We start from the raw sequence: 71,043 nt of genomic DNA on the forward strand, positions 1-71,043 counted from the left end.
GGGAATCGGCCATGAATCGGGTAGCAGGCAGTGCCTCTTGTTCTTGTTCCTTATAGTGAAATGGCGCAAACCACTCTTGGGGTTCGGCCATGAATCGGGCGGTGAAAAAACTTACCAATTGTTTCTTTTCTCTCTTTTTTAGAGCGAAGCTGCTAAGGGCTAGTTCCCCCAGAATCGTGTCCACGTGTAGAAAAAAACTATCATCATCAGCATTGGCTCGAGCGTCGTCATTTTCTTCCGCAGCTGGCTCGTTGGCGCCCCTCGGTTTGCACTCGGGCCGTTGGATGCCGTGCCGAGTACGAACGCTTGCTTAACGAAAATGAGGTAATTTTGAAGTGATTCACAACAATATCATCAAAAAATAAGATTTCCCAAATTGGTCAATAGATATGCAGACTATACTGAAAGATTTACCTTGAGCAAGGACTGAGGCTTTTCAAGATACCTTTCAAGCCACTGCTCCCGCGTTCGTCGTCGTCCTCTGCTTCCACAGCTGGCTGCGTTGCCGCTAATCATTCCAACGTAGAATTTCACTTCTCTTCTGTCGTCGTAATGGGTACGCCGCGTTTACGGAGGTATGAGCCATTGCTTAAGGGGGTATGCACCATTAATGAGCAACTGACGACGTGTCCTAACGCGTTTCAGCAATGCCGCCGCGACCGCGCTCGGGAAAGGGATCGTCGACGACCTGCCGATTCTATAGCGTGAGGGCTTCCGAAGCCCAGGCGAAACGTCAGCGAAGAGCCGCGGACCCCGAGTTGAGGGAGCGCGATGTTGAGGCCAAACGTCAGTGAATAGCCGCCGACCCCGAGTGGCGGGAGAACGATGTTGAGGCCAAACGTCAGCGTCGTCTTGCCCTCCAGGAACCCGACAACGGTGGTGCACGCCTCGGCAACGCTATAGCGCCAACTTCCCCGGTGCGACGGCCAGGTTTGAACGCGATTTTCTCAACCGTAACGTTCATGACATACATGTTCGGTTGGGTGATGCCCAGTGACGATACGCCCATTCTCTACGGGGAGGGGGGGGGGGGATATTCACTACAGCCAGCGCCTCCTCTATTTTGAAAAAATGGCTGCGGCTTAGCTCGGCGAACCCCGGATATGCAAAGCGAAAGCTTTGTTTAGCCTGGTTAAGTCTTGGTTTCACTTGGTTCACCTTTGATTTAGCTGTAATTATTATACTTGGGTATACATTCATCGTTAAGCCAGGTATGACGGCTGTGCCTAGGTGGGTGGATAGACATCACTGTGATTAGGCTTGGGTAGACACACGTGAATAGACACAGACATTATCAGTCCTTCTAGCTACTAGCATGACATTTATTGTTGCGTCACATTGTTTGGCTTGATGGCTACGAAAACTGATCGGTGGTCGGTAAAGTATTTGGCTGCTGTCTCGACTTTGACCACAGACAAAGTAGAGTTAAGCGATTCCCTCTGGAAAACCAGATCAATGGTGGTTCCCCACTGGGTTGTCGGAACGTCCGGATCAGACGCTAGGCCCATGTCAAACGTTTGCTTCATGTTGTCTCATAAGCCATGTTCCTCTATATTGAAGTCCCCGAGCGTTAGTCAGAGTTCTTGGTCGGTTCCACGCACAGGCATACACGTTACAACTACGCCTAGTGGCTGTTCAGCAGTTATCCCCAGAGCCACGTAAACGCCTTGAATGACAATGTCGCTGGTAATCAGCCTCACACAGCAGGCCTCGCCGCCGGGCACTTGCATGGAAGGCAAGGCATTCCGGACCCTCTCCAGTGAAAAAGCTCGCCGGGCGATATCCGCGGGGTAGTCAGACGCCGCTTGCCGATGATGGCTCAAGCCTCCCGCTCCCACGCAACGATCAGAGAAGACAGCCCGGCCTCTCTTTCATCCATGGCCAAGCTCGTACTAAATATAGGCGAGCGCGGCGCTGCTCATATCCAGGCGCGCGGCGAGTCACGTGATGCATTGCCAAGGCGACGGCGCTGCTGCGGTCAAATGAAGGTGAAATTGCTGGCGATGGCGAAACTCGGCTCGACTATAGTTAGTAAAGCTTTCGCTTTAAAGTAGAGGAGATGCTGCTACAGAAGACCCATCATAGTCACACATTCGCTGGCTTGCATCTTCACAATAGTGGAAGGGCTCTGATTTTTTTTTTTTTAACAGCGAAGCTGTTTAGGCTGGACGTAGTCCGGTAGTGCACGCCCGAAACGTGGGCCGATTCTGGAGGTAGTAAAGAAAGGATCCAAGCGCAATGGCACACATCCCTGTGAACTAGCGAGGATGGTCGGTGGAGTGTACGCCGCAAAACCTCCGCCTGGCGATGACGTCACCATGCGCCGCCTAGCAACGCTTCGCCCCAGCTGCGCCGACCGCGCCGAGCCTCGCCACAACTGCGTGAGCCGTGACGTCATCGCGGGCGCCACATCTCTTCGCCTTAGCTTTGCCGAGCCATGACGTCACCGCGCCGTGCGAAGTGGCTGACGCGGCTGCGCAGACACGGAGCTAAGCCGTGACGTCACTGCGGCGACGCCAAAGCCCCGCCGTCTCCTGGCCGAGCACATCGCCGCGAAGATGCGGCGGCCAAACAAGAGCAGAGCAAGCAAGCGCTCCCCAAGCAGAGGAAGCGCGGCGCGAAAGCCGCCGCACCGCTACTCGACAGCGAGTGAGACGACTTCGGTCCGATCCCGAATATCGCGCCGCCGAAGCGGCGGCGAAACGTCGGTGTTTCGCAGAAGGTCAAGAGTTACGAGCCCGCGAAACCGAGCAGAAGCGTTTGAGCGCCCAGAAGCCTCCAGATACTTTAATGACCGAGTGTTCGTTGCTCCTTGGGCTGTCTATGATTCCGGGGTGATCTTGCGCAAAACGTGGCCGAGTCTCGAAGCATAAGCTCGCAAAAACTTGGCTAAACCGAGATAAAGTCAGGTGGGGTCGACATGCAGCTTCGCTGTTTGCGCAGTCTTCGCACCACTAGTGTGAAGCTACCCCTAATTTTCTTGAGCCTCGCTCGCCTTCGCACGTGCCTCGCGCATTCTGCTTTTAGGGGCGAAGCACTTTGGGGCCGAGCCTTGTCCCTCGTCGTCCGTTGTCCGTCCGTAGCTCTGGTTTGCATGGAGACCGCTAGGGGTGCTGCGGTGCACAAGCGCTGTATATACTGTACACATGTTCAGTATATATATATATATATATATATATATATATATATATATATATATACACACACACACGGCGGATTCATGGTTACCCGAATGAATGATCCCCTGGTGCTTCGCCCACTCATCATCATTCACTTCGTGGATATGCGGTGCTTTTTTTTTCTTTCGCCTTTCAATACTTTTCTGCCTCCTGTCCTTTGTTCAGGCTGTTTTAACGTGATACCGTTATGAGCCTAGTGTCGGTGTCGACACTAGGCTCATAACGGTATCTTCAAACGTTCTTGTATTGTTATTTACTACTAGCTCTTTTGGTGTTGGGCTCCTAAGCACGGAGGTTGCGGGACCAAATCCCGGCCACGGCGGCCGCATTTCGATGGAGGCGAAATGCGAAAACACCCGTGTACATGCATTTAGGTGCACGTTAAATAACCTCAGGTGGTCCAAATAATTCCGAAGTCCCCCCACCATATGGCGTGCCTCATAATCAGAGCGTTGTTTTGGCACGTAAAACCCCATAATTTAATTTCTTTACTAGCTCTTTATCTTTCCAAGCTTCCAAGTACTCTTATTTTTCTAAACACAAGTAATATTTGCAAATTCACAAAGCCGTTTGAAGTCAGAAGGATGGAATTTAGTCAAATTCATCCATTTCCCATCATTCGCACGCCGTCTGAAGTGCCATACTTGTAGCTCCCGTATATATACTAGCGCCGGGGTTCCCTCTAATAATTTTTGTAGGTAACTCTATGATTATAAAAACCTTGAGCTCTTTGACAACGCTTCTATAAACACGCATAATTTTGGTGTAACACCCACGTATGCCGTCAGAAGAACGCGCACAACAGCCACGTGGACGGCCCGGGGTCCACGTTGGACCCCGGGCTGTCCACCTAGCTGTTCTGAATCTCCGAGCTGGGATCGTGCTGACGCCGCACGGGTTTCGGCTTTCAACCTGCTGTAAGTCGTAGAAAAGGAGTAGAACAGAAGTGACTCACGACTCCTTGTTTTAAGCCTGTTGCGATCATCATCGTGCCTTCTTCTCTGAATATCATCACTGGAAGAACACGTGGCTAGCGTGGACGAGCCGAAGGGAACCTACGTGGGCGTTTTTAACCATTCTGAGTAACGGCGAAGTCGCGGAGAACGGAGCTCTTCAAGCCGTCATAGTCTAAATACTCGTGGCTGCGGCAATAGCAGCAGGTGGATGAAAACTTCTGCTGGTGGCCTGAACCAGAAAACACCGCGAAGTGGGTGACGTGACGCCGGTGGGGCGCGCATACCCGCTTTACGGCCTCAATGAACCGGGGGGCTGGTTTCTTATCGGAAAATGCTGGAAGCACGACACCTAGGCACGAGGTTCTGCAGCTGTCGTCTTCCACGGCATGACGAGGCGAAAATGCCGAAGAAAAGACGTCGCAAGGGCACCAACGTGGCCCTACCTAATAATGCTTACCGAAACATGGTACATATCCGAATACGATGTACCCTGTCAATGCAAAAAAAAAAAAAAACACTTGTTTATTGTGTTTTGAGTACACGTTAAACAATCTCAGGTAGTTAGAATTAATCCGGAGCACCTCACTACGGTGTCCCTCATAGTCTACTGCGCAGCATCCGTTTATATAGCCGCCATAGCAGCGGTACGTTAAACGCCACATTCTTTTTAAAGGTGGCCACATTTAGAATGTACGAATGTTGCTATTTAATCCTATGCCTTGGGTCTGGCGCGCGCGAACGTGCGGGGAGCCAGCACGAGCTCCCCTCTGTGGAAGCAGGAAGTATGGCCAAATGAACAACTGGACCGCGCGGCGCGGCCGTATGCAAAAAGAAGCGCCGCCTTTGAAGTGGCCGGAGCTAATTAATGGACGGCCACACTCCGTTCATTGTTCCAGTGCGAGGTGCGCCTGGAATGCCACACTACCTGCTCTGCGCACTCGCAGAGCTGAAGTGCGCCTCGGCGTGCCAGCGGCGCAGCGAGTAGGTCTGTTCATCGCATTGCTGTACAGCAGTGTACTATGCATGCTGCTGCACTGTAGAGGCCCAGAAGATGTTTCCCGACCTGCTCGGAATGAGCTTACGGGTGCAGTCGCGCAGTTAACGCTATAACCAACCACCAACTCGGACATAAGTTCTGCCGAGCTGCGATATTTCGTGGCTTCAACTGTTCTCTTATATTTTACGGAACCGGCTTATACAGAGCTAGGGAAGGCGAGGACACAAACACGAGCTGTATGGGACAAGCGCTAGACATCGCGTGGCTATACTGCACCAATGCTTTACATGCGTTAACGACACACTTACATCAGAAAAATTCGTATGCAAAATGCCTCGCATATATTAATCTGCATTTTGCAGCCTTAAATGTGCCAGTACATGTGTGCTGTCAAACTTCAGCCTGCATCTGTATCTTTTGCAATGGTCTGTAGGATTTCCGAACCCTGCTATCGCCTGAAGTTGCGCACGATGCTCCCTCAGTCTGCTATTAAGACACCTTCCGGTTTGTCTGATGCAACAGCTGTCGCATGGATATTTCATAAACTACCCCTCTGTGCACGCGACGAAGTGCGTGACATGCCTCTTTTCGCAGATGTCGCTGTTCTTCTGACACGTATGCGTGCGTTGTTTACAACTGCACGCATACGTGCCGAGAACAACTCTAGGACGCCACATTTTGCCGCATTTTGAGACGGTGAGACAATTTGTGCACATATGGCACAACAACTGTGTGCTTCTCTGAACGAGCACGCGCACCGACCTTGCGGCTTCCTTCTATCAAATTTACCTCTTTTACGATGCTTTCGAAGGCAGTCTATGATGTCTCTTGTGGGAAGCCCGCCTCACTTAGACGATCCACTTGGCATTGTGCTCTCCTCACGACCTGATGCTCACATGACCTGCCGAGGGCCTCGCGCAAGCAGCTGACAGCAATGATTCGCTCGACGAGCGTCCAGTGAGCCGACCAACTTGAAATCACCTTTTTTTGATCGAGGTTGGTGCCTCCAGCGGGCATAATGATCCCTAAATATGAGACATAGATCCAGGAACTGCTGAAAACCATTCTGTGGAAGCTCGCGGGTGAATTTACGCCCTCGGGCACAGGACTCGAGCACTTCAAGAGCGATGGCAATCTGGTCAGCCTCCTCAGAGCGAACATACCTAAAAAAAAAAAAGAAGACACGAGGTAATCGTTAACATGCCGAAAAATATTCACCACATTGCCTGTGTCAAGAGAGAGAGAATAAGCTTTAATCAAAAGAGCACGCGAGCGTAGGTAGCTCCTCCGCTCTGCAGTGGGTGGTCCCCTCAGTCCAGGAGTGCACCGGCCTTAGCTGCCCTTCTCGCTCGGTTGACCAGGTTGAGCTGGTCCGTCGAGTCGGAGCTGGACAGCGCTGCCTCCTATTGCCGGGTGGTGGGGTGTATTATGGGTGTGAGCTGTGGTGTGTTTGCGCAAGCCCATACCATGTGGTAAAGCGTTGCACATTGATCGCAGTGTGGACATTTATAGGAATACAGCACAGGGTGTATGGCGATGTAAAGACTCAAATGTGGATATGTGTTTGTTTGGAGTTTTCATGCGCGCTTCAATGCGCTTGTCGCAATGGCCTAAAAGTAAATCGCTAAGAATAGGAGCCACGCAGGACCCGATGCAAAATGCATGCCTCTGCACTACGTTCCTACCATTAAAATGAACGAAAGTTGAGAACAGATAAAAGCTAAACATTTTAAAGAAATTGTCTGAAGATAAAGCTGCGGAGTTCTGATGGCGAACAGGGTCCAGTTCATTAGTATCTCTAACAGCTCTGAGGAGTTCAGATATTGGTGTCGAGTATATAGCACAAGTCTACCTCGTCAACTGAAAATCCATAAAATGGCTCGGAAATTTTTGCACTGCTTGCAAGGAATTAAATTACTTCTTTCCAGTTACGGACCAGGTTAGGGCCGGCAATCTTCGTGTAGTCTCCTACACCTTTTCTGCTCTCCCATTACTGGTAGAAGGGCATTGTTTGTCTCGCAAATGCAGTCGATACAGCCTGTCTTAAAAGCTTTACTCATTAAGAATAAATGTTTTCTCTCTCTCTCTCTCTCTCTCTCTCTTTACGCCCGACGACGACGACGACGACGACGACGACGACGACGACGACGACGACGACGACGACGACGACGACGACAACAACAACAACAACAACAACAACAACAACAACAACAACAACAACAACAACAACAACAACAACAACAACAACAACAACAACAACAACAACAACAACAGTACATCATTCTGGTACAGCGTTTCTGCCCTACGAGCTAAAATAGCGTAGCGCACAGACCGAATGGCACAGCCGCTCTTTGTAAACAGACGTAAATAGCGCGGCGCACACCTAAAAGTCGTCTGCCGCACTGCAAAGAGACGACTGCTGCCGAGCCAATCCAAAGTGGCGAATTAATAGTCAGCCAACAGTGTCCGGTGTGTTCTGGCGTAGTAATTTAGACGCCGTGGTTGCTTAGTGGCTATGGTGTTGGGCTACTAAGCACGAGGTCGCGGGATCGAATCCCGACCACGGCGGCCGCATTTCGATGGGGGAGAAATGTGAAAACACCCGTGTACTTAGATTTAGGTGCACGTTAAATAACCCCATGTGGTCCAAATTTTCCGGAGTGTCCCACTACGGCGCGCCTCATAATCAGATCGTGGTTTTGGCACGTAAAACCCCATAATTTAATTTAATTTTAAGAATTTCGTCGTTCACAGAGATAGCGAGAGAGAGAGAGAGAGAGAAATGAGACTGGAAAGGCGGGGAGGTTAATTATAAGAGAGGCTTTCGATTTGCTATCCATCCTATATTTACTGGACTGTGTTTTCCGTGCTTGTGCCCGTATAGAGAGACATTCCTTGCGCTCTCGTGTTCGTGTGTGTATGTATCGTGATTCTTGGTATTTACTTCTTTTTTTTCTTCCTTTTTAATTGTTGCTTGGGTAACAACTTTGGGATAGCCGACTCTGACGCAGCCTACTTTACCATATCCCCCCCCCCCCCCCACACACACACACAAAAGAAAAGAAAACGAAAAAAAAAGAAGAAAAAAAAAGAGATAAACTTAGTTTGGGGAAGGGACAACAGTGGTAAAAAAGATGGAAAGAATAGCGTAGAAAGAAAGCGAATGCGCGAAAAAAAGAAGGAATAAAATAGGGGACGGGGAATTTCCGGGAGTGTCAGGGTCTCTAATAGATTTGTCAAACTTGAAACGCTTTGACCGATTTCTGGTGTGGTGACCGGCATTCCAGAACGGGCTTCTCCGAAAGTGGCCGGTTGGCGATAAGGGTCAACGCGGTCGACTGCAACCGCCTGTGTGCGAGCGAGGAGAACGGTAAATAATATGTTGGATAGTTTCCCTACTACCGCAGTTGTCACTAGCAGCACAGTCGGCCATTCCGATACGGAATGCAACGGCTTTTGTAAACGCTACCCCAAACCACAGTCGGCAAATTACTATTGTCTTGGTTCGGGATATATATAGTGCAGTTGGGGCACCGAGTCTAAGACAGTGGTCAAGGCAATGTAGATTTATGTGTTGGAAACTTGGGGAGTTCCCTATGTACTGCATAGCATCATTCTTCATGAGCAGATCGAGCAGCTTCATCGGCATGCTTGTCGACCTATCTGGCCGAACAGCTTGGCTTGTAATCCACTGAAACGTGACGTGATGTACTTGCTTGGCGAGGTGGTGAAGGAGTTGTCGAGTTTGTATAACCAGTTGTTCACTGATCACTGATCCCGCAAACTCGTCCATGCACGGTGTTAAAGCCATCGGCGTGAAGACGAGTGTGGATTTTGTGTTATTGGCACAAAAGGAGCAGAGACAGCTACTTCAGAGCTGGTGATGAGAATTGTGCCTTCGTCGGAATTCCTTGTACCACTCAGTCGAAGTTGTGACTGAGCGATGCACATAGAGGAACTCTCGCTGCAGCTGGATAATTTGATGGAAGGTACGCGCGATAAGTCACTATCGTTTGACAAAAAGAGGCACGTGGTCCGTCTTCTGGAAGTGAGGCGAAATGATGGCAATGTTGTTATATTAGCGATTTGGTTGCTACGGTTAATTAGTGGACCTTTTTAACACGAAAGTGTTTTATGCCGGGGTCCACCAAGACTTCACTGACGTATTTCCGTCACGGAAATACGTCACAGAACATAATACAAAGAAAGAAACCAGAAGAAAAAGTTCCACAAACATGCAAAATTTGGAAATCGAACCCACGACCTCTCGGTCCGAGACGATAGATCGCCGAGCGTTTAACCCATTGCGCCACAAACGCATTTGCAGAGAGCTACACAGACGCGCCTTATATATCTAACACTCCTCCGTGTACCCGCGCTCTTGCTCGGGGTGGTGCCGCCGCCTACGAGCAGAAAAGAGAAGTACTGCATTATGACACTAACTCGCACCGACAGTGAACGCTTCGGTGGTCTCAGCCCTACGACGCCTCGATGCCAGCATTCGAAGGGACGCTGGCATCAAGAAGCACTACCAACGCCACTTAGGTGGCGTTCACCGTACTCAGCACAGCGGAGCGTGGCTTCCGCAATTAGCTCTGAAAATGTTTCTGAAGTTGATCGCGGAGGCTGCAATTACGACGCGCTGTACGCGCTGATTTGACTCGGTGACGATTCAGTTACGTGCTTTGTCTTGCGCGTTGTATTAGTGTGTCAGTTACGTGCTTCGTCTTTCGCGTTGTGCTAGCGTGTGCAGCTCATTCATTTTTATTTTTAGCTACCAGCGACGTTTTTACTCATACATCAGCACAATTTGGCGACGTTTTAGTGACTTATAATTTACCAACGTTGTTTAAAAAACTGCTTTCCTAAGCGCACTTTATTATTCGAAAGCTATGTATGTGTAAAGTTGCCACAAGTAATGATTTATCAGTTTATCTTCTGATTTTGTTTTTAAAGTATTTAATCATTCCGTGATGAAGCTTCGGAATATACTATTTCTGGCGTGTTTCCAAAACATAATTGTGAAATCTACCATTTTTCTAAAATATTTTACTTCAATTTATTTTTATGAAATCTAGTAATTTTTTCAATAGATAACTCCCACAGTGCGATCACATTTTACTTCGCACGAGCAACGAGCGATAAGTACCTCATTTTTTCCCATGTTTAGGCTTATGCATGCATGCATGCATAGTTCAAAGTACACTGAACACTTCAGACTTCAGGTACCAGATGTCATCTGAAGCACTTTTAAAACTGCTTTGAAGGTTGAAACGAGGTGCATTTTTAATAGTTATGCATTCAAGATTCCCGGTGTGCCATGTGGTTTTTCAAAACACGCACTGCGCACACAGACCTGCAGACCGGGTGGTGTTTATAAGCGCGATGTGATCGTTCACTGAACATTGCCATAAATTACATACTTCCCAGCCTTCCTTCTCAGAAGGTTAAATTGGCGAATTTTGTCCACAGTGGCTTTACGACTTCTGTTAATGTGATGACAAGGAACGTGCCCTGGTGCATCGACTGCCGATGTCGTCTATAGGGCGTTGAGTCAATGTGTCGTTATTTTTTTCTTTCTTTGTGGCAGGTACTTCTGATGTGGAGGCATCACCGCATTCGCATCCGTATATGGCGTGTGAGAGGAAGCCTTTTACTGGAAGCGTTGCGATTTTAGAAAGCCAACAGTTGGTCTCGCCCTGAGTGAGATGAGCGAGGAGACTCGTGAGGAAGGGTTCCTTGGTGGGGGTGGGGCAGCAAGGCGGTTTGCTACGGCCCCAGCGCTGCTTGGGACATCCGCGGCGCCGCGTCCCCGAAAATACTCGCCGTCAAGGTAATTACCCAGCAGACGCGACCGACAAAGTAATAGCTCACAAGCTGGCTCGACAACGAGCTAAAATTAACGGGCAGCTCTGGCTCCGCGCCCCCACCGGGCACGCGTACGGTGGGCGCTGTGTTCCCCTGAGACTGTAACCCCAGCCCCGTAAGCGTGAGGCAGCTGCCAGACATCAAAGGTAACGCGTAGAGGATCACAAGATTGTTCTGTCCAAGCCAGCAGAGAAGGCGCGACGAAATCTGACTCACGGCACGACTAAGTTACGCCAGTGCTTAGCGCTCATAACTTTCATCTCATAAGTACATCCCTTTCCTACGCGTTCTTTATATAGGCAAAACTCTCCACCATCGCGGGAAAGTCAACTGGTCGTCATCCAATCAGAAGTCAAATGCGCGAAGCCGTTACTGTACTAGAGAACAGTATTTCGTCTGGGCTATTGGATATCGCATATATCGCTGGCTACCATGGCTGGGCAGAGTGTGCAGTCAGTCACAAGCCACTATGGCGCCTGAACAATGTTAGGTGTTCTACTTGCTAATAGGATGGCGCAACACATCCCGCATAACAAAAGTTTAGCGTGCTTTGAACTGTGACGCATATATAGCGAGAATGCAGTGCACTACAACGGGGTACGCGTAGTGTGATTACGTTCATCCTCATCGTAATCATCGTCATCATCATGGTGTTATTATCAGAGCGAAAGCTCTACTACGCCATGTCTCGATCACAAGGTCATTCATCGCGTCGCAATGACTTTGAGCCGCCGGAGCGCAAGTGTGGCAGGTGTGACGTCACGCCACGTGATCCGCTGCGGAGAGGCGTCGCAGCTGCGCTCGCTCGGAGCCTCGCCGCTGCGGTACCACGTGACTAGACGAAGGCTTAACGGCTGCTTCGCTGGCCCTTGGTCACTGTCTCGCCATGGATGGCGCGCCGGCTGGGCCGGCTGTGCGTGCGCTTCAGCGCAAGCGACAGGCTGAATCCAGTCATCCAGCAGATATAGCTAGACGGCAGGCTGCGAAATCTCAAGTAAAGCAAAGTTGGCTGCTGAAACACCGGAGCAAAGGGAGGCCAGATTAGCACGTTATATAGAAGCTTACCAAGCGGAAGCGTGCATTAATGAAACACTATGTGCATGGTCTTTTCGAAACCAAGCAAAACAGACCTTTCGCTCGTGATAACTAGGTTTACAAGAGCTAAACCTCATCGAATTATTATTAATATTACTATTATTATTATTTACTACTAGTAGTAGCAGTTGTAATAATCGTAGTAAACAGCACGTGTTCTATAACTTCGCGTGTGACGTCACGACGCAAAACGGGCAGGCCATATGTTATCCTGGAGGTGTTGGCTGACGCCACGTGTTAAGTAGACAGCACTGCTCGGTCGGTCGCCCAGTGCGCGTAGTATGCGAGAAACCGTAGGGAAGGTATCCGGAATACTTTGCATCACACGGGGTTCTAAACTTAACGCGCACCCTAAGTTCGGTACACGGCTGTTCTTGCATTCCATCCCCATCGGAATGCGGCGTTCGCGGCCAGGAATCGAACGCGTGACCTTGTGCTCGGCAGCAGGATGCGATAGCCACTGAATCACCTGAGCGGGTGTTCCGCGGTCTCGGTGAGAAAGAGGACCCGAGATGAGTGCGTCGATATATATACCTGTGCGCAGCGCCAGCTGTCTCGGCGATTAGCGGCGGTCGACTCTTCCCGCTCAGCGAGCTATTAAGAGCTCAACGCGAGGGCCGCTACCTGCACGCGCTGCTCACTAATGAAGTCAGCGCAGCGCTGCATTACTGCATCGTAGCTGCTCGAGGATTCCGCTGAGTTTCTGGCTCATGGTGGCCTTGCTTAAGGGTTGAAGTGGAGCGCCTTGTTCCCCGCGGAGCACGCAGGTTCTTGTGGACGAGGATGAACTCTCGCGCTACTGCACGTTCTCATACCAGGAACCCGGAAACGGGAACGCGGGGCACGGTAAATTACCGCTTCTACCTACATGACACGGGCGCGCCTAGCTTCGGGGCTTATTTTTTACTCTTGGAACAATTCCAAGAACTCAGTATAATCTGCCTTAATGGCCTGCGTTACGCTTCTTGAGCGTTTGCGAGATACTTGATGGAACCGTGTTTGATATGTACGCAATGCAAGCGCTTAATTTCCAGCCGCCCGAAAATGACTAGCAAGTATTATTTTTAACGCAGCGCAGATAAGTATTGTGCGTCCTCTTTTCTCATAGTGTCATCTGACAGTCAACTTTTCATACAAGAACTTAGCTGAACAGCTGACACAAAAAGGTATTATCAATTATTTGTCTGTTTACCGAAGAGAGCCAAATGAATTTTGCGGGAATCGGTTCACAGCAGAGGAGCAAAACAAAAAAGCATGTAAAATGTATACGACGAAGTAAATGCGAATAACAACGCAATAAAAAAATATCGTTAGTTCATCCTACGGCCATCACATCGATTCCGCCAAACCAGGTGCAGGAAACAGATTAACCGGAACAACAGTGCAGTTCGCTGCAAATAAATAAATAAATAAATAAATAAATAAATAAATAAATAAATAAATAAATAAATAAATAAATAAATAAATAAATAAATAAATAAATAAATAAATAAATAAATAAATAAATAAATAAATAAATAAATAAATTTCTCCTCGGAACTGATGCGATGCACGCAATCTCTAGAAAGAAGTTATGCTCGAAGCACTTGGGGACTTCAATTCTGCAATTCGAACATCTCTCCTAAAGTAATTGCAGCGTCATATTCATCATTGCGTGCCCTCATTACGCGCCATGGTCACTGGCGTCGTGGATGCATTTTGTGTAGCTGAATTAGTGAGCAGCGCGAACGGAACGTGCTTTGACCCAAGGCCAATCGGGTCACTGTATAGCCAGCGCACTGTTCGCCATCAACCTTTCCTAATAAACGTATATACGAGATATGCATACGACAACGTGCCATGCCGGTATCAATCACGTCACCCGTTACATCATAAATTATAAGTAATTTCGGTAACTTTTCAAAATTATTAATAGTATTGACATGGTCGCCCGCGGTCGTCACAGAAAGTTTTCCCGGGGTATGGAGACAGCGTACTGAAGGCAGGTATAGTGAATACTAGCATTTAAAGAGAGGGGGTATATATGTGTTGTAAAGACACAGCAAGTGAAGTTGCAAAGTCTTTATTGTTTCTTTAAAAAATTCAACGACGATTACGATACTGCCTAAAGCGAAATTTGAGCGCAGCTCTACGCGTGTTTTCATTCCGCGATATATTGGCTGACCCGGACAATCTGTCTCTTGCGGCACGTTGCAAACGGAGCGAAGTGTGGCGCGACTGCCCCGCTAATCGGGAGATCACGAGAAGCAGCGCGTGGGTGACTCGCGGGAGTGATTCACAGCAGCCGCCTCAGACAGACCTTCCGCTCATGCAGCGCTTTGTTTCCGTATATGGTATCGGTCGGACGCGCTCGCCGCATGCCTTATCGATGGCGTCATCGGTGAACAGACAACACGCGCTACTCCGGCGCCATATCGTAGTGATCGTTGCCGCAGAACATGTCTTGCGCGGCACTGCGCTTTTCTTCTCACACTTTCGCCATACGCTCCTCCTCCGCTTTCCTCCTCGCGCGATTATCGCTATCGCCATCGTTCATCCCCCGCTGAGCTCCGCGTGTGCTCGCTCTTTCATCCTTCGCTGTGCTCGTTCGCTCGGTTACTCCGAGGGACGCCGACGCATAACGCAGGAACGGGAGCCTAAGAGCTGCGCTCTAAAATATCCAAGAAACATTTTTCATTATTTGTCCTGGCATGTTTTTTTTTTCAGCGGAAACAACTAATTTGTCTCTCGTCGCCTCGGTCCATGTGTGTCAAGTAGTTAAACGACATACGGGCAGAAACACCACTTCCCTTTCAACCGTGCTCTGTGGCGCCTCGCGCTCGGAGAGTACGAACCGTTTTTCGTCCAAGTGCTGCTGGCATGCATTTACTCAGGGATCCCGAAGCCACCTTACAGCTCTCAAACAGCTGTTGTGCTCGTTTGCCATAAAACGCTTTGCAACGTGAGCACGGTGTCGTACAAAACGAATTTTTCTGAAGTTTCATGTTTCGAAGCGTCTTGATAATCAGCTAATGCTGTTCTGCCCCATGGTTCAAATTTGTTCGGAAACAACCATCGCAAAAAAAAAAGTCGCAGCACCGATTGCGATAGCAAATTAGTATAGACCTATACGAAGCAAGGATTGTAGTTTAATGGGCCGTATAAAGTTGTAAAGATTCGCTTACTAACTAAATAGACGAGCACGGTGTCACGTGCGCCCAGGTAAACATGAACACATCTCGCTTGATGACCCGGAAACTCGCTGTGAAAACGCCGGAGTGAGAAAGCGCGCTAGCTTCTTCGGTCAAATTGACCTTCGCACTGTCTCTCGTCTCGCTTCCATGCGAACTAAACGTCGAAAGCACAGGGCATGCGACGCTACCGGCACTCGGTGCATGCACTTTGTCCCCATTGTAGATCGCTTTGAAAGTAAGGCCTGCGCGGGCGCGCACTTCGCCCATATCGCAGATTGATTTCAAGATACGGCGCCCGCGTGGTCGCGCTGTGAGCAGCAGCCGATGGAGCAGAACGCACCCTCCCCCCCCCCCCCGCCCCTCTCGGATCCCTCTCCGTCGCCTCGCCCCCGTGCCTCGCGCGCGAAAGAAGACCGCGTGCTTCCGGCCTGCCTTCCTCCCTCGCGTGCGCTACATTGAGCCGCGATTGCCGGCTCACCCTCGTACGCTTTCACTCGCACACAGAGCGTACGGCGCGCGGCGACGATTTTATCGGCGTTGGACTTTATACGGAACCTCGCGGCGACGGCGACGCTGACGGCAGAAATGCGCTTGGTGTGACCATATAATTGCTATCGCAATAAGATACGCGGTATACTGTTGCTTTCATATAAGCCCTTAGTTAAGAATTCAGCAGTTCGTCGTTGTCCCTTTGTCTCGTTGCACAAAATGGCAGCATATCAAGCCACCTAGCTATATATATATTTGCTGGGCACCTTTTTGTTGAGAAGGGCAGTGGAAATAGCGGTGTGGAAAGTGGAACTGCCGATAACAGGTGCTCTGTTCTGTCTCATGGATGCAGACGCATTTCGCGAAGGCGTCTATTGCGAAAAGCATCTACCTGTAAAATAAGCTTGCATTTCACTTCGAAAAGAGTCTCTACGTTTTACATAAAAGGCGTTCTCGATTAATGTACGTCACAGTTGCAATGTTTGTTCCTGTTATCTGTGTCATTGCAAAACGACAGGATTTTTTTTTTTCGTTATGTCCTGACGTGTATAAGGACATGGCCTCACCTACCAGCATGGAGAGGGTGGCAAATAATAATAATGACAGTAATAATAAATAAATAAATAAATAAATAAATAAATAAATAAATAAATAAATAAATCAAACAGAAGAACAAAAGGGCAAAAAAAAGAAAGAAAATGTTGACTCGAATTTCGCGTAGCCTCCACCATTGTGAACTTTCTAGGAAGTGCAGACACCGCCGGTTAAGTCAACGCATCATGATCGCGCAGCTCAGCCGGTTCTCGGCGCGTTCAATCAGCTGACTCGCACCGTTTCGCTTAGGCGCCGCCCGCTTGACGGTCTATTCTTTTTTTTTCCTGCTTTCTTCGTGAAAATTTTGCATATTCTGCAAATATATACGTGCGCATGCGGCTCCGCGAAGATCACTGCACCGCGCGACACGGTCGATGCGGCAGGAATGATTCCAGCGCGGAAGTCGGCCGCACCCATGGCTGCCTGCATGTCGGATGACGCGCTCAGGTCGTCGGGTCTGAGCATCCGGTCTCCGTCAGCTCGGCGCCCTGGCTGCGAACTGCAGCGGGCACGCCCCGCTATACTTGGCGTGCATTGGCCGCGGTTCTTCCTGTGTTTGCTCTTCTTGGGACGGGCCCTCCAGCGAGCGTCGCCCTTTTTTTTTTTTTTTTTTTTGCACACTATGTTTCTGGCTATGTACGCGTTCTTGAGGCGGAAATCGTCGAGCTTACTGCTGCGACTTCGCCATCGGTGGTGCCCCTGGGGGTGTTGACGGTATTAGATGAACAAATTAAGTAGTCTGTGAAGCTCGTGGACGCCAAATGAGGCTCCTATATATATATATATATATATATATATATATATATATATATATATATATATATATATATATATATTATACTGGGCAAACGTAATAGCCTTACTGCTTCATCGCATATAGCCATTCGGGATGCTTTTCCAACACCCTGCATTATACATGCACGAAAAGTGTGACGTGAAAGACATCAAGATTCACTAGTGCGCAATGTGCATTCAGTTTCGGCCGATATTTATTATTAATTCATGATATTATATAGAAACAAATATACAGGCATGGGGCAAAAAGTCCGAGACTCCACCGGGAGCCGTCGTTATCAGTAACAAAAAAGGGAGGGAAGTACGAAAGCAGCTAACTAAAGAAAAAGCATGAATACTTGTAAATAAACACACCAAAAATTATATGCGGCAAAGCGAATGCATAAATTACAAATAACAAAACACAACACCTTAAGTAACATATCATAATAATCAAAACTACATACATAGAAGTTGTGAAACAAGACATCTCGAAATATGTGAAGTTAATTTGATAGGAAATAAACGTTTAGGCTGATATTTAAATGAAATTTAGGAAGGTTTAAGCGCACGTGGCAGATTATTCCAATGTCCTAGAGCAGGAAAGAGGATATTTAGAGTGACATAAAGGTAACAGAAAATTGCCACGAGATGCACACCTGGTGTTATTATTAGTAAGCAAGTTAGCGCTCATGAATTCGTACAAAAGTTGTTTGGTTGGTAATCTAAAAAAAATGTACATGTCCACATTTCACTATATTGCTCACTATATAACCGCGTCTTACTGAGATATTGCAACGCTGACAGGATTCCATCGCAGCATCTCTCGAGATCAGTGCGTCGACGCTGGCGGATAGACTCGCACATGCCTGCGGCGGGGCATAATAACCACGCAGTCCGGCAATGCAACACGTATACTAGCTGTGCGATCGCCGTTGCTGGCTGTATACCCCCATGACCGTCTTCGGCCATCTCGCATAACAGGCTCCGGGTGACCACGCCCACAATGATTTCAGTTATTTCCTCCGCGCCTGGCTAGGCGCGGTGCGTGCAGCGACAAAGACGTGCGGTGCACGTTTCGTCTTTGAACTCGCTACATTGATGAACGCTCTCGCTGCTCCTGCAGTGTTTATAGGAGGCGTGGCGGTGACCATTGCTTTGTTGTGCTCCGTGGCTGTTTGTTAGGTTGTGATACGTGGGTGCAGGTAGCCAGGGCGACCGCCGAAGATGTCTATCTGCAGGCGGACCTACCGCGAGGATTCAGCGCTTGCAGAGCGCTTCGCTGGCGCGCACACCCCTGCTGGCGTAGACGGATGCGATCGTGATTCTTCAGCTGCGTGCGAAACGGAGCCCAGAATTTGAGCGCTTCACTTCTGTGTTCAGAGCTCGCGCTGCATCGCAGCGCATTACGTTAGAGCCGGAAAGCAGTGTTCCACGCCGTGAGGTGTAGCGACAATGTTCTGATTGAGTGCATGCTTGTTTGTTGCGCTCCGGCGTATACTCTTTTCGACCAGCGCGGTTGTTCGCTAATTCGAGGGCAATAAATGACCATTCGCAGAAACTACTCCGCTGCGAAACAAACGAGCGCTGCATTGCATACATTGCAGCTTCGTTTTATTTTTATTTTTCGTGTTTGTGAATTGCAAGATGATTCAATTTTACTTTTTCCTGACCTCAGATTTCACCAGTGCCCAGGAAAAACAACGAAACACGATTTAAAAAAAAAAAAGAAAGGCTGAGAAGTCAAGCGAAAGTTATGAAAGGGAAAGAGTAACTATATGGCCCGCCGCTTCGACGCATAGTAGTAGCGGTAGCAGTAGTAGTAGCAGCAGCAGCAACACTGGTTAGTAGTAGTAGTAGTAGTAGTAGTAGTAGTAGTAGTAGTAGTAGTAGTAGTAGTAGTAGTAGTAGTAGTAGTAGCAGTAGCAGCAGCAGCAGTTGTGTAGTCAATTACAAATAGCCTTTCATCTGCATCAATGTGGTATGCCAACGAAGGAATAACAAGAAAGCGATAGCGTCAGTGCACGCCAGTTAGAGAAGTCGTTCGTCAAAGATAGCCGCGCGGCCACTGTTGCAGGCGTACTGAAGATTATCTTGACGATAGTGAGAGATAGAAAGAGGCTCTTCAATGAATCCAGAAGAGCTTTATCAGGCGTCAAGGCCCAGCATGCATGTCCAAGTGAAGGCATCACTCGCACGAATCCGTAAATGAACGAACCTTTCAATATTCCCCGACGTAGTGCCCTATAATTTCTTTAAATAAGCTTCGCTGCAGCAGATTGAGGGAACCGTAAAATTTTGTCGTAAGAGTTATTGTTTCAACACTACGCTACGTTTCTCTGGTCATTGCTGCATTCGTTTTAAGCTTGAACGTTTGCTTTCGAAGGGCGTATATCAATCACATAGAATACGTATACCTGGCGACAACTTTCTGTGGCAGCACGGCCAAGGCTACACGCTTCGGCTCGGCAGCCTTGGCCGTGCTGCAACATAAGTTGTCGCCTTACGCCAGGTTGAGACGTCCATGTAAATATTGACAATTGCCAGTGAAACGAATTCTAGTTTAAGTTATTTGTGTTAACATATAAAATTAAAGATACACAAACAGCCGTAAGGCCTTATAAAGGCCTTACGTACGTAAAAATTGTCATTGATCCCAACTTCATCTCACTGGAGAGAGGACTCCGGCTACATACATCTTTCGGCATTGGCATACGGTCTTTCACTGTGTTGCTTCAATGTTTATCGCATTAACGTCGACGTTCATTACGAGATTTGTTTCTGCCGGATTTTTGACATCGACGCTGTTTATGGCTATAGGATCCGGGATTTTATGGCGTCCGCGCGGTAAATCACTCCCCTAAAAAGTGAAAGAGCCAACAACAATAGCGAACGCATATCGCCGCTCACCTTATCAGGCGAGCGGCGATATGCTTGGTTTAACGGCCACCTGCGTATAAAACGATGTGTATCTGTGAATATACGACGTAGTGCGGGACGTAGAGTGCGTCTGAATACGCGACCAAGGGGAATTGTTACCATTTCGTTCCGTGCACCGTTTGCTATGGTAAAGCCACGCGTGATCCGTACGCCTGAAAAGCAGCCTATGTACACAAGGAGCGACAGCGAGAGCAGCCGCGGGAGTGAGACCGTCGACGTCGTGCCAACCCGGTGGCCCGCGAAGAAGAGCGTGGCCGCGATGTGGTACGCAAGCGACGAGCACGAGCCGACGACGCATATCGCGACGCCGAGAATGCCGCAAAGAGACGTCAGTGCCACGAGGGCACGGTGCCGGGATTCGACGGCGCCTACGCAAGGTTCCAAAGAGGCTTTCTCGATCGCAACTTCGGATCAAGCTGGCGATTATGTGATTGCATATGGTTCGATAACTTCTCGGAAATCAACGGCATTCGGTGGCAGAAGGCGGCGGATGTGCTCACGCGGTGCTTTCCCGGCGCGAAAGTTGGGGAGTGACAACTGCGCGAACGCGCTCTTGCTACTGCTCACCCCTTCGTCGTCATCGTCTTTTTCCACCGCTGACTCCGTTGCCGCTCATCATTCATGCGTAGAATTTCACTTCTGTCGTCGTAATGGGGGTATGAGCCATTCATTGTCTTACGTGACGGACATATTTAATAACAGAGGTGATACGCGAATGTGTGTGCGTACCTATCGTCACGATGACCAGCGATCAGGACAGTACTTATGTTCGTATACATTTGTTCAAAATTCTGTGTCACCTCTGCGTCGTGCGGTAAACAGCTTCGCTGGTCATTCACCTTCGCAGAATGGAATGGCTCAGGAATTTTCTTTATTAATGTTTCAATTGTTTTTCTTGTTCCTATGCGTTTTCCCGATTACTTTTTTTTAGTATAGCTTTAAATTACCTCCTGAAGGGACGAGTCAACGGTCGGAATGTTGAAAGGCAAAATATCCCCCGATTCCTAGATCGATATCAAATTTCAAAGTTTTGTTTTGCCTATAGAAAAGCAACTTTGATGCACCCATATGGCTCACTAACAAGTTCGGTATGTATACATGCAGAAGTAGAGAAATATGGAGGCGCATATCCTGTTTGGATAAAATAGGGCGAGGTGTGGTACAGCTAAGGTCCCTTAAGTTGCCAGGTAACTTTACTGGCTATTTGTGTATCTTTAATTTCATATGTTAACACAAGTACCTTGAACATGAATTCGTTTCACTGGCAATTGTCGATATTTACATGGACGTCTCCACCAGCGTAATGCGCGCCCGCTCTAAATTTCGCTGCCGGGAACTGGCTATAAAAAGGAAATATCACTAAAGAAATCCGTAAGACTCTAAATTGCCGTTGAAGTGACTAAAAACTTGCTTATCCTAGCGACTTTCTTGTTAAGTTAATAAAACAGGTTTTCCTGCAGTTCAGCATGTCCGAACTGGTTTCTGTGAGCCAGGTGCGTTTACCGGCTGGTCAGTTTAAGGTGTCCGTTGACACAAGCCCGTCGTCCTGTAGTGCAATAACACACGCGTCAGCGAACTAACCACTAATTCCCCTTCTTTCCTTCCCTCCTCTCTCTTCCTGTCATCTTTGTGTTCCCTTTTCCCATTCCCCCGGTGTAGGGTAGCCAACCGGACGTTATTCTAGTTAACCTGCCTGCCTTCTGCCTTTCTCTTGCTTCTTCCTCCTCATTAAGGTGTCCGTTGTGCTCAGTGCACAAACCCAGCCGAAAAAAAAAACTATATCTTATGTACCAGTTAAAGTGATAGTCGATTCAAGCCAGCATTGCAAGGTGCACCTTGCTGTTCCTTGCATTTTGTTCGGACTTAACATATCACTGCGTGGTAGCCCTGAAACAACTCTCCCAACCACCAAGAGCGGGCACTGCAGCCCATGCGAAAGCTCTGCCGGAAACTGTAGGGGCAGAATCCAACCGAGAAGTACGGGTTATGTGGGTAAACGAGCCCACCGGAAACCCAGTAAATGAGGCGGCACTTGGCGAGCGCGATCCCAGCCAGCCGCTCCCAAGGCGATCCTCCTCCTCTTCACCTTTTCTCCTTCCCTGCCAGGATACGCATCGACCCCGACGGGCAAACAGAGAAACGCAAGCAAGAGAGACGCAAACAACTGCGATTAACGATACCCGTCAACAGCGACCCGCTACCCGAAAGGGCTGCCAAGGGGATCGCAAGTCCTTGTGCACGATAACACGCAGCGGCTTCGCTCTCACGGAAGACGTGCTGCAGAAACGGCGAACATACGTAAACAAGCAAGTAAGTGAGAGTAACGCTGATGACGAGCCATATGCGGCGCCGCCGCCTCAACAACAGCCCGGAATTACTTCAAGCACCGTCAAATAGCCACCACTGCAACACGGAAACGGCACCCAACGTCCTACACTTGCTCTGGACCTGCCCCGGGCTGGCAGACGCATGCATGCCGGCGTCACGCGGGTGCGGTGCGCTCTTTGGAAGAGTGGATCGTCCCGCTTGCTTCGACGGCTTTTGCCTCACTCGGGTTGCAATGGTCTTCCGACTTGGAAACAGGCATAAACCGGGAGATGTGGAGTACCGTCCCTATATACTACCCCTTCCCAAACCAGGCCCAAGTGCTAGCCCTTTCAATAAATATTGTTACGGCGCAACCAAGAGTAGCGCCAGTCCGAAGAAGACGAGTTGACGTGTAGAGGTAGAAACGGTCTCGCCAGCCATCTGGTTTATGTATCGTTGCCTCTCTTGTATTTATTGTAAATGCACCTGCATATGTGACTTACACAACGTAACAATATGTTCATTCATTCATTCATGAAGATTTTCATTACGTTACTGTCTTGGGTTAGCTCTGACCGGGTGCTGCTGCGTTTTTCAACTAAAATGCCTTGGGCGTCGCCGTAGCACCCTCTGAGCTGTTGTAATTGTGCGTGAACCCCGGCGCAATACCATTGCTGTTCTCTGGCGCATTCTTTGACGAGTACCCCAGCAAAATCTGTCGGTCCCGTGACGCCTTATAGCTGCAAGATAAATGCATAATTGGTCAAGTTAACACATTTAATCGTTATAATTGTGTAATAGTACATGATTGGTAGCGATGGGTAGACATGCCTAATCAATAGCTAAATAAGTAAGCAAAAGCGAAGTAGCAGCCGAGCCAAAAAATGCTTATGCATAAATAGACAATTCTCATTATTTGTGTAGCATTTGTCCACGATGTGGAAACAGTGCATTCATGACCCCAGAAATCTTACGGTCATGCATTTTTGACAATCCAGTTAGCCAAGCAAAGATAACTAGTTTGTCCTGTAGTATTCGATAGACACATGCTCTGGGTGGGTTCAACTATAAGGAACGTGCCCCATGCATCGAGCTCATGCATGCAGCATTGTTGTTATACTTAGCAATGAATTCACTTTATAAACATTCTAACTCAAGAGCAAAGCTGGTGCTATCTGGAGAGTTCTATAAATTTATAGCCTATTGTAACTTGTGTTGTTCCCGAGGGCTTAACCGGTAGTCTTTTGGGAACTCTGTAAATCAAACGAATCTTTATTATAAAATAAGACAATATCTTGCACACACCTCGCACGAATAGACACCACCTTCCTTGCGCGTTTATTATTTTTTTTACGCTATAGTCTGCGACAACCTAAGAATAAAAAGTGACATGTACGCGGTTACGCTGTCCTACTCACACATAGATGTGCCAGTCAATTAAGTTCGCTTATTTCGGTGATGTCAAGGGATTTTGCGCGTATAAAACGACTATGTTATCCGTACAGATCTATATTTGTGTCACTGGTGTTAGGTTGAAAGCTGAACATCATGGCAAATTTTATGGGTTATCCTGATACCAGCTGCTCAGCCAAACGTAATATTTTAGCTTTAAACAATGAGCTTTTATTTTCCAATTGGCCTAGCATTTACATTAGCAGAGCGAAGTCATTAAGCTGTGAGCGGACTCCAGCTGGCTCGGCTCTCTTTCAGAGGTGAAGGGCCGGTGCACTTTGTTTTTCATAGGTTGAGTTTGTACTGAAGTGTTAGGTTGTCACCGACTATATAGTAATCCGCAAGTTTCGTTTCTCACGTCGTGTTTTATCGGCTCCACGTTGGAGGACAGCTAAGGGTTTATACGGCTGGCTCAGCAAAGCAGTCTGCTTGGGATTCCCGAAGCGGCCGTATGAGCGTCTACCAGAACGCGCAGGCGGCGTCAGTGATGAATCATCACTAAGAACAACCAGCAAACAGACCGTCTGTCGTGCTTCCGGAGGGTGTGTGAACTGGCTTATACAGCTTCGCTGTCTTTGATGTATCAGTTGCTCGGATTGGCATATACATCAGGGAAATATTTTAAAAGTGAATCTTTTATTTGCGAACCTCGCCGGGTTTCGTGACCGTAGGTGCTGTGGCCTGACTGTTCTCTTGCCGAATAGGAAAACCAATCACAGGCGAGTACGCGCGCCGCGCGCCCCGCTGGGTGCCTTGCGCCACCACCAGATGGCGCTCACCTCCGCGCATGTGCAGCAACGGCGGCGCCGGCCGTGCGAAAAAAATAAACAGAAAGGTCACCTTCGCGCATCTGCGACAGCGGCGGCGGCACTGCATTATCCTCTCTACAATGCCTGAATAAAGCCTTCCGGGTCACTTTGTGCGCACATAAACACAAACTCGTGTTTCGACTTTTTAAGCACCCACACAAAGCTTCGTGGGATATAGATTCCAACTCGTTGGATCTGCTGCATTTTCTTTTTCCAATTACCCTTTCTTGCTTGCTTTATTAAATTCAGGACCTTCCATTTGCTTTTTTTTTTTCTTGCTGGCGTCTTCGTGCTAGAGAATATTAACGCGACAGCGGTAAGGGCCCCGTGTAACATAAAATCCGGCGTCGGTCTCGGCGTCGGCGTCCACGGCCAAGAAAACCGTCCCGAACCACCCCCACCACGCAGGCCTTCCTCGTGGCGCACAGACGCTGGTGAACTAAATGAATTTATCCAAGTTAAATGCGTCGGAAAAATCGTAAAGTACCACTTAACCACAACCTACAGGTATGATAGCGTCGGATTGTAATTTGAATATACGAGAAAACGTAATTCTGTTACGCGGAAAGTCAAACACAAGCCCCGTTTCTAGCATTTCTACCATTCATACAGCGGCGCGCCCCGGTAGGTGTTCCTTGCAAAAACCCCATCCAGATGGCGCTTGCGTCCTCGGCAGCGGCGCGCCGAGGTGAAGTTGCGGAAAAAAAAGAAAGCTGCAGTTGTCGGAAAGCCTGACAAACAGTCAGGGATCTTTGAATGCTGTTGCGTTCCACATTTAAAGGCGAAGCTTAAGCGTCCTCCAAATTTTGTCGAAACATTCGATGTATACTTACTTTATGGCCCACTCGTCTCTGCACTGATGTCTCTGTGGCCCCGCATATAACGTAAAGTAAAAGCAGCAAGCAAACAAGTAACTAAACAATGAACTTCTCGGCCAGATGCAGAAAACACGCGGAAGCTTTTTCGGCCACGCCGTTGTTATATATACGCTCCGTGGGTGTACTGAAGCGACGGGGTCTGCGGCTCGGTCAACCGGAACACCACGCTCCTGTGCGACGCGGTGGTTATAGCGCGCCGCTCTACCCAGCCCGTGAATATCGCGGGTTCGACCACCGGTGGGTTCGAAGCCTTTGTTCTTCAGCTGTGGAACGTGTCCAGACTTAATGAATTTCTCGCGCTCTACTTCTTTTAATGTATCGGACGGCTAAAAGCGTGATACTGCTCTGGCGATTGGCAAAGGCGCTCGCACCCTTGTTTGGGGGCGCATGTGCTCGAGCGCGGCCTAAGACACGGCCACCGGATCGTGCACCGCTCTATACGCTCCGGTTGACTGCGGCCACGAAGAAGTCTGCCTGCACGTATCTGTGGTGGTGATGAGCTCCTCCAGCAGGATGCACATTCTTTTCTCTCTCTCTAGAGCGCCAGCTACCTAATGGTTTTCACACTGGCGCCTTCAACATACGGGTCAAAGAAGGACCGCTTTGACGATAGCGTTACAATCAATTCGGCTCGCTTCCGTTCAGTATAGCATATTGCAGTGTCACCTATCTCAACAGCCTACAAATAGGACCGGTTACGCGTGCGAAACCAGGAATCGCTCTTTCGTTATTACTGGGCTGCTCGTAGAGACCACGGTTACGCGATCCATACTAATTTCGGCAGGCCGTTTTCGGTATCTGCGAAGCTGCTCATTATTGCTATACGACCCCCTGCAGGTCCTTGGTCGTCTCGTGACTTCCTCCGCCGGGTCTTTCTCGTCGTCACGTCGGCTCCGGGCCTTATATACATATTACCGGAATCCGGAACAGGCTCACGCTGAGTGCCTATTAGACGCGCCAGAAGCCGAAGCGGAGGCAGCACCCGCGAATCGTCTTGCACGCTCGATTACCTCATCAGCGGTGCAAGTCGACGCTCCACGCCAGCGACTCCTCTTCCACCTGTAGCGCTCTCGGCGGATGGGCATGTTTCATTGATGGATGCTGATTGCAGGGCGGCCTCTGTGTGGAGTAGCCGCTCGTGCCATTCAGGCCTCCGAAGAATAAGACAAAGCGGGCCTCGCTCGTCCCGACGTGTCGCCGAGGCGGCGCCATTTGAATACGAAAGCGAGTCTGACGATCCTCAGTGCGCGGAAGGAGGGAAGCGCTCGCTTCATCTGCATTTCGAGTACGACGGTGGTGCGTGCGCCTGACGCCGCTCGCGGGGGCCAATTTCCCACACGTCATTCGAGGCGAGGGGGGGTCACGGTTTCGCCGTGTGCCGAGCGACACAGAGAAGTGGCGTCTCGTTTGGGGGACAACGCGCCGACGACAAAAGCGACGCGCGTAACGTGGCCGGCGCGCCACAGGGGACGGCGGTACCGTCCGTGGCAAGCGTCACCACGCGTTCGAGGCCACGTTTCGCCGCCCCTGTATGCACACACGCGCTTGGCGTCGGGCGTGCCACTTCGAGCGTGTGTCTCCTGACATGTCGCGCTGACAGAACGGCATGTCTCTTGCACGTGTTTTGGAGCAGAAACTCGCGATGTGCTGGGGGTGGGGTTATTCTGTAAGTGTCCACCTAGTGGACATGTCCGTTTCATCTGCTGCTGAAGTTGTGATTAGCTGGGCTGGGGTACACTTCAGAAGGAGACAGGGGCTCCCAGCCAGTCAGCACTTAAGCAGCAGACGAAATGGACATATCCACTCACAGAATACCTCCCCTGCCCTTCGCAAGTGCCTCTCCCAAAGTGACCGCCATAGTGTACCACTTCCTTCATTGCGCGAAAATACAAAAGCATGCCATGCATTGCTCTTAAGAGAACGGCGCACGTTATCGCACACCCCATTGTGTATGCCGGCGGCAGCATGGTTTCCTTTACATTTGGCTCTTTCGCCCATTTTCATGGTGGTCGGGGATCGGACTTTCACCACCGATGCAAAGGGCATGTGCTCTCGCGCAACCGAATTGCGTTTCGCGTTCGTCGCCAACTGTTATTTGAGACTCACGTAGTGATCGCGCGAGAACCTTGGGGCGTCTGTAGATGCTGTGATGGAGCGATGGGGAAGCACAGCCACTGGTACAGCACTCCTCTTCTCACGCCGCCACCTTTGGAGGCTGCGGGAGAGGGCCTATAGGTGATGGGAGAGGAGGATGCCAATCACCTTCCACGTCGGCGCTCGCACTGCTTGAGGCAACATGCATATGACGATTCATCTTCTATATATACCAACGCTACGTATGTGCTGGTTGACGGCCTTGTCATGTACAGAATTACGCAATGAAACAAGAAACGCTATCTAAATATCCTCACTGTAACAAATAGACGCCTTCAAAGGCATGATTATTTTAATGAAACGAATAGCTTTCTAGAAACGTTCGGCTATTTGCTTACATTGACAACCATCGTTGTTGGTTGCTGGTCATTCTTTTTCCTTATTATTTCTATTTGTTAGTTTATTAAAGCCGCATATGAGGATGGTGTTAGTGTAAGTTCTTCGTTTCTTTCTTCTTTTTTTAACATACGAGTACGAATTGCCCGCTTGCTCGTTACGATTTCTGGAGGAAGGGAAAGGGGATTGGGTCCTAGGAGGAAGTGTAGCTAAACGTGCATCAGCGGCTGCGATTCCTTGAGATATTATTGCGATAGCAATTATATGGACACTTCAGCCGGATTTCTGCCGTCGGCGTCGGCGTCGCCGTGAGGTTCCCTATAGATAAAATCTTCGCCGCGTGCCGTATGCCCGAGCGGAAGCGTGCGGGGACGCGCGCTATCACAGCGAACGCACTCAATCTCCCACGCACAAGCAAGGAAGCGGGAAGCCAGCGCCGGAGGGAGCGGGGGGGGGGGAGGGGGGGCGCACTTACACTTTGCCAACAACCGCGCTCGTCGCTCGCTCGCACCGTCTCTTATCTCCACACGGCTCTGACCTTTATGCGCCGTGCATTCGCCGCTCAGTTTCCGTTGAAGCGATAGACCGCACGTATCTTCGCCGCTGCGGCGTATCCGCTTGCTGCCAGAGTTTTGACGGTCGTTGTCTGCAGTCATTCAGTGTGATCTATTCATGTTTGTTTGTGCGCGCTCACACCACGCTTGTTCATTCAGTTAGTAATAGTCGGGCCACATTTTCCAACGCAAGCTACACATGCAATGCTGCCCGGATCGGCAGTGCAGCGCTACAGGTGTCTCCCTTCGCACGCGCTGCCCACGGGAAGCGCTTCTCATCAACACCACCGTGTCACACGCGACTTCTAGTGGTCATCGAGTCTCTCTTCATGTCGGTCTACTTACGCCGCAGCACACCTGCTTACTTAATCAGCTCATGTTTACTACAATTCATATTGCTACCAAAGCCGCTCACCTTACTTCGTATGACATTGCTGTGTTGCTATCGCATTCATTGCTTCGCCCTTAGGGCGAAACTGTGACATTTTTTATAAGGGTATCTCAGGTTTGTTTCCTGTGGCGTGGTTCACCATTTCTCCTTATGTATAATATATGGATTCTCTATAACTTCACTTATAAGAAGCGAACAGACGGTGAAGCCAAATAAATAATAGGGGAAATTAGCTGCTACGTTTAATTGAAATGCAGAAATATTGAATTGTAGCGACGCCAAAGCATCCAAGCACTGTCAAACGGTGTGTATTAGGCGAACTCCTCAGAAGATCAAGAACACCCGAAGCACAACGATGGCGGCGAGCACCGTCGTTGGTCGTCGAAATCTGATCAACGGGCCAAGCGCGTACGCTATTTACACATGAATCACAGTACATTCCAGAACAACCGCTCGAGCTCGCTTGCATTCTAGAATGTACAAAGGCATTCGCGTCTCGCGCGCAATCTAGATAGACGAGACTCTCGTTACAGAACCCGCGACAACATTCAAGAATTTTCGCGTATACAGTATACAGGCGCGTCTTGCGCCGAGCGACAAGTCGACATCAGTGGCGATCCGGTGAAAAACGGTCACCGTCAAAAAGCAAAACAATGTTACGCGTGGTATTATTAAGGAAAAGAGAAATGAAAGCGGATGAAAAGACAATTGACCGCAGTTGGGCGTTGAAACAATGCCTGCAACATAATACGTGTACGGTGATTTACCAGTGAAACTACCGTGCCTCGGATTCCGTTATTCTTCGCGGTCATTGCATGTAGCGAGCGTCTCGACTTTCGCAGCCTTGATGCCATGAGTTAGCATACGAGGGCTTATTGGCCAGTCACCCGAGTTCATGTTCTGCGTTGCCCCCTGTTTAAAAGGGTGTTCCACATCCGCCGTCATAGCCCTGAGCGGCGCTCATAGTGGTTTTGGCACGTAAAACATCAGAATCTTGAAATAAACAAATACCCAAGAAAGTGGATGAAAGGATGGCCGCCGCGGTCGCGCAATTGGTAAAGCACTGCACACGTAATGCGGGAGATCGGCCGGGCGCATTCTTTGATTGTTTCCCATCGAGGCAGACCTTTTCATCAGCATCGCCCAGACGGCGACAGTGCCCGACACCGACGAGACGGGCAAACAAGCGCCCCAACTCGGCAGTGCGCATTCTTTGGGTGCTTCCCCCGATGCCACCCCCTTCATCTAACAAACAATCCAAGTAAAGAATGAAATCCTCCGCTCTGGATGGATTAGAAACGACCGACCATTACTTACTGGACTGCCGGCGTTTCTCTTTCCTAAGAAAAAGAACATTGCAAATTGCAATGCGACAGCTCGGCCTGCCATTGAACACTCCGGAACTGCTTTCTTTCGGAGATTATGTGCTTGGACACTCACACAGGAATGTATGCATCGCCATAGAGAAATTTATTCTTGAATCAAGCCGATTTCATTGTTAAGCATATTATTCCATTTATCATTACCTTATTGCCTCTTGTACTTGTATCTATATTTTTTGTATATTTATTGTCAACTGAATCGTCTTAGAATTTATTCGCTTTAGTATATTTACCGAAAATAGACATTTGCTAAATTTATTCACTTAGCACATATATTAAATCTGCCCGACTCTTGGCCGATCCCCGTGAGTGGGTATGCGCCAAAGATGATAAGGTCATCATCATCATATATACGTCATTTTGTATAAGGAAGAAGAAGAAGAAGAAGTAGCGGCAACAGAACAGGTGCGTATACCTGCGGAAGAAGAGACCTTCTCTTTTGGCAGATGACAGAGCATATCGAGGAAGGGATGCTGGCAGAGGGTCCCGAGGACCAGGCCATTGCCCAAGAAGGAGACCACACCATCCGAGGCCGTCTTGTCCTGACGGCGGCATCCTCTGAGGAAAGCGTGGAGCACGGCGACGAAGTTCCCCTGGTCGACGTCAACCCTCTGGTGCGCTATCTAGCGTAGCATTCCACGCGGCAGGTTAAGGTCACGCAGTTCTCATTCCTTCATACCCACCAACGGCGTGCGACACAGCGCTTTTTTCATAGCGATAGTCGTTACACAGAACACAAAAGGGTCTTTGCGTAAAGCCCTAGTCGGTCTGTCATTCCAAAGAGCCGATGAGCTGGAAAACTACGCAACTGTTCGTTTTGATGTACGGTTACATGAACCCGATAGAGTAGGGACCAGCTGGCTTGTCAGGCCGAAATTCGGTCGCCGGGTTAGCGAGTCGAGTCGAGTGAGCGTCGATGTGAGTTCGGTCAACCCGCCTGCAAGGGGTGTTTTGACTCGCCCAACCCTCTTGGCGAGATGCATGTAAGCGCGGTCGGGCCGAGCTGGGTCGTCTCGACTTTCGACTCGACCCGCTCGTGTCAAGTTCTTGTAAACTAAGCTTTTCAGAGCAAACGAGATGTAATGGCGCAATTTCAAACGTTAGCCAAGCTGTTCAATATATATAAGAACAAGGTGCGAGAGACAATGATATATGACTTACGGTGTTTAGTCGTCAGAGGTCTGACGTTCCTTGCTATTCGTTGAACATCGTGGCTAACGTTAGCTCTTACACACGGTATATATATAGTGCATTGTTTGAACGCCATAAAATAACCCGAAGTGTTTCTACGCCGTTACATCCACCACAATCACGTGGACACGCTTTTAACCGGAGGTTGATCTTTCCGCATGAAACCAGCGCACGTGCTCTTCGCTGACGAACATATAGGACACAGCGCCATCCTGCGCTTCCGCTCTTCTGCGATGGTTGTAGGTTCGCTTCCCGTTGCTGCTGTTCAACCTCACGCTGTGCCTGGCCGGCATCGGGTTGACCGCTGTGTCTGCGCTGTTGCTGGTGCAGTCCCTGCAGTGGCGCGAGGACCTCCAGGCCCTGCGACTCGGTGGTCTGGGCGGCCTGCTCATGTCGCATCTCGAGCTGGCGCTTCTCGGTGCCGGACTCGTCCTGAGCGCCGTCTCGTGCTGTGGCTGCGTCGGGGCTCTGCGCGAAAACACCTGCCTGCTGCGCGCCTACTCTGTCGCCCTGCTGTGCCTCATCATGACCGCCACGGTGCTTGGCACGCTCGTGCTTGTCATGCCAGGTGGGTACACCCGCCAGCATGCTGTTCACCCACACGTTTTCTGTAGTGGGTCAAAGAAGAAAATCCTTGCCCCCATGTTGGATTGCGGCTGGGACCTTTGAAACTTTGGACCCGCAATAAGCAACGCGCTGTGCTGCAACCACTACACAAAGGGCACATTAACCACCCATATAGGTGGATCGCATGTGCGCATCAGCTTAGCACCTTGACTACACTGAGCATTTTTGGCCGCCCAGTGTCTTCAATACAGGGACGTCCACCTACGGCAGCTGAATTGTCTGTGGGCCTTTTAAGACTTTAAGCGCTTACGCGTGACGTCCGAAACAGAGTAGCTCAGGTTCATGCGTTCACGCAGCCGGAGCCAAGAGGGCTGTACAGAGGACTCTGTCGGCTACACTGGTGGTGCACTACCGTGACTCCCCAGACGCCCAGCAGCTGGTGGACGCCGTGCAACGCCACCTGGGCTGCTGTGGCATGACAAGCAAGAGCTTCAGGGACTGGAACGACAATATGTAAGTGCCGTTTTCCCCTCTATAGGGTTGTGTATATATAGTGCGTCATCGTCATGTGTCAATGGGCTTTTGCACCGTATGAAGCCTGAGGCGCACGGTGCACGATTTGACCTCCGATCCCGCGTGCGACCAGACATACCAACACCATGCGCTCATACCGTATGTCTGTCACTCCATCTGCACCACCACCAACAACAATGCATATCAGTCATACAAACAGCAACCAACAGTCATATACCGCATCCAACAAGTTAGCAAAATATTTCATCAGACCATCAGTCGGTCATCAGGTCAAAGCAATCAGAAATCTTAACAACACACCCGATGGCGCTCTTCGCTCAGCAGTGATGATATTTGCTGTTGTTGAATCATTGTTAAGCTTAAATAACAGTGCCGTTTTACTGAACAGCGACTTACAATGCTGCGCATCATGGAAAGGAAGCGTTGCTCTTTCAAGGACGACACCAAATAGAAAAATAAGTTGACCTATATATTAGTATAAATCACCTTCCTACATTTAATACCAAGAAAACACCTCGTTCCGTGAGGATATATGCTTGGTAAGCCAGAAAAAAAAGTTGTCGCAGTTTCACCTGAAAGTCGAAGCATCAATTGCGATAGCAAATTTGAAGAGAGCTATACGGAGTAATGATAGCAGCTTTATCAGTTGTATAAACTTGGACATGCAGCAGCACCGGCAACACGCAGAACTGTTGTCGACGCCGTCGGCGTTTTGCCCGCGTTCGCTCAAAATGCGTGCGGCGTTGGTGACTGTTGCCGGAGCCTCTGATATAAATAGGCACTTGGTGCCGCAGCTAAACGTCGCCTCCCTTCCCTCCCCCTCCCCCCATGGCCTTTCGTGCGTCGGAAGAAGGCACGTTTGCTCTACATATATGGTGATTGTAGAGGAGGAAAGAGACGCCTACTTCTGCAGCGCTTAAGGGAGCACCACGCAGAACGCGCGTTTGTTCTCTGCCGTGCGTTCACTCCCCGTGAAAGCGCGCGTCCCTCGCGCCCTTTCACTCGCACATACAGCGTTCGGCGCGCGACGATTTCATCTCCATTGACGTCATACGGAACCTCACGGCGACGGCGACGGCGACGGCGACGCCGACGGCAGAAATCTGCGTTTGAGTGTCCATATATTTGCTATCGCAATAAAATGCGATGCCATTACCCAACGCACTTAAGACGAAATACACCAAAATGGTGGCACAATAGTTTCCGCAGACTATCGCCGCCTCCTTGCAGGCGTTCCCGGTGGTGTTGTCCATGGAAGGATTCGCGACACCTGCCATTGCTGGTCACATCGACACGGCGGCCCAGTAGCTCGGTGAAAATGTTGGTGCGCAACTTATGACACATACCCACAACGGGATCTTTGCCAAGAAATTGGCAATTCAAAAAAGTTGTCGCAGTTTCACCTGAAAGGTGAAGCATCAATTGCGATAGCAAATTTGTAGAGAGCTATACAGAGTAATGATGTTAGCTTTATCAGCTGTATAAACTTGGACATGCAGCAGCACCGGCAACGCGCAGAACTGTTGTCGACGCCGTCGGCGTTTTGCCCGCGTTCGCTCAAAATGCGTGTGGCGTTGGTGACTGTTGCCGGAGCCTCTGATATAAATACGCACTTGGTGCCGCAGCTAAACGTCGCCTCCCTTCCCTCCCCCTTCCCCCCTCCCCCACGGCCTCTCGCGCATCGGAAGAAGGCGCGTTTGCTCTACATATATGGTGATTGTAAAGGAGGAAAGAGACGCCTACTTCTGCAGCCCTTAAGGAAGCACGGCGCAGAACGCGCGTTTGTTCTCCGCCGTGCGTTCACTCCCCGTGAAAGAGCGCGTCCCTCGCGCCCTTTCACTCGCACATACAGCGTTGACGGCGCTGAGCCGTGCTCCCTCAAGGGCTGCAGAAGATAGCGCCAACCTTTCCCTTTCCCTCAAGAACCACTTACCTACCTGCGCGGTCACGATTTCATCTCCATTGACGTCATACGGAACCTCACGGCGACGGCGACGGCGACGGCGACGGCAACGGCGACGGCGACGCCGACGGCAGAAATCTGCTTTTGAGTGTCCATATAATTGCTATCGCAATAATAAAAAAAGTTGTCGCAGTTTCACCCGAAAGGCGAAGCATCAATTGCGATAGCAAATTTGTAGAGAGCTATACGGAGTAAGGATAGTAGTTTTATCAGCTGTACAAACTTGGACATGCAGCAGCACCGGCAACACGCAGAACTGTTGTCGACGCCGTCGGCGTTTTGCCTGCGTTCGCACAAAACGCGCGCGGCGTTGGTGACTGTTGCCGGAGCCTCTGGGGGCGGCTCGGAGGTTTTCGACGAGATCAGAACGGGACACTTGTCGAGCAGCGTCGGAAGTCTTTACCACCTTCTCGCCTCACAACGTTTTATATAAATAGGCATTTTGTGCCACAGCTAAACGTCGCCTCCCTTTCCTCCTCCCCCCCTCCCCCACGGCGTCTCGCGCGTCGGAAGAAGGCGCGTTTGCTCTACATATATGGTGATTGTAAAGGAGGAAAGAGACGCCTACTTCTGCAGCCCTTAAGGGAGCACGGCGCAGAACGCGCGTTTGTTCTCCGCCGTGCGTTCATTCCCCGTAAAAGCGCGCGCCCCTCGCGCTCTTTCACTCGCACATACAGCGTTCGGCGCGCGGCGCCGATTTCATCTCCATTGACGTCATACGGAACCTCACGGCGACGGCGACGGCGACGGCTACGGCGACGGCGACGGCGACGGCTACGGCGACGGCGACGGCTACGGCGACGGCGACGGCGACGGCGACGCCGACGGCAGAAATCTGCTTTTGAGTGTCCATATAATTGCTATCGCAATAAAACCATAGGAATAAACGAATGAATAAAACGCAACATTATTGTTCAGAAGAGAAACAGAAAACCGTTTTTGAGGATTGTTTGAACAGTCAAACGGGTATTCTCATTTCCATTTTTATAACATAATAAAAAGGGATTCTCACATTATCGCAGCAATTTTTTTGTCTGCTGGAAATGAAAATCCATGAAGTACACTGCACTACAACCATCGCTGTGGCTGAAGCCCTGAGATGTGCCTACGATAAAAATGATAACTGGTGAGCTCAATAAAAAGTTGTCGCAGTTTCACCTGAAAGGTGAAGCATCAATTGCGATAGCAAATTTAAAGAGAGCTATACGGAGTAATAGAGACTTTTAGTATTGCGGAAAATGCTTGCGTTAGCGTTAGCGTGTTACGCACGCTAAATCTTTGCGGAACGCTGTTCGATAGAGTTTTAGTATAGCGTAAGACAACGATGCGCCGCTAAGCGCAAAACCATCTAGCTGCGAGTAGTCAAAGCAGCAAACTGAGCAGCTCGACAACCAAACTAGCCGTGTTGATCCACGCCAAGCCTTGAAACGAGCCTGCATGTCAAGCGTTCGAGCCGAGGGTGCCACCATGTTTGCAACGCTAAAAACTTAGCGAGCGTTTAGCGTCTCCGCTATATTTCAGAAATAGCGGACGCACGCTATCCGCAAAACTGAAATAGCGTTCTGAGCATGCGCAGTCTGACCCCGCTATTTTATTGCGTTTAGCGTGGTGCCATTTCCGCAATACTAAAACTGTCTAATGATAGCAGCTTTATCAGCTGTATAAACTTGAACATGCAGCAGCACCGGCAACACGCAGAACTGTTGTCGACGCCGTCGGCGTTTTGCCCGCGTTCTCTCAAAATGCGTGCGGCGTTGGTGACTGTTGCCGGAGCCTCTGATATAAATAGGCACTTGGTGCCGCAGCTAAACGTCGCCTCCCTTCCCTCCCCCTCCCCCCACGGCCTTTCGTGCGTCGGAAGAAGGCACGTTTGCTCTACATATATGGTGATTGTAGAGGAGGAAAGAGACGCCTACTTCTGCAGCCCTTAAGGGAGCACAGAGCAGAACGCGCGTTTGTTCTCCGCCGTGCGTTCACTCCCCGTGAAAGCGCTCGTCTCTCGCGCCCTTTCACTCGCACATACAGCGTTCGGCGCGCGGCGACGATTTCATCTCCATTGACGTCATACGGAACCTCACGGCGACGGCGACGGCGACGGCGACGCCGACGGCAGAAATCTGCTTTTGAGTGTCCATATAATTGCTATCGCAATAAAACGTAAAAAGGAAAGGTGCCGTCACCCTTAGGTTTCCAGACCAGCTATAGTCGATCATGGCGCAATGGATATTGACGCTCACTGCTCGGACCTATACTTAACCCCATATTCTCGAAGGATTCTAGACTCGAGGCTTTTCCTTCACTGCACCGAGTTGAGCACATCGCCGCCCCTCTACTGGTGAAGACGCTATACGCTTATCAAGAATTGCCTTGGATGATATCAAGTGCAGCGGCCACTTCTGTAGAGGGATGGCGCTGTATATGTCTACTTTCTTTCGTCAAGGTAGAGTGTTTGAGTGGAGGAATCTAGAGTTTCGAAATAATACTTTATCAGTCTAAACCGATTTAGTGTTTCTATTTATGGCGCATTCGGCTGGTTCTTACCGTGATCTAACTCGGTTGCATAATTGAAAATCTAGAATGCCTTAGGAACCGCGGTTGGAAGTGATTGGCTGAAACGTAGCCGGCGATGCTCTACGCTCCTTTAGCAACCGCTGTGAGAGTACGCCGCGCCAACTAAAGCCTTCTACGCTAACCTAACCAAACCTAACCTATCGTCGGCGACACGCAAAGGCAATGATACTCACGGCCTGACATCAGAGCGTCGCCGGCGGCGTTTCAGCCAATCGCGTTCTAACCGCGGTTGCTAAGGCGCTTCGAGATTTTCAATATACGCAACTCGGTTTGCAGCGATGCGGAGCGTTCTCGTTATTGTAGCCAGAGAAAGCCTGCCCCAGCCGAACGTGCTTGCTACGACTAGAGCGGTCTGAGTAAGCCACGGGATCGATTTTAATTGTGTCGGATTTCGGTAGCGCTCCCAGGTTGAGGTGGGAGTGCCTCCCAGCGCTCTGAGCTTGAGCGAGGCGCCCCGAATGAACCAATCGAATGTGTTCCGAGCGCTCTATTTCGGCCAGCCAAATGTGAACCGCACCGTGATCACAAGCGCTCTAGAGCGCTTTAGAGCGCTAGAAATCGACCAGCTGAATGCACTATTAGAGTAATTTTAGTTAACCTTTGTGCCCTGTAGTGTAGTTGCGCATTGTTAGCTTGCATGCCGAGGTTTCGCGTCTCGCTCACACCGTCGCCGTCTCGCAGCTACTTCAACTGCAGCGCGGAGAACCCGAGCCACGAGCGCTGCTCGGTGCCCCACTCGTGCTGCAAGAACAACGCGAGCCTCCTCGCGAAGCCGTTGACGGCGGCCGGCTTCCACTGCGGCCGGGGCGTGCTCAACATGAGCGACTACGAGGCGTCGTTCCACATCAACTGGAACAACTGCGCCGACGCGGCGCTGCGAGCGCTGCGCACACACGCGCTCGCCGTGTGCGGGGGATGCCTGGCGCTGTCGCTCGGCCTCGCCTTCCTCGACGCGCTGGCGCACACCACGCGCTCCGAGATCGCGCTCATACGAGAGTACTACGCGCGACGAGGGATAACCGCCTAGCGCATTGCCGGTTGACCTTGAAATGTTTTACGGGACACTCGCCACCGGGTCAAGCGATTCCCGAGAGAAAAGCGCCTCCTCATTTGCTTGCGCGCGCGGCCATTCTTTTTCTTTAACTTGGGAAACGTCTTATTAAACAGTACAATCTTCCGACGGTTGCCTAAATGACGGGAAGTCACATGGCCGTACAAAGTAATACTCGGGGAAAAATGTCATCGTGCACCTCTCGTGCCGTTCCTGACTGCCAGGCTGACTTTATTTTTTTCTTTAGTTGTGCTGGGCTTGACTGAATATGTCGTAACTTTGTTTTTCTTTTTTTCTTTTTTTCGCGAGTACAGTGCGTCGCGATAAACCTCCTTGGCCATTACAGGTCTATTGTTGTGCGACGGAAAACACGGAAAACCGTGAGAGAAAGGGCTTACACGAATATGAAACATTACTAGAAAACGTTATGCAGATCCCACGTACTGTGGGAATCGGTTTTACGCAAAGCACTTCGCAGGCAACTGGCAGTCGGGCATCGTTTGGAGTTGTGCGAAGCGTTGCCAGACGGACCAACATGTTTGTGTACGGACGAGTACCCTACACCCCTGCCTTCGCTAAGCGTGATTCTTACGTTTGCGGCCTTATGGAACAGTTTCCGAAGACTACTTTTGTAAGGGGTTAAATTATTAAGCAGTACGCTGAAGTCTCGCTTACGGGCTTCTAAAATAATATGGTGCCGGAATACAGACGGTCATATAGACATATGAGAGAGGGATATATCAACATTACTTACAAACGACCTTCTGCCCGAGCCGTTGGTGCGTGTAACATGTCACATGTCGAAGACACGAGGATTTGCGTAAACAATACAGTAAATGTCAAATGATCATTCTTATTTTTCCAAAAATAGACTAGTCCGAATATGCATGGGAGGTTCCTGGAGTAAGCAATGAAGAAAAAACACATAAGTTCTTGCAATGGAATGGTTAAGAAAAAAAAGTTACGGAAGAGAAACTCTCTGCGAACTACAGACATTTACAGCGATAAGCAGTATTAACTCAAAGCTTTAGCTGAACGGCTTTTTTTTTTTTTTCATTTTTTAGTTTGCGGTAAGAGCATTTTGTTTCAAATTTCTTTCTTACCATTTCTTTTTTCGTTCAAATGTACTTTGATCTCTTACATAAGTGCTCACCCAATCTCGGCGAATTCCAAGAGTGGGATATATGCGTCATCTCCATGGAGGCGACTATGCTCAACGCTTAACTAAACTTCAGTACCTATATACGCTGCGCACACTTTACTTCAACACATTGGCATGGGGTGCTGGACTCTGTCTAATCCCGCCATGTTATCGAATTCTCCATGTTGGCGTTTTGAATCAATCTGCGTTGATGTAGCAGTTGTGTGAGCTTATCAGAGCTGACAAGATGGCGGCATTTGACAGTAAGGACAACGCCCCTGGACTCCCGTGACTATTCTCTCGAATCTTTTGTACAAGATTTGTCTGCAACCGGCTTTCAGTTACTTAATCTTTAGTACAGAGTAACACCCATCCTGATTGTCTAACGGTCTAGAAAACTTGCAATTCATACGTTCGGTTTGCTCCATTTCAAGTCTTCTCTCCAATATCTATTCTCGTCAGGCCATGACCACTCAAAATGCACAAAATGATTGTGACGTTACTTTACGACCCCCCCCCCCCCCCCCCCCCCCTTTGTGTGGGTGCAAATGTTGCCTTATATTTCTACTGGCAACTGTCATTGTTTCACGCCCCTCTGAGTAAAGCGGACGCCATCAGCTGTCCGTCAAGCCGACGTAATCCAGAAAATGCAGAAGCGACCGCAACGTTTCCCGGCTCGCTGGTTTGTACTGCGCTTCCGAGAACTTAGTCTGGAAGCGTATCCTACACTGAGCCACGGCCGCTATGAAAGCACGCATCCGTGGGCCGACTCGCGCGAGGCACCTGTAGCTCCTATCCCAACTTGTTCTCGTCGTAGCTTCGTCGGAGGCGCACTCTGGTTGCGAGCGATCTCCTTGCACAACCCCGTGCGGCTTGGAGCGGGAGCGCCCACGCCGAGAGAAGCGTGAAAAACCGAGAACACGCTGCGCGTGGTTTCAAGGCGAGGCCTTGTGTGCCGTACAGCGTGTCCGGCGGAGAACAATGCGACGACGCCGACCGCGCAGCCATCCAGGGCAGCTGCGTGACGCCGCGTCGTGTCCGAGCAGTTGGCTAAGTTCTGCGCTCTTCTGCGGACAAGCGCGGAGGAAGGGAGCATACACAGTCCGTCTTGTGGGAAGTAGTGGATGTTGCGTCACGTTAACCTTGAGACGAAACGACGCTGCGCGTACGGAACGCCGATTCCGTCCGCCCTTTCCGCCCAGTATCCTTCCCAGTGACGGAATAGAGCACTGGAGCTTGTCGTGCATGCGTCGCTTAATGAGCCCATATGTGAGCGAAACAGACATGGCGTGGCGTCCCACGACCACTGTAACCATAAACGTAGAAATCAGACGCATTGAATTTTTTGGTTTGTTTGATTTCCTCTACGCGTTGAATTTTCGAGTGACATCTGACGTACAAACGCGATACTAGTGCCTCATTCCTCTTTGTAGCTCTTGAAAGACGTTCCTGTCTGCTCAAAGCAATCACCGTTGAGACAGGGAAATTTGCTGCTCGATAAAATTTGAGACGTCATCCCGAATCCGTGTGTTATGGCCAGGCACTAAGCGTACGTGTACGGGGGTATGAAAAGGAAAAGAGAGAATTATGATGATTTGGGCGAAGATTACGCCACGCACACGAATACTAAAACACACCTTAGAAACATCGCGTTCGCTCTTTCGCAGAAAGTTCACCATGACCTTCACAGCCTAATGAGCACAACGTTCCAGCCACGGATTCGCAATAACACTTTCAAAAGATGGCCTGTTGCTGATTTGCGCCAAAGGACTATAGTCATTGACTGTCGTTATAGTGTGAGTTTAGGGGATACACACACACACAAACGCTATGATTAGTCGTCTCGGCCACGGTGCACTGAGCGTGGACATTTCGCAGGTGCACGCTTCAGGTCGGACTTATGCTGGGCGACTGTTCGCTTGCCTCAATGGTGACCCCTAACCGTGCCCTTAACTGCTCGGCAGAGTGATTTGACTCCTGCGATCATCACGTGAATGTGCGCTGTTGTAGGAGGCGCACTGTGCAAAAAGGTGAAAAGCACATTTAGTTTACTTTACTTAATTTTGTCATGATCGTATTTATCTTAGCTTTACTTATTCTTTTCCTATCCTTTCTCTTCTCCTAGTGCAAGGTATAGCCAGCCAGATCCAGTCCTGGTTAACCTCCCTCCCTATTATTTATTATCTCTTTCTCTGGCCCGAGCTTTAACATTAGGGGAAGAACAGTAGCAGTGAAAGGACTGTCCCCCAGTAGAAATAAATGAATGAATGATTGAGTCAATCAATAATTCAATCGATGAATTAACATCTTTCCCTCACAACCTACCTTATCTATTTTCTTGGTCTGCAGGGCACCTGCATCGGAGTGAGCCACTCTATCGTTCCCTTTCCCTCTAATACAGAGTAGTAGGCTAGACTATACGGGCTCAGCGTGATTTCTTTGGTGTGCTCAAGAAAAAAGAAGAAATATATCTCTACACAATAGCTGAATATCACGCTGCCGCGTATATGCGCTGCTGTCGAAGGTAACACGTGGATCCGACGCGTTCGAACTGACATCCGTGCCAGACGCACTGACCGGCTTGGTTAGCAAGGAATCTCACTCGACTGATCCATTGCCTTGAAACGGGGGTTAGTGAGAAGCGAAAGCTCTGCGCTCAGCGCCAACGATGATCGCCGAGTTCGTCTACGGCGGCCCGCGCGAATCCATGAAGCTGGACAGTAACACTCCTTTCTACCCAGCCACACCCCCACCCCCCTGGAAAATAAATTTAGAAAAATGCTTCCACATTGTAACAGAAAAAAAGAAACGGAATAAAAACCTTTTATTCTACGCGTCCACCACGACACTGCTGTGCTATGCAGTAAAGCACCATTCAGGAGATGCGCCATGTTGTGAAGTGCCCGACCTTAGCGCCCTCTGTCGTGCCACAATAGAAATACGAGTCGCGCTCCTGCTGGCGCTACATTCGAATGCAATTTTGCAGGCTAAATTCAGGCGCCGGCTGCATAAGAGCGGGTTGTGAAGCGTGTGTCTGCTCTTCACAACATCTCAGCGAAGGTTCAGCAACGCTTTCTCTGTACCGCATCCATGGACCACTGCAGAATGGAGAATATGTATTTGTTCTGGTGACACCGCTGCAGGATTCTTTAACCGGTCCCTTGCCGCTTTCCCGATTTCGCGACCCATCGAATGGATGTCAAAATGGAACTCTTAGACGAAAGAAGGCTGGACTCCCAGGCTGCGTGGATTTGTCTGGCAACAAGATGACAGCATGTCACAATTTCTCGCGTGAAAAACCCCAGTTTAACATTGCCTTTACTGTGAGCCTGCGTGCGCCAGGAAAAAAAGCACGCTGCTACACTTATGAGATGAAAAGAACTGCCCCATTTAAACCTGCAATCGAAACTGTTTCATGAGATTCCTCGGTAGCCAAAGTGGGACGAAGCCCAAAGGGTGGGGGGTGTAGGCGAGAGGCGTTCGAAGAAAATAAACGCGAGATTCACCATTTATTCCGATATATTGATGTCTTTATAGGGGAACTTTTTCCCAAGTTGTTTAGTAAATGTTCACTTGCGTTTTGGCATTCTTCCACCTGCTTCCAACACAGCATTCGTGACCAGAAAGACGGCATAAAGACGGCGTGGTCTGTGCGCTTCGGCTTGGTTACGGCTCGTTAGCCAGTGCATTGAGAAGCTCATTGCAGCTGGATCGAAAAATCGTACGAGCAGTAAGTGGTCGTGCGTTCTAGAAGGGGAGCGATCCTATAACGGTTCAGAAAGCGAACCGTTCGCTTACCCTCGCGTGTTTGATCATGATCGCGCTTTCGTCTGCAAAAGCGCCATTCTGACCAGTCATGCTGGGGCAAGGAAACGGTTCGCTTTTCGAACAGTTACAAAATCGCAGGTGCTGCTATCTCACCTCCAGCAATGTTTCGCTTTGCCGTTTGCCTCTCGGGTGTTTTTGAAGTTGGCGCCACCACACCCGAGAGAGGGAACAGCTGATTTGGCACCACAGGGCACACGTTATGAAACAACGCTGGCTCCGGAGAGGCGAAAGCGGGTCAGAAAACCGTCCCACACATGAGTCGTGGAACAGCGGGACCACGGCGATAAAAGTGGGACGTGTCCTGCCCAATCGGAACATCGAACCCTAAGATTTCACCATGAGCTGCGAAATGGTTTGAAGGAACTTTCGGAGCGATTTTTTAAACAAAACAACCACTTGTAAATGCAGTTCAGGTGCTCTTTTTCAGCTGTAAAATCAGATCATCAGAGCATAATTGACTTGACCCACTCTTAATCATTTTTCAAATCCCTACCCATGTCTGCAACCAAGGTAGATGGTTGTCAATTACGATATAAATGATATATACACCGATACTTTACTCCGATATCGCAACTCCAAAAATTTAATGAAAGTTATCGATTATGCTGGAAAGAGCTGCGCTAAGGATAATAAATAAATAAATAAATAAATAAATAAATAAATAAATAAATAAATAAATAAATAAATAAATAAATAAATAAATAAATAAATAAATAAATAAATAAATAAATAAATAAACCACAACGCTAAGGTTTCTTTATTTCTGTGGTGGGTTAGAATCACCTCTAGGCTAATTAGTGCGCTCCTGCATGCCGGTGGTTTACGGCTGAGAGAAGGGACTACTTGATGATGATGATGATCCTTTATCATGGCTCGCACCCACTGAGGGGGATAGGCCAAAAATCGGGCGGCAGTATAGGTAGCTAAAAAAAAATTCTTTTTGACAATGAGATACGCAAAATAAAAGAAGGCAAAAACAAAAACAAAGAAAATTTTGTATAACTAGAGTAGTGTGCCAACGAGCAGTCAGACTAACTGAAGGGTGAAAAATGAGGTTATTATCAAGGTCAGAAAAAATACAATGGTTACTAACGAATTTGGAGAAACAAATTTCAGTGAAATGAATACTGATCTGATAGGTAGAATAAAGTTACAATAATTAACAGGGTAATCGTCTTGTTTCTGTTAAAAATTGAAACACTGCGCAACAAACGTCTCTGTGACAATAGCCGAGGGTGGAGGCCCCAAATGGTAATAATAATGGTGTATTTAATCTTAATCCAATGTTGCAGAGTGGAGCTTCGAGTAATATCTTTCTCTGGTTTGAATAACGTCGGCATGATAAAAAGTAGCGGTCTATTGTTTCAATTTCCTTACAATTTCGGCACAGAGGGGACATCGTCAGACCAGCTCTATGTAAATTGAAATTCAATTCCTTGAAAATTTCTATCGCTTAATGGGAGGGAAGTTTTTTTCTCTTCTTCTTCTTGTCGTGTAACGTGCCTTTATTCGGCCCAGACGACCTGAGTCATGCTCGGAAATAGATATGCTTCTACTTCCGTGGTTATATTTCTGTCATGGCAAAAGCGTATTTGAATTTCTTTTTTGCAAATCAGCTGTAGTTCTGTTGCAACAATCTGCCTGATCACTCTCTTTCATTAATATGTACTTTCATGTCCTTTCATCTCCTTTCCTCTTCCCGACTTTTAACGTTGTTGGGTTTCAAAGGGGTTCGCTCACGCTTTGGCTTGAAAAACCGGCCAACACCTCCTCGTGGGCACCTGCCATTGTTTTCTATAGACCGACTGGCCGTGTCTGAGCATCCTAATCATCACCACCATCATCATCGTCTTCATTATCATCAACTGGCTGCTGCCAGCAGAAGAAGAAAAGGAAGGGGCGACATGGAAGGTCGCGTTGCAGTATGGGAGCAGGAGGTCGACCTCGACGTCGACCCCTCGGTACGTGTCGAGTATGCAACTGCCATGCATGCACTTTTGCCCTGTAGCTTAAGGCTTAAGCAGATGCTAAAGCTTTGGGTTTGAGCTCCGAGCTTACCCGGGCGCACTAGGCTGGCACGAAGACCGGATGCTAAGGGGGCCCGTGTGGAAAGCGCATTGGTGTTGAACGCCTTCTACAAATGTTTATTTGGACGGACACCGTGTGTTTAAGCCTCCTTTTCGTTCAGTTGTGAATTTATGAGCGTCACTGCCATTCATGGAATTGATTTATATTTGTATCACTGCATTTATTTCGACGCGTTTATTTGTTGCATAGTACGTCGCCTTAATTGGACTTTCCAACTGATTTTCGTGATTCACCTAGAATATGTTACTTTCTGGCATTTTTTTTTTTTTATCAGCGACCGGAACCACTGCTTCTTATGCGTTAGTACTGAATGCATAGCACTGAACCGAGGCCGTGGCCTAGTTGTAGAGCGCCCGCCTGGGCTGCGGGAGGTTGTGGGTTCGATTCCCACCGCCGCCGGGAACCCACTGGTTCAAGTGGGCATAAGCGTACCCCGGCCTGGCGTTCGGCTTCCTTCAGGGGTGATAAGCTTGGGAAAGGAGCCTGCGCCCTAAATCACCGTCGAAACCCTCGTGAGCACAAAAAAAAAAAAGAAAAGTATGTTTGGGCCGCTCCCATGGTGGCCATTTCCCATATGGCACCCCAAATGCACCTTGAGGTGGGAACGCCTTCGGCTTGGAGACGAACGCCCTTGCATTCGCGTGGCGCGAGAAAGCTGATACGCTAATAAAGCGCTCACGAAATTGTATAACCGTCGTTTCATCGAAATCATCGGGATGGGAACTGTTTATTGTTTTAAGCTGTGCTTTGTTTAAAGTTGAGACGATTTAAAATAGCTATAATGGGGCGGGAGGTGAGCTCCAACAGCGCTCGTAAAGCGCACACCAAAACGTATCCTCTCTCTGATACATGACGGGGGAAGAAATTCTGCTGACGTATGTGAATTCTTGTCGGTCGTTAATTTATCATCACATGATAGATGCAGGTCTAAGGAGCGGCCGCCTTGTGACCCCGAGTGACCTTCACAGCGCTTTGTGCCTTTCCGGGTTGATACTCAGAAACGTAAAGAGTCACTGCGTATACTGCACCGTGTGGTCCCTTGCAGATTTATCACTTCGTACTACGCAAAGTCCAACGCGACAGCACTTTGAATAATCTGTTCTAAAATGCGTGCATTGCGGTTAAGACCCCGACAAACTTCAAATAAAGCAGCGTTTAGGATACAACAATTTCGTTAAAAGAAGCTTTTACCGGATACTACTGAAATCGTCATCTCCCGTTCACCCATTGACTAGTTGGACGTCAATCAATCAATCAGGTGCGCTACCCCCTGCTGCTGTTCAACCTGGCGCTGTGGTCGGTCGGTGTGCTGCTCATGTCGGTGGCCACCGTGCTGCTGGTGAACTCGGAGTTGAACGCCGCCGACGCGGCCGCCCTCGCCAAGCTCGACCTGTCGCCCCTCGTGGTCTCGCACCTCGAGTTCGTCGTGTTCGTGGTCGGCCTGGCGCTCTTCATCGTCACCATCTTCGGCTGCGTCGGGGCGCTGCGCGAGAACACCGCCCTGCTCAGGATGTACTCGTTCGTGCTCATCGTGCTGGTGGTCGCCAGCGTGTTCGGCGGCATCATCGTCTTCTTCATGCCCGGTGAGTCGGGTGACATTGACCAGCACCAACGTCGGGTCGAACAGGTTTTAACGTTTCTTCCTGGTGTACAAATATCATCGCCTTCTTTAACTATAGACCGCATGACTTGGACGTCGGTATACGTACGATTGTATAACACTAGTTGCAGATGACTTCACAATCCCTGTTTCTCTCGCTTGGACCGGTCCAGTGAAACCAACAATCGGCATTTCGTGAACTCGCGTCGAACGCCCGGAGTAGAGATCATGCCGTCTTCATCATACGATCGTCGTCACCGTTGTCGTCATTTTCTTGCGGCTGCACTCGTGACGCACCATGGTCCACCTGGTAACGCTTTGCGGAACCCCAAACGATACTGGACGACCAGCTACCTGCAAAATGATTCGCATGGCATCGCACCCGGGCTACACCGGCTTCACTAGTCTAGTAGTTGGATCTTAACTTTTGACAGGTGGTAAATAAACCTACACGTGACACTAACATAGATTTAGTGCTAACCACAGTTCCTGATACGGTAGGCCCAATTGAGTACTGTGATGGTTTTAGTGACTACAGACTCCTTCAACTAACTATCCTCTAACCGGTACAAACATAGGATCTATAGCTAATAAATTCATTCGTAACTACAATAAAGCAGGCTATACCAGCATGAATAAGGAATTGGCGTTATTTCTCGATCAGTCTTTTATGCCAATGTTTCCGCTGCAGTCGGGATTAAAACTGCCTGGCTTTCAAGAATAATATATTAGATTTAATTGACGAGTATGTGCCTCTCATTTCCATTTCCATTTCACATGATAACAAAAATACGTGGTTCAGCTCGTTACTGCGCAGACTACGAAACAAAAATGGTTTTATATACAGCTGCCAACTTTTCAGCCAGCCCGTCTTCCTGGGAAAAGTACAAGGAAGCCTGAAAGAATGTGACCTTCCCTCCCTTTCTCACTCAAACCCAAGAAATCTTTGGAAAACCATATCGCCTGGTAATGCATCGCAACAAATTTGTCTTTTCAATAATAACAACATTCCTTTAACGGATGCGTAGTGCTCATCTGAGTTGAACTAATTTTCTTCATCAGTATTTGCCAAGGAAGATCATGTAAACGTGCCCTTAATTCCGAAACTAGAATATCCTTATATGGAACCCATAACGGTCACTGCTGAAGACATTGTATCTGTTATAAATAACCACAGAGTATATTTCTCCCGATATAGATAATCTAAACGCTAAAATATTAAAAAATACCCTGTCCCTTTCTAGTAAAATATTGTGTTGTATATTTAGGCAATCATCGTCGACCGGCCAATTACTTAAAGACTAGAAGGTGGCTAAGGTAATTTCAGTATTTGAATCTGGAAATAAAAAGGTACCAGACAACTTCCGCTCTATTTCCTTCACATGTATTTCTTGCAAGTTGCTGGAGCATACGGTCGCATCGCACATCTACAACCAACTAGAGTCTAATCATTTCTTTTTTGTTAATCAACATGGCTTTAGAAAACATCTGTCCTGCAATACACAGTTGCTTGAATTTACAACCGACTTGCACTTTAACATGTACAATAACTTACAAACTGACAGCATTTTTCTTGATTTTCCCAAAGCTTTTGAAGGTGTTGCTAATTGCCGGTTGTTTTCAAAATTAACTTCCTTTGGGCTAGGCTCTCCTAGTTTATCTTAGATTAGAAATTTTTATCATTTCGTCAACAGTTTACATTTATTAACAACTGTACTTCCTCCCTGGCTGATGCAACTTCGGGAGTCCCTCAGGGCAGCGTCTTAGGCCCTTTACTTTTCTTAATTTACATTATTGATCTGCCCAATAAGATTTCTTTAAGTATAAGACTATTCGCTGATAATTGTATCATTTACAAAAAATATTTTCTCCCGATGATCACGTTAGCCTGCAAAATGACATTAACCTAATAAGTATGGGGTGTGGTAAATGGCAAATGGTTCTAAATTCAGGAAAATGCAAACTCATTTCTTCTCAAAGGCAAACTCAAATCAAACTCAGATTTTCCTACTTTGTTAACAACTCTGCCATATCTGGTGTTCAGTCATACAAGTATCTAGGAATACACCTGACCCAAAGTCTTTCATGGTCCCCCCACATTACTGCTATCAGTGCTAAAGCGTCCCTAACGCTTGGGTACATCTGTCGCAATGTTGCGGAGCGCAGCGTAGCAACACTCCAAATAAAAAAAATACTGCTCTAATCAGGTAGACTGCTCCCTCCCTGATAGTGAGATTATATTTGGATCATCAAAACAGTGATGCGTTTATTTAGGAATAGCTGAAGGACGGGAAAAGGCAGACCACTGTCACCTCCCAGATTTGTAGGCACAACTATGGCTGCTGTTAAGGGATCGATGCCATTCCTAAATTCCCCGGCACCACGGCTTCCGCCGCGGCACCGGGGCACAAACGGGAGCAGTATCCGCTTGTATCCGCTTGCGCAAGAGCGGACGCTCGCATCGTCGGCGGCCGGACGACTCATCTTCTGCTACAGCTGATACAGCGGCCGCTCACCAGCGCGCGTCGCCAGACCAGCGTTGCGCAAACAAACCTCAAGTCTCGGAAGCCAACGTTGCGCTGGGCGCCGCCTTGCTGGCGGAAGTGGCCTGCGGCGAGAGCAAATAGGCGTGCAGCTCTGCGCCCCCCCCCCCCTTCTGCGTGGGATATGTTTTCTGTATACGCGCCCGGGCCAGCGAAACGCGCGCCCCCATCCCTACCCTCCCCCTGGCGCCTTGCGGAGCCTTGCGCCCGGCCGGCACGCGCGGCTACTCTGGCCATCCGCAGTATAACTGCCCCCTTCCCCCCTCCCTATCCTCCTTCTTGAGCCTTGCACGCAACGGAAGACGGCGCGCTCCCTCTCCGCTTCCTTCTCCTGGCGCGCGAGATTGAGCCGCGATCGCCGGCTCACCCTCGCACGTTTTCAGTCGCACATACAGCATACGCCGCTCGGCGATGATCTTATCACCCTTGTACTTTATACGGAACCTCACGGCGACGGCATAAATGCGCAAGGAGTCTCCCTATAATTGCTATCGCAACAATAAATGAATGAATAAATGTACACGGACTCGCTATAGTGTGTCACAAGGGACTAAATAATTTTTTCGTGAACAAGAATCCCTCCGCTGCCCGCTGACAATCTCGTTCTTGTCACAGGGGAAGTGCGCAGGGTGATCAGACAGACCATGTCGCTGTCCCTGGTGATCGCGTACCGCGACAGCGCCGACTCTGAGCAGATCGTGGACGCCCTGCAGAGACAACTTCACTGCTGTGGAATGACCGACCTTAAGTTCAGGGACTGGAATGCCAACATGTGCGTGAGCGCTTACGGGGACATCGAAAGATGTTGCAAGGCCCGTTTAATATGTTACATATGTGATGTATCTAAAGGGGCTCTTCTTTCTTTTTTTTTTCATATAAGAAAAATGTTGCGTGGCATATAGCGTGAAGCCGCCGTTGTACCAGGGGCACATATATATTCATAAATTCGCCCATTAGTGCATTAGCTGTACTCAAAGATGCACGTGCGTGAGGCTACTCTCCTAAGCTGCATAGCGCATGCGCTTCACGCTACTGGAAGTATCAAGCACGAGAGCGCTCAAGTGCACTCGTTTCCACCCAGAGGCACGCCACTCAAGCCGCGACCTTCTCAGCATTGCTCTCTATCTATAGCTGTCGCCAGTCAAAGCGCTTCGTGTGTAGATGAGGACTCGCAGTGCGCGCCCTGTGACCCTGGTCGTCGCCCATTCGCAGGTACTTCAACTGCAGCGCGGACAACCCGAGCCACGAGCGCTGCTCGGTGCCCTACTCGTGCTGCAGGCGCAACGCGAGCAGCGCGCCTGGAATGCAGAGCCGGCACTGCGGCCGCGGCGTGCTCAACCAGACCGACCACCATGCGTGGCAACGCGTCTACCTCGAGAGCTGCCCCGAGGCCGCGTACCGATACATCAAGGAAAACGTGACCGTGATCGGCGGATGCTGCCTCATCGCCGCCATCGTCCTCTCCTTCGTCGACATGATCACCGGTTCAGTGATTGGCGAAATCGAGGCCATCCGTAGAATCTACGGCCGCATGCGCAGCTCCTCCCTGCAGCAGGCCTAACCGCCTGTGCACACGTTATTCGACCCTGCTAAGAATCTGTTAAGGATTGCACTCTGCACGTACTTTGGTCCTGAGCCAGCGATCGTCTTCATTTCAAAGTGTTATACTCTATATTATATCATACTTATAAGAGCTTTAGGCCTCTCTTCAGTTGCCGTCTATCTCTGCCACCATCGCTGCCGTCGCTGCCGTCATGCAGTGATGGTTGTCTCTGTATAATTGAGGGTTAGTGTCAGGTTGCATCCAGGGTACGCGAGGCTGGACAAGGTAACTGATGTTTTGCAGCAGAACCGAACCATCACATGCATAAAAGTATAGCAGGCGGCACTGCAAGATATGTAGCGCCCGGCTAGTTTGTTTCCGCTGCTGATGTCATAACGCTTTACGCCGAACTAGGTGTGGCACTATGCCTGTTTCTATTCGTATCACAGCTTGTTATTAACGAACCCGGTGTGGCACTATGCCTGTTTCTATTCGTATCACAGCTTGTTATTAACGAACCCGGTACCCGCGTGACGATAAACCATGGCGCACTATATCAACACGTCAAACATTTTTTTTCGCCCGCTTTACACGTCGGCGAGGAACTTCACGGGCTTATTTGCCTGTTCCCTCGACGTTTCCACTGCTGCGTTCTGCTGTCTGGCACGCCGTGTCGTGGAGTGGTTCACAGCGTGTGGAAGAGAGAAAAGGCGACGTGAGAAGCTCGTTTGGACTATTCCTTCAAGTCGCCACAATGCCCTCGCGACTGCTGTCATTATCTGTGAGTTCCCCGCAAAAGCATTGCAGAAGCTGTAGAGCTTACCTCTGCGCTAACGTGCAACAGTTCGGAGGGGAGGTAGATTGAGTGGTAGAGAGGTGGTCCAGAGAGGAGGAGGTGGGTAGAACCGACGCAGTAACAGCCTTGCCGCTCTTCGCTCGTGGCAGTTCGTATACATGGGGGGAACGTGGGAGAGGTAAAATGCGGCTTAAGCAAGGAAACGCTACTACTAGACACGGCAGCAGTTGCAGACAGTGGGTAAATTTAAATTCAAGGTACGGTTCGGTACGGGTGAAAATTAATGCGGAGTCCCCACTGCTGTGGGTCTCATTTATCAGATTGTGGGCTTGTCACGTAAAGGCCCACAATTTAATTGAGGTTTAACACTTCCGCCACGATGCGTTGCGCCGTGTGAGGTAATGACAGTGCTAACCTTCTCGCAGCTAGGTTATGAACAATGAAGCACAACAACGCCTTAAGCAAGCACGTCTTGCTGTGTGTTTTGTGTACTATGCAGTAGAGCACTGCACGGGCTCGGGCTTACCCGAAAGCCCGGGCCCGGTCCGGCCCGTGGGCCGGGCCGGGCCGGGCCAGGTAGAGCAGTTTTTTCACGGGCTCGGGCCGGGCTCGGGTTTTTTGACGCGGGCCCGGGCCGGGTTCGGGCTTTCTGCGAGTTATTCTCGGGCTTCTCAACTCTGAAAAACATGTATTTTTTGGTCTCGGGTCGGGCTCGGGCCGGTTTCGAGCCGGGCTCGGGCTTAAGGTAAAGGGGTGGCGGGCCGGGCCGGGCGGGTAACGTAGATTATTTCCGGGCCCGGGCCGGGCCCGGGTCTCGCCATAAAAATTTTGATCGGGCTCGGGCGGGCCGCCCAATGTAAAAACGGGCCCGGGCCGGGCCCGGACTGCAAAAATCGGCCCGTGCAGTGCTCTACAGTATGCAGACAAAAAAGAAAGTGGCGCACACAAGTAATGTTTAACTTCAACTCACCACACCAGTAATGCTCTAAAAAACTTTAAATAATCGCCGCAAATATCACAACCAATCATCACTAATCAACTGAAACGGCACAGAAAGCCTCGCTTACATAGAGTCCGGCGGTGCGCGGGATCCGCAAATTTTTTCACCGAAGGCATCCACTTTGAGAGGGCTGCTCCTGCTCTGTCACGTGCTGAAGGCGTTGTAGATTTAGAGCCTTACGATTTTCACTCCTGCGACCTCTGTGTGGCACCTGTCGTGTTACAGTGCCAGAGGAAACTCGCAGGCTGAAAGGATGGCTCAGAGCAGGTTTCTGAACAGCGAGAGAGCAGTGATGTGCTATACTGCAATGTCTCAACCGCAATGGAAGTTTTGGTGAAGAGACAAAAGGTCAATTTGTGTTCCTTTTTCTCTAGAAATAACTATTAAATTGTTACCACGTTCCCTAGCTGAAGCCTTTGCTTTGCCCATTGACTGAACCACGCATATTAAAGAGCTAGGCACATTTCCGCAGAATGTGGCTGCTTATCTTGGATTGCTACCCAACAACGCGCTCTTACGAGCTGCTGTCCTGTATGCGCCCCAACATGTCACCACGCTCAATGTTCGGTTAGCACATATACCAGCCCTGCTTTATAATTATATATATATATATATATATATATATATATATATATATATATATATATATATATATATATATATATTAGAATTAGAATGCACTGACAGCCACATGCACGCCCTAGCTAATGTCACGACAGCAAATGAAACTACTTTCTGTCTGGTCAGACTTTCTGGACAGATCTTACTACGGGATTGTTCGGGAAGCCTGCTGGACTGTCCGGGCTTGTCTAGCCAGACTGTGCCAACTCCCACCTATAATATATATAGCTTGGAAAAGTTGCGGCCATTTTTCTAGGCTACCATAATACATCTATAGCCGCTTATTTGAACTTGGAAGACGACGCAACAAGACTCGATCATAGCGAAATTTTATTCGACAACGTCCGTAACCATTGCGCGGAATCAGCATCCCGCGTTTTCATAGAAACGAAACGCGGGATGCTGATCCCATGCACTGATTATAGACCTTGTCGGATAAAGTTTAGCTTTTGTCGAGTCTTACTGCCCCGCAAGGCTTCACATGTGACGGGGCATCTGTGGTGCATAGGCCCTCTTTGTAAAAATTACTATTTTTTTAATTTGAAAAATAAAATCATTTCTTTTACTCTGTCTGCGGTTTCGGACCATTATGATGGCGATGATGATGATAAAGCTTTATTGAAGTACGTATTGGCTCACTGGCCTACTAAGGGTGTTGGAGACTCGGGAGATGTCGACAGGGCCAGCTACCGAGGAATGCTCCGCCGCACGATTACGTTATGCGGAGAATGCCCTATTGTGCAGCAAGGGCGTACAGCACTCTCAAGATACTGTCGGCCTCCGCTGAGGGACGGCTAACTTAGGACGGAATTTTGACCAAGTAGTACCAGTGAGCACAATACCCTCGCGACTATCGACCAATATTACCTATAAATATCTCCTCACCCCTGTCGCTCGCTTGGTGAGCTGGCTCAAACGTGCCCGTCACTTCACGAGGTAGCTTATCTAGCCAGCGCAGGAGTGCAGACAGCAAAAGCTTGTGAGTTGCTGTCATTTAAATTTATGACGTAAATTTATCCTTCCGACGCGAATCCTTCGTAAAAATCCTTCCGACGCGAATGCGGGGCTGGACTTCCGGCGCTTCTCGCGCGCTTGCTTTCGGTGCACGCTTAATAGAAGGGCCAAGTTTGACAATATATCTCGAACTGTGCGCGAATTTTAGAGTTCGGGTGGTATCTAAAAACTATGACCGCCATTTCTGCCATTAAACAAATAGTACCATAAGGATAGGATAGGAATAAACTTTATTTGTCCAGCGGTTAAGGCTGTTGGTGCCCAGGGCTAGGCTGCCAGGGGTCCATCGCCGGAGAAAAATCTTTCGAGATCCTCGGCAATGGCCCTGGCCCGCTGGACGGCCCACTCCCGGTCCTCGGGTGCCTCGCTGAGGAGGGCGGCTTGCCATCTCTCAGTGAGGCGCCCCGCTTCAGAGGGTCCTGCTGTTATCTTCCCCCTTCCTCTTGGTCCTTCTTCTTCTTCAGGGCGTTGACATTCCCAAAGTATATGGGCCATATCAGCCCGTTCGTGCTCGAACCATGGGCAGCCGGGCGACGGGTGCAGCGCGGGCCACAGGCGGTGCAGGTGAAAGTGCCCGTCTGCAACCGCTTCAGGTCGACTGCCTGGGACCTGTCCAGCCGCCCGTGGGGTTGTGGACATGTCATACGTTCTTTCCTGTTGTGTGCAAGATCCTCTCGGTACGACGCCGGAAACTCCTCGATATCACAATCGGCGTCCCCGTGGCCCCCAGCTCCGTCCGCCGCGATTTGGGTTGTGTTAGTAATTCCTCCGCTGGGGTCCCGCACAACAACGGCGGCTGCCCTCTGGGTGATCGCGTCGCGGCGGGTAAGTTGCCTCGCGACGAGATGGGCACGCTCGTTGTGGTTGGGCGGGTTGCAGCCCTCGTAATAGAATCTCTGTGTGAAAACATCCCCTGTGCTGCTTTCACAGTGTCAATTTTGAATATTTGTTAATTATTTTAAAAAACACACCCTGTGTATGCCGTGCTATACTTCTCTGTGCAAACACCTATCCTCACCATGCTCCCCTCGACAAACATCAAACACATCGTCTTCGTCCTCTTGACATCGGCGCGTCGGCATCTCGCAGTGTGCGTCCGCATGAACTGGTTTTCGCATTTCGGCATACCTTGTGAACCATGCAGTGCATAGAAATAAGCATTGCATGACATTATAATGGTGCGGTCCGAGCATTGCTTAAACTTAAACGTTGCATGAGATTAGAGTATACGTAAAATGAAAATAAACTGTATGCACGAAAATGTATACATATCATTTAGTTTTACAGCATCCAAGTCACCGGCGGCACAAGAAGGCTTCGCTTCCCATACATCTCAAACATGTGCATTAGATCTGTATAACTTTCTCATCGGTTTTCTGTTATCGTATAAATTTTCTTTCCCGATTTCTTGCTTGTCGTTTACGTAAAACTTCATTTGCTTTTTGTTAAAAGATAATTATGTGTGTGATTATCGCATTGCGAAATGTAGCAATTTTTGGTGCCCTTAGACATTCGTAATAACGTAAAGATAATTGCATCTGAATTGTCGTATGTTTACTCGTCCGATTCAGTGCCTCTATGCATACGCAGCGCTATCTATAGGCAGCGTCGAGCGCGCGTTACTCACGCGATGACCTATACTGGGCGCGCGCTCCGAGTGCCGGAGAAGAAGAAGAACAGGCTAAGGGTTGGCCGCCTCATCTGAACCGCTCCGGAGTTCTGCGCTGCCTCAGAGGCTCCTTCGCAAGAGAATGTCATCGCAGCAGCACTTTGACTCGGGCATAAGGCCAAAGGCTAAGCCCAAAAAGCGACCACCGGTCCCTCGCAGCACGTCCGAGCTGTCGTCCTCTCCTGAGAAAACCAAGAAACCGAGGAAGAGCGCTACGTCCTCTCCTGAGAAGCCCAAGAAACCGAAGAAGAGCGATCGCAAGAAGACCGATCGCAAGAAGAAGCAGCACCACAAAAAGAAGGCCAGTCGCGGCGGGGGCCAGGGCAACCAGGAGTCGGACGAAACGACTGTCCTTATCGACGTCAACCCATTGGTGAGTGCCGTGACGGGCCCTGCACCGGGGCCCCGTATTGACAAAAGAGGCTTGCGCCATTATTGCTCGTATATAAGAGAACATTCCACCCAATCTTGATGCTGGATATATCATTAGCGAAGGCAGTTCATCATCCTCATCATCATCATAATCATCATCATCATCATCATCAGCCTATTCATGTCCACTGCAGGACGAAGGCCTCTCCCTGTGATCTCCACTTACCACTGTCTTGCGCTAGATGCTTCCAACTAGCGCCTGTAAATTTCCTAACTTCATCACCCCATACCTAGTTTTCTGCCGTCCTCGACTGCGCTTCCCTTCTCTTGGTATCCATTCTGTGACTCTAATGGTCCACCGGTTATCCATCCTACGCATTACATGGCCTGTCCAGCTCCATTTCTTCCGCTTAATGTCAACTAGAATATCGTCTATCCCCGTTTGCTTTCTGATCCACGCCGCTCTCTTCCTGTCTCTTAACGTCAGGCCTAAGATTTTTCGTTCCGTCGCTCTTTGTGCAGTCCTTAACTTGTTCTCGAGCTTCTTTGTTAACCTCCAAGTTTCTGCCCCATATGTTAGCACCGGTAGAATGTGATGATTGCACACTTTTCTTTTCAATGACTCCCATTCTATATTCATTCTATATTCCCATTCATATTAAGCTCCCATTCATGATTTGCCCATGCCTGCCGTATGCACTCCAACCCAATTTTATTCTCCTGTAAATTTCTTTCTCATGATCAGGGTCCCCTGTGAGCAATTGACCTAGATAAACGTACTCCTTTACAGACTCTAGAGCCTGACTGGCGATCCTGAATTCTTGTTCCCTTGCGAGGCTATTGAACATTATTTTTGTCTTCTGCATATTAATCTTCAACCCCACTCTTGCACTTTCTCGGTTAAGGTCCTCAATCATTTGCTGACCGATAGCAAAGATCATTTACGAACTAAAAGCTTCGCGAATGCGGCCCCATGTCTTCCATTCTCTTCCCTTCCCACTCGCCGCGGTAGCTTAGTGCTGAGGCGTTGCGCTGCTGAGTTCGAGGTCGGGGGCTCGATTCTCGGCCTCGGCGGCTGCATTTCGTTGGGGGCGAAGTGAAAAGAAAAAGAAAAAGAAAAAAACCGTTCGTGTGCTTAGGTTTAGATGCACGTTAAAGAACCACAGGCGGATAAAGTTAATCCGGGGTCCCCCACTACGGCGTGCCTCATAATCAGATCGTGGTTCTGGCACGTAAAACTCCACATTTCAATAAATTCTATAATGACAACGACGCTTGGCAATGTTTTAATGCACTAGCACCGCTTTAGTTTTTGAAACTGACTTCGGTATAGGCAGCTTTGTTCTCTACCTTGCCATCGCTTCTGCGATCAATGCAAGGTAACCTTGCCTCATACGCCGAGTTCGCTTTTCGCTCAGATCTGAGGAAACCTCTAAAAAATCTCACGAAATTTCTCCTGGAGCTATAGAGAAATATAATATCCTGGAGAAGGCGCCGCTTGCAGCCTCTGGACTCGACTGCATGCATTTGCAGGTTCGCTACCCTTTGCTCATGATGAATCTGGCACTGTGGTTCCTGGGCCTGCTGCTGTTTGTAACCGGCGTGTCGCTGTACGTCGACTCGCTCGCTGGGGAGGATGAAACCGACGTGCTGAGCTCCATCGACAAAACCAGCGCCGTCTTTACGCGCATCGAGATCATTGTGGCGCTCGGGGGCCTGTCGCTGTTCATCGTCTCCTTCTGCGGCTGCGTGGGCGCCCTGCGAGAGAACCGCTTCCTGCTACAACTCTACTCGCATGCCCTGACCGTCATGATCGCGGCGAACGTCGTCTTTGCCGTCGTCGTCTTCTACGTACCCGGTAAGGATAGAGTTCATCGGCGATGGATCTGGACGAATGCAAGATTGCGGTATCCTTACGGGAGTGAAACACGCAGGCAGGACGCGCTATGGGAAACCAGCGCTGGCCAGGAGACGCTACGGCAGTTCGAGTGCGCAACTAAAAAAATTCGAGGACGCTTAACCTTCGCCTTTAAGAGTGGAACGCGATAACGCTATCGGGCCCGTTCGCATCGCATTCTTCTTTGTGAGTAGCCTTCACTGCAACAGAACGTGGGAAAGTCAGCTTACAAAGACCAAGCTTACACCGATCCTTTTAAAGTCGGCTTCACTTTTAAACATAAATGCACAGCTGGGAAAGCATCATTCCAGGGGCAATACAAGCCGTCTTATATCAAAAGGGGGAGGCCTTAGGACCGTTTTTCATTACTTCTTTAATTGGTTGCTGTTGCCCCGAGGCGCGCGCGTGTCCGAAACGCATTAGGCAGTTTGAACTGCCGAGGACGGGAGCGCCATCTGGATGGTGTTTTAGCAAGTAACATACCCGGGGGCGCCGCTGTTTTGTGGTATAAATGCTGGAAAGGGGTTTGTGTATCAGTTTCCTCGTAGCAGAATTATGTTTTCTCGCACATTCAAATTACACTCCGAGGTTATCATGTCTGCAGGTTGTGGTTAAGTCGTACTTTACGATTTTCTGAGGGACATTAGTTTGAGAAATTCAATTTTTGTACACTAACGCTTTGCGCCGCACAGAGGGACTGCGTGGTATAGGCGTGGTTCGGGATGATTTTCTTGGCCGGTCAACGCCGCCGACGCCGACACCAGATTCTCTGCCACATGGGGCCCTTAACGCTATCGCGTTAATTAATATGCTGGCATCGTCCAGTAAATGACACATCCTGAATGATAGCATACGCGTGCCTGTATCAGCATTTGCTTGAACCCAATGTGCCCAGCCACGCTCTGTCCGGGGCAGTGCGCGTTGCGAGGAGTGCATGCGATTTTGCGTTCTAGCACATCGTGGCCCAGTGAGATCAGAGGTGAGACCTCGAGTATGCCTCAAGCTGAGCGCTGAACATGCTAACGCGAAATCGCAGTGTGTCTGCTGATAACTGTTTCTTCCAGTCGCTATAGACATTCTGTTGTTAGCACGCAAAGTTTCAGCGCTGGTTGCCTTATATGGTTGACAGATTGCAAGTTTAAGATGGGTTGCACAGTTATAACATGACAGATGAAGGGAAACGCACCCTGTAGCGGCGGATAATCGTAAGCAGTGATAAGACTTTCAGTTACTCTCGTAGTCCGGGTTCGCGCAGAGAGCTATGCATTGGCACTCAAGGAGAGAGCCAGCATTCGGCGGAGAACTGTGTTCGGTTTACCACCCGACTGCAGCATTGCTGGCCATGTGGCAGCTGCCATAAATCCACTCTGCATAAATCCTCTATCCAGCTGCATATAAATTCACTCCACAGCCATGTACGGATGTTTGGACCCTCCCATTAAGTTGGTTGTCTACTCCGACATCAAGGGCCATATGAGACACTCCAATCGTGCTGTACGTGAGAATTATTTTTACCTCTGTGCTCCGTGCTGCTTAGAATCCAAGCATAATTCCTATTCACAGAGCACACATGTATATGCATAGTCAAAGGTTGCGTAAGGACGTTTGTTGGGCCCCTTTTTTACACGTCCCTAATCTGCCACTCCATAAATGCAAGAGGCCTAAAAGAAGATTCTTCTTGTCTCTGTGGTATGTTACATGTATAAAGGCTAATACATGGCGAGCAAATGCAGTAGTACCTTTCTATAAAAATCTGAGCGCATGGTCAACATTATATGTAAGAGGCTTGCCCCTTCCCCAAAAAACACTATAGACTCTGCCCTTGAAGAAGGTACAGCTTGCAATATTGCATAGGTCGTCAAAGTTACGCAGAAATCAGAAGCACACGACCGAAGCGGCTGTGTTGCGCAGCATAGACCTTTTGCATTATGCCGCCATACCTGTGCGCACGTTGGGTTCTTGCCACTATCGTGAAGGACAGATATGGCGGCGGGCGAGCGAGCGCATGGACACGTATCGAAAGTTTGTGGGCGGCGCGCGCTCATGCTGTGGTGCTTTAAAATGGACCTAGAGTAGTCGCCGCATAACATGATCCTGCTTAGTTCTCCGCACCAGGATAGGTGTAATATGTTCGCATGATCCCGTGATTGCATCACTAAAAGGAAGCCAACCAAAGAAGCGCAGCGTGCCGCGTTATCTTGTTTACTGGTAATCCCGCTCGGACATATAGCACTATCGAAGGGGCCTCGCGGCCTCGCAAACGCTAGAGTATTCGACCAAACGATCGGGTCAGCTTTTCGCTGCCACCGTTGCTCGGAATATCACCCTTGACTCAAGAAAAGTGACTCCTGTCATCGACATGGCTTCAGACAAGTGAAACAGCTCTTTAAGACGGCGCTGTAGTTTATATGAGTGTGAAAACCAGATAACTAGCCGTGTTTGCGATGTACACATTCCTTTAAATACACTGCTTGAGTGATGAATCAAAGCTGTTACACTTAACACTAACAGTCAGTGTGACATACAGACTAACGGTTGGCACGACCACAAAGCAGCTAAATTCACATGTGAACTCTATGTGCATCGAACGCCGTATTGAATATTGCGCTAATATGTAGCATACGTTATACGTCCGGACCCGTACACGTAGACAAACTGCTTGCATATAAGCGGCACGCAGCTGTTGATCGGCATGTCGAATTTCAGGGAATGAAAGCTGGAGCAAGAGTACATGTAAAACCTGCAAGCATGTGGTGGAGCAGGCAACCGGCTACTATTTAATTTGAATGAATGAATGAATGCTTTTTATTTTCTTGAAAAGTCAAGAAAATTTATCGTGTATATCTCTCGCAATGGCGGCCGAAAGCCAGCATCGCCTGATTGCAGCACAGGGTTGTTGGCTTTATAGGTTGATCGTCAATCTTATATTGCAGAGGTTCATGTGTTCGCTTCCTTGATTGCACATTATCATAATACACGACAAACATTGGCCACTATCGCTCATTTCTGTCGCATTTTCGTTTGTTTACGGTGTCCTCGGGGTTGAGGCAAGGGACGATGTCTGTAATACACTTTTCTTACCTTGAGTGAATAAGATAATCTGACGAGGCGCAAAGAGCAAAGCCTGGCTTTCGAGGCGCGGTCAGGAAGCGGACAGGTTGTGTGTGCTGAACACAGCTGCTCCTTGTAAACTTGGAGAGCTGTCTTAGACAGTCTACTCTATAGCTTTGCAAAGTCCATGAATGATGTTGTGAGTATACAGGGCATGCGACGTTCGAATGGCGCTGAGTGGCATTTCCCTTGTCTTCTGGTCAATGTGTTGCAGGCGGCATTAGGAAGGTCCTCCAGAAAACGCTGTCGGAGTCGTTGGTCGTCCACTACCGTGACAGCGTGGACACAGAGCAGTTGGTGGACGCACTGCAGCGCGGCATGAAGTGCTGCGGCGTGAGCGACAAAAACTTCAGGGACTGGAACCGTAACATGTACGCCCACCCCAACAGCCAGTGAGCGTACATACATGTATGTAGGCAAGATGTAGAAAGCGGAGTCATGAACGGCAATATAGCCACTTTCACTTCTATATAGGGCGGAAGGACGGCGCATCTGCGCTGCCTGCCCGCGGAGTCGGTGTCGTATCCAGAAATAACTGCGCCACCTCGATGCCTATTCGAATGGATTTAATGCGAACACTTGTCGTTTTCGGTCGTGAAGCGCACACGCGTCGCGCCCATGCGCCGACCACACTTAGCTTTGTTTTGTCGGTAAAAACGTTACACGTCTCGGCTTTGCTTGTGGCCGCATCCTTTGAAACAGGCGTATGAAAAAAAAAAAAAAAAAAAAAAACAGATACAGGCTTTGGCGCCATCTCTATGCGGCTGCAGCAAACATGAGCAATTCAGGCTTTGGCGCCATCTCTATGCGGCTGCAGCAAACATGAGCAAATGTTATCGTTCAGCATGCTGCGCCGCTAATCGAGGACGTATCTCGAAAACAGCGCCCATTTGTCACCAGTACGCCGCTGTCGAAGCATCATTACACAAATATAAAGCAAATACGAGCATTAGTGGGAAACGAATGAACCGAACAGTGCAGGCAGACGACTGGATAGATACGACGCGGGCAGCTCCCGAAAATAGCGTACGAACGCGTAAGAGCACCAGCACCGTTTACGTATACAGCGCATGCGCAGTGTGGAGCACGCAACGCTAATGCAAACGCTAACTCCTTGCGTTTGCTGCTATACGATTTACTAAAATGGTCTAATAAGGTAATGGGAAATGGAAGTGTGCTAAAAGACTCCTTGCCGCAGGGGCCTCTAAACTCACATATTTCTCATTACGCATGCGGTAATACCAATTTAGCTACCGCGGCGGTCGTCATCCGATACGCTTTGTTGTGTATTTGCGTATGTGTACAAGATTAGCCCTGGGATTTCTTAGCCAGTGCACTTCACGGTCATGGCGGTGCATGTCGTACGTACTTTGTGTGGTAACATTCTACCCGGGAGTGTTATCCCGCTAAAGTGGGTAGCAATTCCTTAGCTGTGGCAATGGTGCAAGTGATATACGGGAATGTTTCCCGCTCATAGTGGGTTCAAGTTATACTTGACGCAGGTAACCTGGCGAATGAGTTGATCCCGACTACCCTTTCTGCTACACGGTACAAGATAAGCTTCCGTCAGAGGCTCTCGACTGTCGCTACTTTGGGAGCCGTTAAACGTCTCCTTCACCATCCCTTTTTCGTGGTGGCTCCTGTTATGTTACAGATTGCAAACTGATATGCATAGCCTGCATTTAAGTATATATCTGATATACCAAGACACGCGTCAAGGGAGGCAGCACTGGATGTCAAATTTGATGGTGCAGGTGGTGACTCAACGACCTCTGTATATTTTGGCACACTCTGGCTCGAGTGCACTACGCAGGGCTCTGCGCCATGTGATTCGTGTTATTGCGCGGTCACCAGGTGCAGTTGCCGTAACGTATATCTTTAACCCACGAAGGCACTCGGCGCTAAAGTGTGTAAGACGCTCTCACACAGGATGATATGCGTTATCTGGCGCTGGGGCAATTGCGGTTTCAGACATTGTTTACCGTAATAACGGCTATACAAAAAAGTTAGCAGTCTTGCCCGAAAGCAAATCATCGTTTGCGATAGCAAATTAGTAGACAGCTATACGAACTAAGGATAGCTTTATCGGTGGTATAAACTTGTAAACATTCACTTACTAATTAAATTGGCAAGCATTGTGTCACTCGCACACAAGCAAACATGAACATATCTCACTCGATGACCGTGGAAACTCGCTGTCAAAATGCTGGAGTGAGGAAGCGCGCCGGTAGCAGCGAACGAAATGGCATTCATGCTGCCTCTCGATTCACCGTGAACCATGCAGCGAAAACACTGCGCACATCGCAGATCGTAGTAGAACCCCCCCCCCCCCCCCCCCCGGCCCCTCCCATGCATGACCGTGAGGCGCCTTGCTCGCGATGGAAGACGGCGAGCTTCCTTCCCGTATTCCTCCCTTGCACGCGCGAGATTGAACTCCCATTGCCGGCTCACTCTCACACGCTGTCATTCGCGCATACAGCATAGAGCGGGCGGCGGCGATTTTATCGCCTTTGGACTTTACATGGAACGTCACGGCGACGCCGGCAGAAAGTCACCTTTGAGTGTTCGTATAATTGATATGGTAATAAAAAGTTGGAAGGCGATTCGACCTCTTGTTGAAGTCGATCGATGACAATGTCTTCCTGAGCGAGTTGGGGGTGAGAATGAGGCGGAGTCACTGAGCACGGCACTTTATCGCGTCACCCCTCGCGAGAGTGGTGCTTAACGTTTTCACGGCACTGCTTAAACTTTTTTTTTACGGCACTATGTTCGGGATCGGCCCACATTTTTGAAGTGCACCTGCGCACGGGAACGGCCCACGTTCTTAGACAGCACCACCTTCGGGATTGGCCCACGAAAAAGACGCTAGGAACCCAGATACTTGATACGGAAAAGTGGGGATAACTCGCTGAGGAAGACATTGTCTTCAAAAACAAAGCTAGACAAACGCCCTCGTACCAGTACTACTTATGTCAACAGATATCATAGCTGCGCAAGGTTATTGCAAACACTACAGTTCTTTTTCAAATACGTGGTCTCTACTGTCGCGTGTATAACATGCATGTGCGCACGGGCGCTCGCAGGTACTTCAACTGCACGCTCGAGAACCTGAGCCACGAGCGCTGCTCGGTGCCGTACTCGTGCTGCAAGAAGAACGACTCGTTGTTGACGTCAGGCGATGTGGCAGCGAGCCTGTTCTGCGGCAAAAACGTGCTCAACATGACCGACAGCGACGCCTGGCACAAGGTGCATATCGAGAGTTGTACGGACGCGATCAACCGGTTCATCAGGGACAACGTGATCGTGATCGGCGGCGGCAGCGTGGTGATCGTCGTTCTGCTCTCATTCGTCGACATGCTCACCAACACGGTCATCGACGAGATCGACGTCATCCGATCGATTTACGACAACATCCACGCGGCCGCCTCGCCATAGCGCCCGGGTTCAAACTTATGAACCAGCGTTACAGAAGAAGAAGAGAAAACGCTTTTGTAGCACAGACATGTGGGAGTTGGCACCGAACTTCAAGAGTATTTTCGCGAACAATGATACTGACACGCACCCCTCCTCATGCGCAACATAGTTTAAGTTTTTGACATAAATGATAGTTGAAGGGCGCTCCGCTTCCCCAAATAACTCAAGATTAGTTGTGCCGCTGGTATGTCGTCTCGTGCTTTAGTTTCAAGACTTATAATTTTCTTGTAGCGCAGCGTGAGAATTGATCAACCGTAGTCGAACATGGATGTCGCTGGAGCCAACGTTTCATCAAGGGGACGTGTCTTCGTCCTAACAACGAGACAGCTCTTGTTCGAACACTGCAGATCATTTCAAGTGTCCACTTCTCTGCGAACCTCGATCTTGCAGCATGAGCAGGTCATCAGTAGTCAAGTGTAGCTTTATCGCTGCAGTAGTTGCCACTGCTGCAGAAATAAAGCCTTGTCCTGGAATGCTACCAAGCAAACATTTTTCAACACAAAGCGTTATTATGGGCGGGCAGTAATAATTTCTCGTGATTCCAAGGAAAAGCTTCCACTTTTCCCTTGGAACATATGCAGGCGCTCGTGGGGAGCCTCACGATGTCTACTGGACGCAGAGCGAACGGGATTGAATGAGAAAGTGTTACTTCTGGAAGATGATAACACGCTCTCCTTTGTTGTAAGAGAGGCGAAAAAGAAAATAATGTTCAACTATATTCATGCAGGTAGGCTGGCTTCACTTCACTGACGTCTTGCATTCGGGCGGAGCGGGATGCACTCGTTGTAACGGAGGTTATTGGATCCACTCGGCGCGTACTTGGTTAGTGCAGTTGCCTGCCGAGGTTTGATTCTGATTCGCGTGCGTCGCCTCATTTGCGACAGCAGTTGACCGGATTCGAGTATACTTCGCTCTTGCTTTCGTAACGAGACATATAAAGGAGACCCGCCACTCACCTGTTAAAGCTCTACAATGTAGTTTCCAGTTGTATCAAGTATAGCCGGAAACTTTAGCGCTTTAGCGCAGTAAAAACGAGTAGTCTCACACATTCAAATCCACGAGTTTTCGCAGAATTTCATTCTCAACTTACAAGCTGATAAAGCACTTCAACAGACCATTTCGTTTAATTTATGTATTGATTACTGTATTTAATACGCCAGGAAACAATGCACTGGTTGCGGGATCGTTCGTTTTACCGTCATCACAGTGACCAAACAAGGGTGAAATATCGAATTGACGTAACGGAATGAATTTTAGAGCACTTTTATATTTCAGCAACATAATAAAAGCAGCAAGAAACAAGAATTGCATCGTTCATTAATTATGAGCGCGTACAGTTCTCAGCCAGGCCTTGTCGCTTTTCGTTCTAGTGTTAAGCTGCTTTCTTAGGTCATGCGAGATGTTACATTATTTGTTTGTTTGTTTGTTTGTTTGTTTGTTTTGTTTTGTTTTGTTTGCTTGCTTGCTTGTTCGTTTTTATTTATTTATTTATTTATTTATTTATTTATTTATTTATTTATTTATTTATTTATTTATTTATTTATTTATTTATTTATTTATTTATTTATTTGCCTATTTGCCTATTTGGATGAGATTTGTGCCGGAAGTGATTTTCTGTTAAATAATGGTCCTTATGTTAGCATGTATCTTCTACAAACCTTAAGAACCATTATTGAAAAGTCTTTCCGCAGATTATGAGAATTATTCGAATGTGAGCTGAATGGTCGCAAAGTGGTGGGATCACTTTTGCAGCGAGATTTTTCAATGCTACTGCACATAGGGAGGTTTAGTGAAGAACGTGCGAACATTATACGTGATTCATATATAATAGCTGACTCAGCAGTTCGTTATTCGCCAAGCAGCCGTTGCAAATAAGAAAAATTCCATTTATACGTGCGTCTCAGAACATGGCACATCCCGTTCAAGCAATTAAGGGAAATAGAGGCCACATGCTTACGATTAAGTTTCAGGGATTCGAACAAAGGTGGATAGAAGCTTCCACTTTCTTGCTCGAGAAAGAGAGAGAGAGTGAGAGAGAGAGAGAGAGTACAGAAAGGTAGTGGCCTGCAATCTTGAAGCAATGCCCACGAAATTTGTAATACTGTGAAATTTAGCTGAAGTTATATATACGCTCATGTCACAAACATGTGTTTTCGCACACACGACAACATGAAAATGAAATGAATATAAATTTGATTTTTATATAAAACCAATTGTACTACATAATAGCTGTACTGGGTTGAAACCTAGAACTCATTGTTGAGTTGTGAGAAGGGCTCATATATTAAAGTACAAATAAAAATAAAAAGGGCATTGGAAAGCAGGACACTCATTGTTATTCTCGCAATCAAAATGACAAACGCATTTGGGGCTAAATTCTCAACCTTTTCGTACGTAAGTGCTCTTCACCATTGGCCGGTAAGCTTCGATATGCCCTGCACCAGGGCTAGCTAGAATTTCTTTTCCGGACAATTATAGTCTAAGATTTTTTTGTGAATACAGGCCCTGATTATTGCGACTTCAGGGTAGGATCGATACCTTATCCAACTGTGCGATATTTTCGAACTCTCCTGGCACTCACTGCTGGTAGTAATTTTATTACACTTTGGTATAAACCGCACGAAGAACGGAGCTCCTGCAAAGCGAGGAATGTAGGGACGGTTCCTAGCTTTAGAAACGTGTCCCTGTCTTTGGTAGCACTGCCTTGGATACGTCAAGGAAGATGGTCATAGTCGAAAAGGTAAAACCCTCTGGTGTTACTGTGGCTTACCAAATCGAGGATGCTAAGTTGTGGGGTTCAACGTACCGAAGCTGCACAATTGGTTATGAGTGGAGATATACTCCAGATTAATTTTGACCGCCTATGGCTCTGTAACGAGCATCCAAATCAAGGAAGCTGTATATAGCACTGAAACATTGCCGGAACCCTTTCATCTGCGCTGAAGGCATTTTATGACGCTAACCGCCATGTCGACCTGACGCGTGCGAAATTTTCCAACTCTGGGTCGTACTGGGCCGTAGTGCAATTAAAAGCACGCACCATCGATAGTCACCACCGGTGCTTGTTTGGGTGCGTCTTTCGCGTTTGGGTGTTTCTGCGGCTACTTTCAGAGCACTTCGAAACAAACGTCGCGGCCATACTAACGTCAGTGGGCGAAGATATCAGCCGCTTAGAAAAACAAATTCACACAGAAACTCCGCTGTAGTTATATCTAAGTATGCGTATGCGTATGTACTGTGCCACTTGCTCATCACTACGCAGTGCGGTTTTATTACCAATCTTATCAAACTTGATTCGACAAGCATAAATGCTTATCAAGCTTTACGATCGTTATCAACCTTATCGGACTACATCCGACCCTTATCAACCCTTATCGGTTATTATCACCCTTATAGGACTCGATCCGACCCTTATCAACCCTCATCGGTCATTATCAACCTGCGAAAGGAAATGTCCAGCGATGCTGTTGCAAAACTACCAATACAACTGTTGAGGTTGCTATGCAATGCTTTATTGATGGTTCGGATGCTTGTTTTGAACTTGTTCTTTATTGAAACGCATGCTGTTCTGTTTGTTGTATGGGTGATTTCAATGAATGTATGCACTGTTCGCTTCACTCTGCTGAACGCTTGTAGCATCAGCCACTACATTTCTTGCTTGCATACGGGTCTATGAGCCATTGCTTACGGGGGTATGAGCCATTGCATTCGTATTACTTGACGGACTGACAGGTTTCTCGTTGGGTATGCGTAGAAATGCTAACGCATTTAATATTTCACGCTTATTCAGCCTTCTAAATGCTTATGAGGAGTTAGTATAAGCCCTTCAGTCGAAGTAGACGGTAAATTTTACTTGCCATAGAAACTTGTTAACACAGATTGTTGTGCGCCGTTTTAACACATGTACATGATTCTCCGACCCTCTTTAACGACGATGGTTAACCGCTAATAAATCTGTGATGTAAATTCGACGCTTACCTGACTAGCACGCCCTTTTTAGATTGTCCACGTTGACGGACAGAGGCAGCGTGATGACCTAAGCTGACTTAACCACTGTTAACTTGGATTAACAAGCAGCGCCGTGTTAGTATTTCTTTTTCGTGTCCTAGCCTTCCACGCTGTGCTCGTTTTAACCATTGACTTTCTTACGAATCGGTAGAACCTCACGAGTATTTTTCAGGCCACAAGTTTAAGTCTCATTCTAGCCTTGCGCATTGCCTCCTCTCCACACTACGTACTCTTTCGAACTATACTGCAGTGGTTCCTTGCGTCGTCTTCCTCTGCGCAATAAAGAATTGCTTGACTGCTGCGGCGATCATGAATGGTGATCACGAACCGTCTTATCCTTTGTAACCCCTTTGTCAGAAAAGTTCCAGGACTGATGCCTTATTTCTTTTCCTTTGATATTCAAACTCCATAAATGGGTGTTAGTGAGCCGCTTTGTACGTGCTCATAGTATATTCAGAAGGATTTTTATTGGTATCTTCGACTGGTCGCCTCCATCCTCTGAACCAGAGTCGGGCTGATCCGACGTTCCTCGATCTCGGAGGCCGAGGACACGCACGCAAGCTGAACGGGTGGGAGGAGGAAATGGCAGACGCGAAACCGCGAGACTACAGCAAACGTCCGATTTTGGCAAGTCGAAGCTCCCGGCGCTTCCGGGAAACATTGCAGACGCGTCGGTGGAATGAGCGTTGGTTCAGACGCCAGCATGCAAGGGTCTTCTAGGTTGCCTATAGGTTACGGTGGACCATGGCCAACAACGGCGACACTGTGCTGTGATGTCGCGGTGGGAAACGCTCGTTTCGACGAATGCTCCGATGACAGAGCGTAGGGAGAGAGCGACTGAAAAGAACCAGCCGAACGCTTTCTCCTCTTGCCATTCGAAGACAACGCTGCTCGTGAGAGCGGTCTATAGAGTGCTCTGAAACGACCATATGTAAAATAACTATGCGGCAAAGCATGACCAGTATGGCCCTCAAACGAAGCGACAGAACGTCAAAAGGGCGACGTCACGATTCGCTCACCTCTAAAAAAGTGAAGCGACAACCGCCGAAAACAAAGACAATGATGATTGCATTTTGTGATGATTGGCTTTGTTCACCATGTCTGCAGAATAAACAATAAACTGAAACTTCTGCATTGACGTGAGTAAGCGTTTGCACCAAGCAATTTGGTGGCGCCGTCTCGATTTGTGATCATCTGGACCGCGCTTCTTGTTGCAGGACGAGGTGATTCCATACGCTGCTGTATCAGTGTATCCGGTCAAACAGCCCATACACTTCCTCCGTACCACATTCGCCATATTCACCCGACCTGTCGCCGTGTGATTTCACTTTTGTTATCCCGTGCGAAATTGCCGCTGAAATTGAAGCGTCGTGAAGGTATGAAGGTATGGCCCCTTTGAAGTACAAACCGCTAGGACTTCTCGTTCGTGTATACAATACCACAGAGTTTTCTGCAAAAAGAAATTACTAGAGGAAACTGTGGAGCTAATGTCGACGTGATAATGTGCTGTAGCGCATCGTGGATTAAGCTTTCTCTGGTTGTTTTGATGACCTCCAGAAACGGTGGCAGTTGTGCGCAGATAGCCGAGGGGACTACTTTGACAAGACCTATAATCATTAGCTTATAAGATGAATAAATAATATTTTACAAGCTCAGTGCTATAACTTTTCTGACAAAGGTTTTCTTTTTTTGTGTTGTTGTTGTTGTTGAAACAAGCCAAAGTCACTGAACCACTTTGCTTGGGAGGTCGTATATTTTTATTGAACAGTGTGCGAGCAAGGTCAGAACTCCAACTACAACTTCGCTGCCGGAAAGTAGGATACCGCCGACCGTGCTGTTTTTGGCATTCTACTAGCCGTGTACTCATCACACATTGTCGAGGAGGCATTTCTGCATAGAAATAACAATAAAATAACATTTAGTATCACTGCTGCTAGACTACGACTCAATGCACACGCACACAAGCGCACTTCTATCTCGTATTCTGTTCTATTCATTCCCTCTATTTTTCTGAGTACGGGTCAAGCTGAAGATAAGATGTAACGCTTTTCAGTAAATAGAAAAAACGTGAAAAAAGAACAACAAAATAGCGTTTTGTAATGCGTGTGAGGAATCAGGGGTACGTATTAAGGG

General features: G+C 48.8%; 4 protein-coding genes and 1 long non-coding RNA gene across 5 annotated transcripts in view; 4 read left to right on the forward strand and 1 right to left on the reverse strand.

Moving 5' to 3' along the window:
* Nucleotides 1-30,774: 30,774 nt before the first annotated feature.
* Nucleotides 30,775-38,208, forward strand: LOC119462620 (tetraspanin-33). Its single transcript, XM_037723950.2, has 4 exons — nucleotides 30,775-30,942; nucleotides 31,763-32,087; nucleotides 32,443-32,599; nucleotides 37,836-38,208. The coding sequence occupies exons 1-4, from the start codon at nucleotides 30,775-30,777 to the stop codon at nucleotides 38,179-38,181; spliced, it is 996 nt and encodes a 331-aa protein (XP_037579878.1). The 3' UTR covers nucleotides 38,182-38,208.
* A 6,870-nt stretch (nucleotides 38,209-45,078) lies between these two features.
* On the forward strand, nucleotides 45,079-51,122 carry LOC119462621 (tetraspanin-33). The gene is made up of 4 exons (XM_049673060.1): nucleotides 45,079-45,178; nucleotides 46,498-46,845; nucleotides 50,021-50,177; nucleotides 50,618-51,122. The coding sequence occupies exons 1-4, from the start codon at nucleotides 45,079-45,081 to the stop codon at nucleotides 50,964-50,966; spliced, it is 954 nt and encodes a 317-aa protein (XP_049529017.1). The 3' UTR covers nucleotides 50,967-51,122.
* A 5,008-nt stretch (nucleotides 51,123-56,130) lies between these two features.
* Nucleotides 56,131-61,871, forward strand: LOC125947779 (tetraspanin-33-like). The gene is made up of 3 exons (XM_049673061.1): nucleotides 56,131-56,421; nucleotides 57,954-58,278; nucleotides 61,643-61,871. Exons 1-3 carry the CDS (start codon nucleotides 56,131-56,133, stop codon nucleotides 61,822-61,824), a joined length of 798 nt encoding a protein of 265 aa, XP_049529018.1. The 3' UTR covers nucleotides 61,825-61,871.
* A 2,614-nt stretch (nucleotides 61,872-64,485) lies between these two features.
* LOC125947780 (tetraspanin-33-like) lies at nucleotides 64,486-64,863 on the forward strand. Its single transcript, XM_049673062.1, has one exon. It carries the CDS (start codon nucleotides 64,486-64,488, stop codon nucleotides 64,861-64,863), a length of 378 nt encoding a protein of 125 aa, XP_049529019.1.
* Nucleotides 64,864-70,640: 5,777 nt separating this feature from the next.
* Nucleotides 70,641-71,043, reverse strand: part of LOC119461897 (uncharacterized) — a 14,464-nt gene continuing 14,061 nt past the window's right edge. Inside the window, exon 5 of the long non-coding RNA XR_007468337.1 lies at nucleotides 70,641-70,800. This is a non-coding gene — a long non-coding RNA (uncharacterized LOC119461897). The remainder of the gene's footprint in view (nucleotides 70,801-71,043) is intronic.

Source organism: Dermacentor silvarum, chromosome 8 (genome assembly GCF_013339745.2).
Source record: "Dermacentor silvarum isolate Dsil-2018 chromosome 8, BIME_Dsil_1.4, whole genome shotgun sequence".
NCBI lineage: Eukaryota > Metazoa > Arthropoda > Arachnida > Ixodida > Ixodidae > Dermacentor > Dermacentor silvarum.

Excerpts from the sequence above, each read along its gene's own strand:
- LOC125947779 (XM_049673061.1), top strand. The coding sequence starts at position 56,131 with ATGTCATCGCAGCAGCACTTTGACTCGGGCATAAGGCCAAAGGCTAAG. Across the intron at positions 56,422-57,953 it reads TTATCGACGTCAACCCATTG|GTTCGCTACCCTTTGCTCAT; the intron begins GTGAGTGCCGTG and ends ATGCATTTGCAG. Across the intron at positions 58,279-61,642 it reads CGTCGTCTTCTACGTACCCG|GCGGCATTAGGAAGGTCCTC; the intron begins GTAAGGATAGAG and ends AATGTGTTGCAG.
- LOC119462620 (XM_037723950.2), top strand. The coding sequence starts at position 30,775 with ATGACAGAGCATATCGAGGAAGGGATGCTGGCAGAGGGTCCCGAGGAC. Across the intron at positions 32,088-32,442 it reads GCTCGTGCTTGTCATGCCAG|CCGGAGCCAAGAGGGCTGTA; the intron begins GTGGGTACACCC and ends GCGTTCACGCAG. Across the intron at positions 32,600-37,835 it reads AGGGACTGGAACGACAATAT|CTACTTCAACTGCAGCGCGG; the intron begins GTAAGTGCCGTT and ends GCCGTCTCGCAG.
- LOC125947780 (XM_049673062.1), top strand. The coding sequence starts at position 64,486 with ATGCATGTGCGCACGGGCGCTCGCAGGTACTTCAACTGCACGCTCGAG.
- LOC119462621 (XM_049673060.1), top strand. The coding sequence starts at position 45,079 with ATGGAAGGTCGCGTTGCAGTATGGGAGCAGGAGGTCGACCTCGACGTC. Across the intron at positions 46,846-50,020 it reads CATCGTCTTCTTCATGCCCG|GGGAAGTGCGCAGGGTGATC; the intron begins GTGAGTCGGGTG and ends TTCTTGTCACAG. Across the intron at positions 50,178-50,617 it reads AGGGACTGGAATGCCAACAT|GTACTTCAACTGCAGCGCGG; the intron begins GTGCGTGAGCGC and ends GCCCATTCGCAG.